Raw genomic sequence first — 72,089 nt, 5'->3', positions numbered from 1 at the left:
CTCAGTAGTTTTTAGCAGGCATCAGACCAGCTGGAGGGGCATGAGAAGGCATCTGCTCTCTGCTGGTGGGGTGAAGGCAATTTGTTGACCTCAAACGTTGACTGTACTAGCTACAACGACTAGCTAGGTCTCATAGAAATACTGCCCTTCCTACAGAAACTTGCACTCATGTTCCTGTGTCATAGGTAGCCATAGGTTGGCTGATTTCCTTTTCGTGTGCATAAGATGCCTGTAGTTCTCCATCAGGAATGATGCAGTGACACACGTTTGTTTCCGCAGGGAAGTTTCGAAAGGGTTTTGCTAGCAGCCAAGTAACAGGGAAAATCTGAGGGTTCAGGAGGGTGGAGGAAGAGCCTGGTGCTCCAGTGCAGTTGAGGCTCCTGCGTGCTCCCGATGCCCACTCAAAAGCCAGTGCAGAGCTCACGTAACCCGTAGCAGTGCTGTCTTCCCACAGCAGCCAGCACAGGGCCCGGCGGGAGGTGTCAGCGGGTTCAGCGGGACCTTTACTCTCTGTAACGCAGGCTGCTCCCGCTTTCGCAAATTTGGCAATTAACAGGCCTCACGTCTGCAAGGCCCCAGGCTGCCTCTCTTGGCAGCGCTCTCGCCCATCGGTTACTTGAAGGGAGCCCCGCGTCTCCCAGCTTGTCTCCGACAAGCTGCCTCCAACCAGGAACCGCGAGGCTCGTCCCTGGCCAAACAGCATTTAATCTCTTCAGGCTCTTTTGAGGGCGTGGTGTGATATGAACTCCTTAAGTCATTATACCGAATGCTTTTAGAGTATGTTTTAGGATTGAGAAGTGCTATTCAGAAAGAATGCAATTATCTTCGTTGCAACTAAGGAATGACTGCATGTTCCGTGTATAAGTACACTGACAGATCCACATAATGCCTTCAACACATGTATGTCTTTATGCTCAGCGTTTGAACCCAGTCTTTTTACTTCAGATGACTCTATAAATGAGAACATACATTTTATGAATTCTAAAACCTCTTAAACACAATTTAAGGATCTCGTATCACCAACTTTTCAAATAAGAAAACATATCATCCTTTTGATCTGTTGTTTAGAAACTCAGGAGCTGGCCTTCTTACCAGAAGAATAATGGAGACTAAAAAGTTCTTAAGAAATTAAGGCAGTGATATACATCCCTACCTTTCAACAAATTGGAATATGCCAGCCTCCAAGTACATTTGTGCAAAGCCAATAAAGATGATAGTCCAATGGGTTTTATTGTAAAATAAATACCTCCACAGTTTGTACTTTGTGTATGGAAAACCAACAGCAGAGCTGTAAGAGTGGCAGCCTGAATAGTGAAGGAATGATGGCTCAGCAGAAAAAATCACAAGATGCAACAAATGAGAACAATAATATTGATCCTGTCTAATCCAGTCTTAAAATTTCCCAAACAAGTGACCGTTTGAGGCCTGAAACCCTTTTAAACTATTGTAAAGGGTGCTGTAGCAATATTGCCCTAGTGAATTTCCACTGAAAATATCTTCATACACTTCATTACTGAGAGCATTGGTAAGATGTGCTGTGTTTTGGTCCCAGCTGGCTGTGCTTATTAGCATAACCTCATTAGCACTGCTGGCCATGAACTAACCGTGAGTCATGTGAGAGGCCAGCCTGCCAGCCCCTTCCTCGGCACGCTCCCCTGCGTGCCTCAGCAGAAGCAGAGGTGGGAACGATCGCGGCACTGAGGCACCTCCGTGGAGAAGCTGCCCAAAGGCTGGTTGGTCCGGTGCAGCCCCAGGCCCTGGGATTTGCTGCACAGCATCAGTCCGTGGGCACGGGGGTCTCCAGGGACCTCGCCAAGATGTTTTCAAAGGGGAACCAGTGATGCCAACTGGGTGCCTACAGATACTTTCTCTGGGTTAAAGCTGAGATTATCCACGCACACTTGCACTTGTGGATTGCCTGATTAGTGTTTACAAAGACTTAAATTAGCTGAAGGAAAAAGCAGCAGTAGCTGTGCAGTCCCCTAGTCACTGATAGTCTTGGGTTTAATTTCCTTGGCCAGTAGATAAATATATTGCACTCTGGACATTTTTGTCATACAAGTGTGTCTCATCTGTCTTTGTCTTGCTTAGCAGGACCATATGCTGCACTCTGTTCCCTCGTGTGCTACACTAGAAAGTGTTGCTTTTTACGTCTCTAGATCAGTGCTGTGTATGTAGTTAGCTGGGAGAGCATCTGCCAAGCTACAGAGCTCTTCAAATGTCAGCTGGCTTCTTATCTAGCTCGGCTTTGGACATGCTTGCTCCCAGGATATATTAATTTTTAAAGTCAGATTTTTGCCATCTGTTTGAGGTTCTATCCTTTGGAATTCCTGAACCTTTTCCAAAAATGTCAACCCCACCGCAGTCAGACCTATCTTATAGGCTCCTTGCTCCATAAGGGGTTGCTAAGCTCTGTCAGGAGTGGTTTTTGTTTCTTCTGCATTTTCTATGAGACTACTCCTGTGATTGCCAGTTCCATAAGACAGTGGTTTCTTGGACCTTCTAACCAATGTAGCTAGGCTTGTTGTCACTGCACGTGTCTAATTCTGTAGATAGAGCAATCATTTTCTAGTAGGTGCAATAGACTAAGATCATATTAAATGCCCATCTTTGAAAGATGCCTAACCTCTCACTAAAGGAGACCATTTCAAATGGTCTGGCATACTGGTGTAGAGCTCTTTCAGAAATTCCTCACATCCGTAACTTACCCAAGAGTCCTCAGCACACTCCCTATTATATTTCCTTTAGTTTCACTGCTGCTTGGAGCTCCCTTGCCCTGGAGCTGTTGCTGGCCCTGTGTGATGCAGCAGCATGCTGCAGCACAGGCTGCCCCTGCTGAAGGGCCACAGTTCTGGAGGTGACTCTGGTGCAGGGCACGGAAATAATGAATACTGCCTGTAACGTCTACATGAAAATAAACCCCATAAATATGGAGGCTTTCTATCACCCTTAACTAGTGCAAGTGCATCAGATCAGGCCTGAGATGCAAACCCCCTTGAAATAAAGTGACATCTTGTGTATTTCTTCAGGGTTTTTATTTGAGTACAGGGAAGATTAATAGCTATCTCTGTGTCTGTCTCTGAGGGTTAGGATCTGTCAATGAGCTGAAGGAATAAATGATAGAGCTGTGGACAGAAGGTGCGTTTTGGTGGCCTATTCCTGCTTCTACTCAGATAGCACCATGTGCTCGGACATGGGACTGTCGTTGATTATTCTGCCAACCTTTGACATTGTGTTTCTTGTCATGGAGAGAATTATGCTCTGCCCCCATCTTAGCCAAATACAAAAAATTGCCAGCAGGTGGCATGCAAAGGGTGCTATTTCTGATGACTTTTTGCTTTGGTGGGGTTTTCCTTTAAAAGTAAAATAAGATAGAAATGGGAGCTCAAAAGATGGTAACGTGAAAATGCCCTCTGCTGATTACTGTTGAAGCATTGATAAGAAGAACAGACCCTCCTTATTTCTCCCTCTGAAGAAGTGTTACAAAACATGTTCCCATTTGAGGAACCCATTGCAGAGCTCTGGAGCCAGCGTCTTTCTGCCTGGAGGAGCTGGAGACGCAGCATGCTGTTGGGGTGCCGGCCCTTGCCTTTCGGTGCTGTGCTGTTGACAGCAGCACTCGACTTCTGCATGACGGCTGGCAAGAATGACAGAAAATACAAGGCACTTTGTTTTGCAGTGCCATTCCAAATTTTTCTGTGACAACAGGTCAACAGGCTGGCCTACTGCCATTGGGAAAACTAGGTTTGGATGAAAGAAATAGTATTTTTTGTTTGTAGCCTTATTACAAATGTCTGGGTTTAAGAAACTTCTGCTTCTCCCACATTAGCTCTCTAGACAAATCTTGAACTACCTTTGTGGCAGGCCCTAACAAACGTTGTCACTTTGACCTAATCCACTTTTCTGCACAGCTGTGCTAAAGTCACCTTTAGTTTTATCACATTTTAATGCAAACAAGGCCGGAAGGGTGCTTGTTTGGATTGAAGAAGCTGTGACAATTCATCTGAATGGGAACTTCAGTAACTGGGAAGAAAAATGTGACAGGGAGCTTTATCACTGCATTGTACACAACAATCTGAAAATTATTGCTTCTTTAGGGGCCTATTCTCTCCTTGAGGCCTAGCACAGTCTATGCTAAGCAGCTAGACAGAACTGTGAATGGTTTGCCAGTCCTAAAGACAGATTTTAATTCTATTGTTTGTGGGTATCCCTGACTTTCCTAAGAGGATTCAAAGACTGCAGAACAAGGCAGCCAACATAAGACTTCAGTCGATCTTTAAAATTCAAATAGAAAATAACTCTCTCCTCAGCACTCCAAAATTGGTCAAACTCCAATGATGTTTGCTTTCAAAATTTGTTGAGTTCACTCAAAACTAAGTGAACTTGCAAAATGTGCTTTGATAAGCTGGTTTTAAAAAGTTTGCTTAAACATTAATTTCCCATAACAGTGTGAATAAAGTGGGCAGGAAAGATATTTCTTTTTAAAACGTGGAAATTAGCATAGTAAGAGGAGCATTTTAGAAATTATATATATGAACATTTACCAAATATGGGCAAATATTTATATAGTCACAGGTCATGTTTGTACAATTTTTTTTATACTTAGTTAAATTCCAGGGGAAACAGGGCAAGTGCTTTATCTCAGACTTGGGTAAAGCTACTGCAAACTGCATATTCAGAGTATTTGCAGAGCAGAGTTGAATGAATCCTCCTTGAGACTACAGAGTAAAACCTTAGGTAGAGTGGGAAATAGGGGATTCGATCTCCTAGGAGACAGCAAACTGCAGCTCAGTGGGATCAGCGCAGGGCTGCCTGCCTGCCTGACTCTGCTGTCTCATGGCTGTGAGTTGAATTGGCAAAGCGGTGCGCAATGGGAAGAGCCTGCTGCATTTTACTGCAGCAAAAAGCCTCTCCAGGAATTGCACACCTGCCTGGCTGCTGGAAAATATCAAGTGAAACTCATTCAGGAGATGGACATCTTCCGTTCAGGGTGAAATCTTACCCAGATATGAAAATAGCACTTTGGCACAAATATTAGGAATATACTTCTACTTACCTAATGCTAACCTCTTGTAGCTGGAACAAATTCAGGATCAGAGCAGACAAATATATATGCATAGTTGAAAAAAGCCTTCCTCTTAATTCAAACACAAACAGTTAAACACGGATTCAAGGACCAAGCCACCCATCGTCCCCCGATAACTCGGCACTTGCTGTGGCAAAGAGCACTGAAGGATGAGATTTGTGCACAGCCTGCTCCCTCTTCCCCTTGGTTGATAAGACTGCAAACCATGGTGAATAATGGCAGCAAGAAAAATCAAAAGTCATCTGGGAAATTCTGCTGTCAAACAGAAAGGATGGCATCTGCCCAAGCCACTTTTGGTGACCATACCTGCTTGAGAACAAGTAGCTGTTAGATTCCATCTCTTGAACCTGCAGTGTGTGCAGTGGCTGGGAAATACTTCATTGTGAAAAGTGGCTTTTGTGTCTTTTTTTCTTTTGAAGGGAATATATATTCTGAGCTTTTATAGTCCTAAATAATAACAGCAATTTAGAGCAGAGTAAATCCCTGGTTATTTTGGGAAGCCATGTGCTTTCTGGGACACACAAGACAGCGAGTTGGTACCAAAGGCCTTGGAGGAAGCTCTCATTAGGAACAACAGTGAAACCCAACAGTGGTTTTTCTGACAGAAACCTGTGCCTTTTATCACCTGGACCTGAGGAGGCAGCTGGATGTTGCCGGAGAGGCCACTAAAGCAAGAGCAGCTGCAGAAGGCGCGGGCAGCCCGGCTGGCGGTGGACAGCTCCTCGGCGGGCCTGCGGACAGATCCTGTCCTACCCAGCAGCGCCTCAGGAGGGGCCAAGATCCCCACGCTGCCACCCGAGCTCTGGCCAGCACCCCAGCTAGAGCAAATCGGATTAGTTTTATCAATATCTAGCCAGTTTTATCACACAGCAGTATCGGGGCACAACTTTCTGTAAGAAATGGGCTGCTTCTGCCTGGGTCCTTTGAATTTTAGGCACATGCACTCCTGCAGAGGTTGGCTCTTTTCTCCAGGGAGTTGCATGCACCTCAGCCCTACCCACTATCTACATTAAACTACACAACCTTCCTCACTATACTGGAAATGCAATTATAATTATCTTTAATTGTTATGACTTCTCTGCCAAGACTTGTCTGCAGTGTTGCAATTGCTGCACCATAAATACCTTTCAATTCTTTTCTTTGCATCTTCTTACCACTTTCCTCAATACTTGCTCATCACCTTTCTGAAATAACAAAACAGCGCATCCTTAACTTTCCACATCTTAAAAAAAAAAAAAAAAAAAGAGGCAAGAAAGAAGCTTAAAGTATCCACTAATTACTTGCAGGTTAGCCCGGGTATTTACAAAGTGGCAAAATGTGAAGGGGGCAGGTAAGGCTATAGAATTGGGAAAGGTCTCATCCAAAAACAAAACAAAGACTAAAAAACCTATAACACTACAAGCCCCCTCTATTTCCTTATACAGGAATTTCAGGTTGATCTCAACTTAGCACTGCTATCCATTTATAATTGGGCATTTTCCAGGGAAGGAAAAAAATGATCTTTCCCTTCCTCCTTCCATACTCACCTGCCTCATGCTGATAGTAATTATACTGGGTAAATTAGTAAATTCTTAAGCTGAGGTCTGCTCCTGTGCTCAGTGCAACTCTAATGGATCTGGTTATACCCACATACTCTCACACTACTCTACGCTCAAACCACTGTCACGGACTCCAGTGCAAGATAATTAACCACAAAGTGAGTTATATGTCCCAAGCTGAAAACATAATGAAAATCAAGGTCAATTACCCTCTTGTAGGAGACTAGGAAAAATCTTCTGCATGGGCCTCCATATTAGCCTTCCAATTCTCTTCAAAACTGCAGTTTTTAATGTTTAGTAGGATTATACCTTTAAAAAGGAAGTTTTAAATCTTTTGACTTAGAAGTAACGAGTGGTCTTTATACTGATTTTTACTCTGTTGTGGTTTGTTGTTGTTTTGTTTTTAACAGGTGGAGATAGACTCCAGAAAGAGAAAGAATAAAATTCTTCTTCTAATTCATTATTGACACGTTACAGAAACTGGGACTTATTCCTGGGATTATAGGGATGTAGAGGTAATTTCTGGCAAACCTCAACAATTTATGGGAATCAGCTTTGAAGGATTAGATCTTCGGGCAGTGCCAGAGCTGCTCTTCCAGAAAGTCTTTCTTTGATTACTTGGAAGTAAAGCCTGCAGGTTTTGGCCAAATGCAGGAGGGTAATAAAAGTCACGTTCAATGATATTTGAGATCAGGGGTAGATCAGATAAGAGGAGCATCTGAATATGTTGCATCAATGAGGAAATTCCATTTAATTAGGGATCATGATTTTTTTATCTGTGTTTTGTTAGGGGTGATGTTTTAGATTTCATAGAATGCATTTCATGGCATTGTCATTATGGAAACAAAATAGCTTCTGTCTACACAATTGTGATGTAATATATATAAACACATTATTTTTCAAATTGTTAGTCCTGTCTATAGATCAGGTCATTACATTCATGAAGATAAGTGATAGGGTCTGAAACTCTCACTGGGATACCAGAAACAATTCTTCTGCTTGGGGTCAGGGAAAATTATTTTTTGTTTAGAGGCCAAAATACTCTTACAGTCCTGCGCTCTGTGCAATTACAAATTGGTGTCCAGGAAACTCATCTTGCAAAGGTGGAAGAAGAATATCATTAGTTCTTGTCAGAAAGGACTGTGTTGGGCACTGTCATTTTAAAAAAGAAAAATTCAAATGTGGAAAGATAAATGACCTGGGGGATAACAGCAACACTGGTTCTTGAAACACATCTGCAGTTTTACCATAAAAATTCTTTCATCGTCCTGCTGCTGGGACTGAGGCCAGCTGAGACCTGGTTAACTTTTGTGAAGCTCGGCATGGGGCACTTGCAGTGTCTGTTTTGTGCTAGCTGGTGTATGAAATTCTGACAAAACGCACTTTTCTGAGAAACTGGCAATATTGCATTATACCCGTTGTGTCTGCATACCGTCACATGCCTAAGATATTTTAGTTTGGATTGCAGAGCTCACTACTTGTGCCTGTTGTTGCATTTTCAACGTTATTCCTTTCCAGTAGATGAAGAACATTAGCAGTTTTTGGCTCATGGTTATACTTCTCTTACTCTTACAGCACTGCTCTACTCTGAGTTTCATCCCATGGTTTTTTCACCCCTCACAACCTGCTTCCCTAATTCTGCTTTATTCCCAGCATCTCCTTCCTGCGCTTCTATGCTGCTAGGAGTGAGCAAGTTTGCTTTGCCAGTGGCTTCCTTTCCTCTGTCCAAGGTAGGCTTCCTTAACTTTCCCAGCTTCAGTCTAGACAGTCCCACCTCCCAGTCATCCAGTTCATGTCCCGCACTCAAAATCTGCGTGATTACTACCGTTAACTTTGCTCCATCAGGATCTGACATTACAGCCTTACTGTGCTGGCCTATTTGTTAAACCCTTACCCTTCACTGTTTGAACTGCCTTACCCGTTTCATATTCTCCAGATCTCCAAATGGTATCAGGGATTCTGTCTCTTCTCATCCACTTTTGCACTGTTCATATTTTAAACCTCCCCTGCTCCCATCTCATTTTCACAGCAGCATATACTTTTCTCTGTCATTGTAAAGCAATCTACCTCTCACTTCACTTGCTTTAAAGTGCTTCCATTACATCCCAGTTTTCTCCAGTGCTTCAGGTTCAAGCTAGCAATGTAAAAACTGAAGTGATCAACAAAAATAATCTTTTCACCCCAGCACCGTGTTGCTTCCCATCAGCAACCTGACTGTTTCTTGAGAAAGCCCCTCTGCACCTGTCTGATGGGGAAACATTACATTCACAAGCAGCACATCTCTGTACGAGTTTATCTCCTTTTTCTGGTCCCTTCTGCAGAGACGTCTATATTAAAAAGACGATTTGAAGATGGTTAGGCAGGTAGCTAGCTAAGACTATTTTCAGTATTAATTGCGAATGTAGCATAAACATGTCTCCAGCTCTTCAATTCAGTCCTTCCATGCACTTACACCTGATTTTCAGATTTTAAGCTTTCCTGAGAGGAATCTATGGCCACATCTATTTAGAAAAATGGGGCTGTTGGTTGTATACATAAAAGCCTAATTCTATGGAGCCTTATTGTATGTAATATTGTACAACATATGCAGATGGAAATAGAAGTTTTGGTCTGCTTTCCCTTCAGCTTTAGTTTGGTTTGGTGCCACTGCGCTTGTTTGTCAGCTGTAAGATCCTGTAGCAAATGAAACATTCCCTACTCGTGCAATAGTTTTCTCTCTGGAGAGTAAGGAAATAAACTTTCGTTTTCGTTTTGCTGTTGGACTGTAGATGCTCTTTGCTCATCTCTTGTGTAACTGCACAATTCAGGGAAGCAAGAGAGTACTTTGAGGAGAAATGAAACTGAATGTGCATATTGCCTTTTTTCCATATTTTGACTTTTACAGACGGAAGTATGAAGCTGTTGTAGTTAGGGTGATCCTGGATATTATTAGTGATAAATACTGTCCTGGGACCAGCCCTGACAGATTGCTAAACAGTAATTATGAGGGTTTTGGAAATGTCTTTGCAGAATTAAATCTTAAGCATTTGAGAAACCAGACACCATCTCTTTACTGAACTGGCTTGGTATTCTTGTGGGGAACTTTCTATTAATGGACACTGTTCTGGTGCTATTACGCAGCTCTGATGCTCTTATGTACTCACTCTCTTCTGCTCTGCATGCTTATGTTGAAAACAAGCAGTGTGCTTTTCCCATAGTTTGTAAATGTAGCTCTGTGTAGTACTCCTTACGAGTACCTCATTGATTCATGGCCTAGAATCCATAAGCAAAAAAATTTTCCATTCGATAAATAATGTAATTTAGTTACCAAAAAAAAAAAAAAAAGTAAGTCAGTGGGATAAATACAAATGCTCACATGACTTTCCTTTTACTAATTTTCTAAGTACTTTTTAGTATGGCTAACCTTACTGTTAGTTGGATGTAACTACACCATAGCTGAAGTGACCATGATACAGCATGCTGACAGGGTTGGTTTTAAAGTCCCATGTTCAGAGGTTTACTGAGCCTTTTAGTAGATATACAACAGTTCAGTCTCAGAAGGTGTTCATCTGTTCTTCAATTATCTGTTGGCTTAATTTTTTTTAATTACAGTTGCCATACATATGCTTCCTTTAAACTTTTCTAAAGGAAAAACAAAATTTTCATGGATATCATGGAAGTTCATTTGAAATTTTAAGTGAATTCAGATGTTTCAATGTTTACATCAAGGTTCATTAAATGTCTCCAAGTATTAAGAAACTGGAATGAAGCTGTTTTGCTCAAGATATTGTATCTTAAGAGGAGCCATATTGTATTTGTTGTGTCCATTACAATAAGCAAATAGACCTGCATTTCAGATAAAATATTATTTTATATAGAAAAATAACTCAAAATATAGAAAATAAATGGAAAAATATTCTCATAAGCATTGTACTGAAAGGGGCATGATAATCTGGATTTCTGTTGTCCTTCTTGGGCTGAATTATTATAGCTATACTGTCCATCCTATGATGCCAAGTGAATCTTGTTGTATGAACCTGTTGTTACTTTGGTTTGTCCCTTTTGTTTTTAACTTTTGAAAGCTCAAAGTAAAGCAGTACCTGAGGGTGGGGGATCTTGTTTGGGGCTTGTTGGCTGGTTTGTTTATTTATTTATGTATTTTCCAGGAATCTATCTGTCTCTGTGCTGCACACTTGTGTGGTAGCTGCGTAGCGTAACTGGAGATTAATATTCTGGAAACCACAACTTATGATAGCTGCGATCGCACAAGTATCAGCTGACAATACTGTGTCACATTTTATTTCAAAGAAGTAGCGGTAACAATGGCTTATAGTAATAACAGTAATGCTCCTTTCCCTGGGGGAAAGGCAGAGAATGCTATCTTGCCACATGATCTCATTTCTTTTAAGCTTTGCACTAACCGCTGACATATCGCATAAATGCCTCCTTTATTACCTGCCAGTGATTGTCTTCTGTATTGGGAATAGCCTCCGGAACCCACGTCCACATGCCAGCAAAGTGCTTCGCTTACTGCATGTGAATTTGTCTCTGTCTGGCGCTCCGTGAGGCCCCTTTATACACCTGAGCATCCTGACTACCTCGGGTAGCCTAAATTACACTGCCTATGAAAGGGCTTTGTTCAGGTGCCTCAGTGGAACTGGGACTGGGAGTTGGCACAAGCTGGGGCTATGTTTCTGTATTTGCCAAGTGAGTAATTTGCCATTTTAGTTAGGGGTTGGGTTTTTTAAGTGGTGTCCAGCTAGTAATGTAGTCTGGCCACACATCTCTGCAAGCATTCTGGTTCTTATCATTTCGGTTGCTTTTAAACAAAAGCAGCATTCAGTCATATCACTCCCCTTATCAGCTTGCTAGCAGATAAGATAGTTATTTTTCAAATTGCCTCTCTCTCTGGTTTTAAATAGACCTATATAGATACTTTTCAATCATTTTAGTCTGCAGATACTTGTTTCAAATAAATAGAAATATATATTCCATTTTATGTGGCTATTTATCCAAACTCCATTTCCATTCAGACAAAGCACATTCTCTGTCTTTCATTACATCATGCTTTAACCTGTTCTGTTCATCCCTGCTTAAATTAAATGCAGGGGAGAAAGTAGCCTGCCAGTCAGTGACCATTTTCCTTCAGTGGTGAATTTTAGTCTGCTGCATGCACATCTACTCGGGCTAGAATGTCACTGGTAGAATGGGCAGAGGGTACCATTTTCCTTCAGGTTCTTTTTCCTTTATTTCTCTGCAGTTTACCATTTTGAAAGGGCTGGTAATTATTAGGTACTCTAAGCACAGCAAAGGACTAAGCTCTTCAATAATTTTGTGCTTTGCAGATAAGTATTTTTTCTGATGGTAATAAATATAGCAATGGTAATGGCATGTTGTACCTGTTAGCTGTTCCTGTTTGCTGCACAGCTCTAAATCCCACAGGTCCTTCCCTCTGTTTCTGCTCTTCCAGCCAAGCCTGGACACAGTTTTGCTGGAGTCCATTAGCACAGCTTTTCACGTGGCTGGGAGATAAGTTGGTTGTTCACCACTGTCTTGGTTTTGATTGCCTTGGGGCTCCTGCTGGCATTGCCTCTGGCTTGCATCCCACCTGCGTGGGACCTCCTGGATCCCCACTCATGGTTCCCTCTAACGCTGCTCAGCCCCTGGGTCACAGAGCTGGCAGGAACCTGATTCACACATGGCTTCTCACGGCTTTGCCCACAGAGCAGTGCAAAAATTTCCAAATGTCACTTTATTTTTTCTTGCCGAAAACACTTTGTAACTAACAAATTGCATCTTTGCAAACCAATGTCAAAATATTCTTTTAGCAGGGCTGAGGATCTGCAGCCTTTTCTCTGGGCTATAATTTTGTGTGAGCTATTTGGGTTTCAGATAGCAAACCACACAGCCTTACCAGTGAGGTACCATTAACAGAATGAATTGCTTGAATGCTACTTTTAAATATTTGGGGACAAAACTTTAAAGGGCTTATTTTTTCCCTCAATATTACATCCGTTTTAACTCCCTCCGTATAGTCTCTTCCTGCTGAAATTAGGACCAAAGATGCACTTGTATGCTATAGTTTCAACTGCATAAATATCTACTTCATTTCTGTTGCCACTGCTCAAGCTGTCTAAACAACGGCTGTGAATGATGGTAACAACTAACATGGAATAGCCCTGGGAAAGTATAATAATGCAAACTTAGAATGGGGGCGAGGGAAATTGTCTTATTTTCTTTTCTTCAGAAACATGAACTTACTTCCCACATTTGTTTGCTTTAGTTTGCTGATTTGCCAGGTGCACAGATCCAGTAGGCCAGGGCGCACCCAAGACATTTGCCTGGATGGTTTTCTTTCCTTTTACATTGCTCTTCAGATCCTGTTGCATAAATTAACACGTCATTTTCCCACATTTGGCAATGTATGGTTAGTGGTTTAAAGTTGTTTCATTCTCTTTTGTGCTTATGTTTAATCAACAGTGTACAGTGTTGGGTAGGAAGCTGGTCTCCAGCACGGAGAGTTTCATCAGAGTCACTGAGCTGTCTTGTTCTGTTGTGTATGAAACAATCGCTGCTTCCTACTGCCTGCTCATCACTGGGATGGTAGGGAGTTCTTACATCTGCAATTTGTACTCGTTTGGTACTTTCAAAAATTTTTAAATAAAATGTGTGTTTGCTGTTGGTAATCTCGGTTTTACACTCACCAACTAGTAGGTTTTTTTTATTTTTTCTGATCCCCGTGAAGAGTAAATACCACAAAATATCCCCACAATACAGGGATTGTTCTGTCTTCATTCTGTGCAGAAGTAGAGGTGAGCGTGTATCATTAAGAATGCTACCACTGAAAGGAGCATCAGCATAGCCAGCTGTAGCGAGGAAATTTTGGTTCAGTGATTAAAGAGAGGAGCTGAGAGTCAGGACTCCTGGCTGACACAGTTTTATTTTTGGAGAAGAGACTGAAGCTGTCTGATCTAGCTAAAATTCTGCTAATTTGCACTTAAGGGGTGGCTGGTTCTTATGCAGCTGATTTTTATCCTTTCAGTCGTTACTGTTACTTTGCATTTATAAATACTGTTGGCTGACGTAAGTATTGTCAGCATCACAGTTTTAAATGATTGCGAAGTGGTTGTCCCTTCGCTGAGGACTGCATTCCTTCCCTGAGCGTCGCGAGTGCCTTTGGTTGGCTTGCAGTGGAGGATGAAGAGCTGGAAGATTAGAGTGTCTGTCCCTTGTGCTTTCAAAACGAATTTTCATTCAGTAGTGGCTAAAGCTGGTGGACAGATGGCTTCAAAAAGCCCTTTAACTAATACGTGTTGCCAGCCCTACATCCTCTCTTCTGTTAAACATTTCATTCATTATGCAGTTTCAAGAAACAGTGAGAGCCAACTCTTTCTGCCAGCGTCACCCCTGCACGTAACTCCCCCTTCATTCCAAAGAGCTGTCAAGAGGCATTTTTCTTCGAAAGGGTGGCAATCTAAGTCTTGCTACAATCAGCTTCTGCAGAGGAAGGGCCTGCATTCAGCCAGAGCTCTAGCATTTGCTGAGATGGAATTAAAAAGAGAAGAAGTGAGAGGAGTGAAAATCTCAAAGGGTGTCAGAGGGCTCAAACAGCTTCTTTAGGTAGCATGTGTCGTATGGACTATGTTTTTACAGATCCAGCTCAGTGAGCACAAAGAGAGAGCCTCAGATGCTGTGTGTAGGTTACCAACAAGGGAAAAGAGAAATGAAAATAATGCTGCAGCTTTTCCATTCTACAAGAGCTTCTTAATGGCTTTGAGTAATTAGAGAGTGCAGAGCAAAAGTGGCTATTTTTCATTCCAAGTCCCATTTTAATTCAGCTCAAAGTCACCTGTTGGTAGACGAGGAGAAACAACCAACTGCGGGTTCTGCCTCTGTTAAGTGTCAGAATTGCTTCCCTTAAAAATGCAAGGAATGAGATCTCCTCTGGGGACAGCGCTCTCGGCAAACAGCTCGGCTGCTGGGCGGCGGGCACGGTGGTGCCTGGGGCAGAGCACGCCGTGCTCCAGCACGCTGCCTCGCTGGGTGCTGAGCTCTGGGCCATCTGAGGCTGTTCCAGGTGCTCTGAATAGCTTGAGTGTGCCTGCATCTTGTTTCACTAGAATTTAAGGTATTCAGAAAAACTTCTAATGAGGATGTGCTAATTTTAGCCAGTGCCAAAAAGGTTTTTCTGGTCCTTCAGCTCTCAGAAACCATGTGTTCAGGACAAAAGGCTGGGATATGGAAGGATGGTTTGTGGCTCTGTTCTCCAAGCACGCAGCCCCATGAAGGCTCAGGTTTGTCGGGGGGAGCCACTGGGTACGCCAAGACCGTCTGCTCTCACCCATAGGGAGAGAAAAATTCTGGGTTTTACCCCAAAAAGGAATGAAAACCATATTTTGTTTCATATGTGTCTTCTTTCCTGTATGCATACACATCTAATATTGGTGTGCTTTGGACTTCCTTGATAACATGATGGCCCTGCTACCTTTCTTCTAAAGGGAATGGAAGCAGTGAGGGAGGGAAGGAAAAACAGAATCTGAATTCTGATATTCTCTGTGTGTATCTGTTTGTTGTTGATCTTCCTGTGAAGTATAAAACATTTTAGAGTAACTTCAGTCATTCAAAGTAAATGGGAATAGAGACAGGAAGAGGAAATGCATTTATTATTTCAAAACACATCTCAAGCTCCTTTAAATTCAAGGAATTTAAAGCATTCAAGTTTTCTGGCTGCCTCGTATGAGGAGAAAGGATAGGAATTTTTCCCCAATCATAATAAGATTTCCTTAAGTTGCAAGAATTTTTTTTAAGTGTTTACAAATCCAAGTCAGTTAACTGCTCACTTGAAAAGCTCTAAATGGTCTGGTATTGCTAGTGCACAGATTGTGAATACATGTGAAAAGTAGTTTAGCAGATTAATTTTGACTCCAGTCATGACTTGCAATTCCCTTCACTGAAATCTTGATACGTGGGGCTTTGCAGGCAGAATGCATATGTTTTCAGTGGGACTTCTGTGTTTTACATGGTGTGAAGGCTTCTGCTCTTCTAGAAATCAGTCTTTGAGCACCAAATTCATGCTTCTGTACATTCCATGAAATTTAGAATTTAAATCTAAGGCTTCATTTCATACATCACTCATTTTAGAGGAGGTGAAATATATGCATTCCTTACTGGCAAAATCAGCTTATCTGTCTTACACCAGTTAATAACTTGGGACATTCTCATTCTTCACTGTGATGTGCATTTGCTCCAATTTTGTTACCAAATCCCTGTAACACAAAATGAAGGGAAGTGCTTTTAGTGACAACTCGATGGAAGTTTGCTTAAGTGAAAAATTTGAAGCAATAACAGAAGTCAAAGTAAATAGCTTTTTGATACCTTTTTGAAACCTTATTCTGTGCTTTACACACAAACTCAGTCTTAACTTTTGGTTTGGTTATATAGGCAGTAGTCGTCTCCTTGTCCCAGCTCCTTCCCACTGGAGGAGCAGCAAAATTACATATGCAGTTTCTAAATACGAAATCTGGTCAATTAAAACATTTCTGAAACCTGCCTCCCTTTACAGATGATGTACAAACGAGAGATAGCTCAGCGCTGTGGAAATTCTCACAAGCTGGCAGGGGAACATTTCATCTAAGAATTCTGAAAAAAAGCTTGCAGGCTCCAAGATAGCAGGGAGTGTAAACTCTCCAAGCTAGCTGTGATAAAAAGATGCTGCCAAAAGTTACATAGTGATGCTGCCAAAAGTTACATAGTGAAAGACTGAATAAAATTCATCCACTTGTTTAAAAAAAAAAAAACTAATTATATCAGCTTACAGGAGCAATAAGATGAGCTGGTGTTCTGGATTTGTAGCAGTTGTATGAGTTAGACCTGTTTAGCATAGCTGTCCACATAACCCCACTAGCTTTAATTGTCTTTGTTTCAATGAACATAGACCAAATATGACCAACCTCTTCCCTTGAACAACAGAATGAACTTTGATTAGTGTTTGTGTACTCAAGGAAATAAATATGTCAACTATCCAAACAACCTTTTCATCATGAAGAAGTGCAACCCTGTCCAGAAGTGTTCTGCACAAGCAAATTGTGAACACCACCACCACTAACAAAGCTGGTACAGCAGCATGCTTTGAACAGCTCAGCCACCAAAAAGACTGCTGCTCCATCCTCTAAGTAGGGAAACTACATAATCTCGGGGAGAATATGGGGGACAGAAATGCTGGGAGAGAAAGTTCAGAGGGAACCCTGAAAGGAGAACCTGAGAGTCTGTGAGGGACCCCAACATCCTGCACCATGATTTGGGACAATCTTTCCAACAAAAAGAAAAGTGGGAGAACCCTGAGGTAACCCCACAACCCAAGACTGCACTCAGCACGGCTGGTGCCACTGCACTGACCTGCCAGACTCTCTTCCTGGACCTCATTGCCTCTCTCATGGAAAAGGGGAGTAGTGTAATTCATAAAATTGTGTACATCTGGGATTAAAGTGTTTTGGTATCCAAATCCATTTAGTCTCCAAACTGTAATGCAGTCTTAAACCATGACAGGACTCAAGTGACAAGCCAGCAGAATGCTTCCATGGAGACTGTAGGTAGCACCTTGAAAATATCTCAGATGCTATCGTGATTTGACAGTTACTGATTGGTGATGTTAAAGATTTCATGGAAACGAATAATGACGTGTTGTGGGGAAAACGTGAAGATATTTAAGGAATTTTTAAAGGGTAAAAACCCATGAATTTCTACAAAGACTACTCTGTTTTGTCATAAACTGTAACTTTTTTGTTTGTTTTTGTCTGATGGAACACAAAATTGTCAGCATAATGTGTAAAGTCAGAAAGGATCCATTCTTCCTGTCACCAAGACTCTTCTGAATTGTAAGCTAGTGTGAGTCTAGGTGTAAGCTGTGAGATGGGGAACAAGCAGGAGGAGGTTTCTGTTATTGAAATGCATGTGGCTACTGAGATCAAAAGAGGTTTTGAATGGTTTCACAAGTGACAGAGTGAATGGGGAGTGATTTGGCAAAGAAGCCATCGGAAGGGTCAGTTCGAAAGGACCCAGTCATTCCGTGTTCCTGGATTAAATCAGAGCAAAGGAAAGACAATGAAATCCAAGAAAAGACCAAAATGTTTAAATGATGGAAGATAATCTGTTCTGAGCCAAATCCTGCATTCCAAAACACCCAGCCTGAATCTGAATTATCTTTAGTTCACAACAGCATTAGTCAAGTACTTCATATGCGTTCATATGCAGGACAATATCAAGGACAGCTTCAGAATTTTTGCTCAACTGGCTCAGCTCAGTTTCAGGACAGATGAAAACTGTGAAATGGCTATGTCCTAACTTGGTCTACAAAAATTGGGTTGGGGTCTTCAAAGAGCTTCTTGTGCTGTTCTAATATTTTGGATGATTTTCTCAAACTCACAAGCACAGAAGGAGTGCTTAGGCTCTGCTGTGGAACTATATCAAATACGTGGGTCTACATCACACCAGAGCACAGTCCAGGTCACTGCAACTCTGGCACATCTGTATGAATGACCATAATTAAGCAGTCGAGTACAAATCTCTTGCCAGCAGGTACTGAGATATATATTTGGGTAAACACAAGGGTATTGCAAAATGAAATTGCTGGACTTGCTGTTGACGCAGTCATGGTTCTTCCTTGCTCAGACTTGACCTTACCCTTTATAAAGAATACTGACAATTTTCCAACGCAGGTGCATTTCACTGAGTAGGGGGGAATTGTTTGTTTGTTTTCAGGGAGTGAAAAATTCTTTCTGCTAAAGAATTCTGTAACCTGAACAAGTAGTCTGATGGGAGTCAGCTGATCATGGTTATAAGGTATTTGTCTCCACTCTTCCTGCATGGATGTACAGATCTTCATGTTACTTGCTTCACAGTTATGTTTTCATTTATAAACTGAAACACCCACCTTGTAAATCCTATTTGTAATGCTTTATAGCTCAGAGCATGAGACAATACGTTCTAAATCATGAAATAATAGGCCCACCACAAAAATGCAAACCTCAGTAGTATAATTATCATGTAATGACATTTGACTGTGTGAATTCAGCTTCCCTGTATAATACATGCCTTAGTGACTGAGGTTGTAATTTAGTTTTTAATACTGTGTGTTTTGTGAGGATTTTTTTTCTTTTTTCTGGGGGGAGGGAGGAGGTGTTTACTGTTCTTGCATCATTAAATGTGGCAGAACATCACTTGATTGCATTCCTCAGTTGGTCAAACTTCTACGAAACTTCAGTCCACTTAATTGAGTTGAAATACTCATGTTTTAATAAGCAATTGTAAGAATGGACTACAGAGTTATTCCAAATAACCCACAGAAGGAATAAATGTGTTTTCTCTCCTACATTGGTATGAATATGACTCTTGAAGGAAGAAAATTATCTCATAACATACGAATCTACTAGGGGGAAGTCCTTGATGTAATACATTAATGTAAATTATAATAGTTACTGAGGAATAATTTAAGGTACGATGCACTTGTTAACGTTCAGTCATTCAGTAATCCTACCTGTCTTTGACTTTTTTAGTTAATGTATTTAATTGCCAAAGCAATAGCTGAAAAAGGAGGGAATCAATTTAACTTAATTACCTCAAAGTATTATCCTACTAATACCTCAGGCAATCCAAGAAGGTACCTGCTATGCTAAGACTACTATGGAAAGGGAATGGGGCTAGCCTAGAAACAGCTCAGGATGTTTGGGCCTTCAGGAAGGTGGAGAATGGAAGCAGCATGCAGGGGAGAAGGAGCTGTTGGGGTCTGCCAGGAATGATAAATGCCAAGGCAAGGGGCCTGTGACTCAGGGATTGCTTCAGAGCAGTACGTGGTGGCGATATTGCTTGCAGGTGCTTAAAATACAAAGGTCAGTGGTATTTCCTACAGCACACAACTGAGCAGCCAGCAGCGTGCACTCCCTCTCTTTGTTGTGGTCTGGAACTTGAGTGACTCTGGGCAGTGAGCAATTCAGAGGACCTTCTGATGTCCTGCTGCTCACCTTTAGCATCTGGAAGAAAAGGGGAAGCGAGCTGGGTAACTCAGTCACTGGGGAGGCAGGTTCCTGTATTTGTTCCTGCATTCCTCTAACTGTCATAGCTCTGCACTTCCCTGGTGCAACGTAGCCCGAAGGTAGCCTTAACCCCTCCTGGGTCTTACTGCACCCAAGTACCCTGTTTACTGGCAGCATGATCTGACCTGGCATGTTTGAAAGCAGAATGCTTTCCTTTATATTGGTGTTGATAAATGTTTCCAGGAAGCTCAAAAAGGAAAAAAAAATCTTTCCCAAGAGAATGACTTGTTTAAGATCACTCATGTTGCGATGTAGGTGTGTTGCCATGTGGGTTTAAATATTGTTTTATGTAGGTAAGGTGCTGGCTATTTTAGTAATAATAAGACATATCATTTGCATGACCATAAATCTCGGTGGAAAGATCAAGAGGTATTTGGGTGCTTAGCCTTACTGTGAAATAGTGAAGTTGTAGTATTTCTTTGCTTGAGACGTACAGGAACGATTACACATGTTGCAGAAATTATCTTAGTTGATTGTCTCATTTGAACACGTATGAAATGCTAATCTATGAAATGACCCAATCCCCATTCATCACTTCAAACTGCATAAATCCAGCTCATAACCTTCAACAAGATGCAAGTCAGACGACAGAGCAGAATTGCTTGTCCCTGGAAAACCAAAGACAAATCTTGGTAACAAAACCAAGACAGTTAAGAATAACCTTCTAATAATTAACGTTCTTGAACAAACTAGCAAGGAATTAGATGAGTAAGCAGATGTGTAGCTGAGTCAATAACGACTTTTTGTTTAAGTAACTATATCACCTTTTAGAAGGTCTAATACACTTTTGGCGTGTCATTGACTCATAGATACAGCATATTGGAAACAAAGAACAGATTTAATCAGTTATCTATTTATCCAGAATCTTTACTGGGTTGAATTTACCTGGTTCAGTACGGTCAGGCAGTGAATGGTGAGATGGTACAAGGGAGAATGAAGAAATAAGGGGAAAGGAAGTGGTATAAGAAATACAAAAGTAATGGAGAGGAGAATAGAAAGGAATGGATGAGAATCCCAGTTGTAAATGCAATCTGTTTGCATGGATTGCTGCTACCTATTAATTTAGTTCTCAGCTTTTCAAAGGGAGAAATTTATTCTCTGTGGCTTATTTGCTTGTTAGATTCTTTTGTGTGTGTATATATAAACAAGATAAACAATCTAGAACTTGGTTATCTGAGGAGTGGGAAGCTGCCTGCACCTTCTTTTCTTTCAGCAGCAGCTCACCAGAGTGAAAAGCAGCTGTATGCTATGTTAACTGAACAGTAAAAGAACAACCTTGTTAAAAATAATAAATAAATAAATAAATAAAATCTGGGACCCAGTTGTTTCTCCATACTCTTCCATTTTAGGATTTCTCTCATTCTATAGTACGTGCTTAAACAAGTTGCTGGTGTCCTGAAACATTGTTGTAATCCAACAACTGTGCATGCATTTGATGTAAGTGCCGCGTTTATCCCTACTTACTGCAGGTCCTGCTGTGCTATATCTCAGAAGAATGGTAACTTTCTGAGATCTAGTGCCATGGATTGGACTCTGTCAAATAACCTTTCTGTAATGAAGATGATACCCCTCTTAGCACACAAGCTAATAGTCATACAACATTCGGGACTAAATTTACTATGGGTGCACACCACCACCAGTGGTAAAACAAAAATTTTATTGTCCACTGAAATTTCTGTGTAGATTTTAGATCGTTATAGGCGATACTAGCTATAGATATGATATAACCATATGAAGACAAATTTAAGAGCTACTGAATATCTTGTTCTGGTATTGAATGTCTTCTGGAGAGCAGAAAAATCTGTATGGTTCTTTTAACTTCTGCTTTTGATTGAAATCAATCCTCTCTGTCAGGTGACTAAAAGCCCAAGAAAAGAACATGTTGTGGTCAGAAATACACTTTGTGGACACTACTGGTTTTGCTCATCAGAGTTTCATTCTTAAGCAAATATCTATAGAAAAGGTGACTGGAATGTCAACGACAACAAAAATTCTCAGGGATTTACCTCTTTATCCAGATTCACATCTAGGGCTGAAGCAGGAGCAGTGTTGCATGCGGTGGCTGCCTTGCTCCATTAGTCACTACTCTTTTGCTGGGACGGAGGGGAGATGGAGAAACTGTTATTTGATTTTCTTGTGAAACAAGGTTTTGCTGATTAAGGTAGGTCTGCTGGGATAATAGGAAATAGGCTTTGGGGCGTAGAACAGAAGAACAGTGTGTCTGTAAGTGTGCTTGGGGTACATTTGGTTCTGCAACTTGTTAGCATCCACTAGTGGGACCTGTCTCTCTTTCCAGCAACCCAAACTCTGCATCTTCATTTGTTTCTTATTTTATTTGATTAGATGAATATAAATCATTCTCTTATTCAGCAAGAATGAAAATGATATTCCTCAATAGAGGGATGTATATTGGCTTTAGGAGTGGAAGAGCTACCAAAGGACCTCCCCAAGTCATTCCAGTTAGGTTAGGAGTTCTTGCTCCTTGTTGGCTCTCTCACTGCTTCTCGATTCTCAGGCCGTCTGATGTGCAGCTAAAATGCCAACCATCACCACCCTGTGAAAGGTCTCAGGGAGGCTTCCCCACCACCAGGCATTCATTCTTCCCAGCCAACACAGAAGTAGCACACGCATGGTGCTCTCCTGACACATCACTAGTTACAGCTCCTTGAGGCAGGTTCCTAATGGTGTTATTGCAGAGAGCTGCTTCATGCTCCGCTACTGCAGCAAGGAGCAGCTAGCACGGCCATGCTAATGATCAATAGGAATGAGTTTTCAAGGGTTTCTCAATATCAGGCATGAACTTAGAAATGCATTTGTATGTGTGAAAAAGCTGAATTCTCACTACACAGTGCAACACTGCCTAACGCACCCCAAATACAGGTCTTTATACTGATACAAAAGGAGCTGGGTTTCAGGGATCTTCTTTGTGACAGAGCTGTGTCTTTTGCTCTTGAAGACAAAAATTGTGACCCCAGTCCTATGCTATTGGTGGTGGCCTTTTTTTATGCAATAGTCCCACTGGATGAGACCAAAATTTATTTGGTGATTCTGCCCACAAATCCTTTCAGAGAATTTGAAAGTGACAGCAGCAATCATTGGTACAGCGGTATATCTAATTGTGAAAGCATTTTGCCAAAGTACCTGTTCATTGGGTATTTTGTCAGTGTTAATCTCTCCATCGCTGCTGGTATTTCAGAGCACTTGTAATGCACAGCCTGGCTAAAACACAAGCTCGGTGCAGAAGGCTGCTCACAAGAGCAAGCTTGTTGGCTAGAGTTCCCCGAGAGAAACTCCAAGGTGCCTTTGTAATGTAACCTTATTAATGATAGAAACTGAGTCAAAGGAAAGTATTGCGAGCCACCGAGGTTAACCAATATGCCACTTAAATATAACTGTAGTTTGTGTTATCTGTAACTGAAGAAGGTCATGGGATCTGTAGTTTGCAGCAGGAGTTTGCGGTGCCAACAAATTAGCATCAGAAGCTCTGGCTTGGCATACAGAGCAGGGCAATAACTGCAGCCTCCGAAAACTTCTCAGGAGAGCTGCAAACAGAGAGGAACAAGCTCCCTCGAGCTTGTGATCTTACTGTCAGTAGTTACAACAGCCCAGCTCTTGTTGCCAGCCTTAATGTACTGAGAAGCTGTCAGCCGAGCCTTAGGAAGCCAGCGGCAGAGATGGCACTGCCGAGCCGGCAGTGGGAAAGCAAACCCCACGCGGTGCACACCTGGGTGGAGGAGCACTGGGGCTGGGCTCCGGGAGCCAGCAGGCATCTCAGTGCTGCTCTGCGCTGTGAGGGCTTGGAGGAGGGCAGCAGTGGGGCGAGCCCAGAAGCAGAAGGGCTTCCGAGAGGGTAGCAAAGAAAACCAATTTGCTTTGAGAGTAATGAATTAAAGTGCTTTTGCCCTTTCTTAACAAGACTGGCTAAGAAGGAGGAAAAAGGGAGAAGGCAATGTCTCCCTCTTCTTCCCCTCCCCCTTGCAAAATCCTACATGCCCTTTTGGCAGAGATCCATCATTCACTTAATGTGTCCTGCTGAAATCAATTCGTGTGTCAGGATTTGGAGAGCTAGGCCAAAATTTGTTTGCTGATCCCATTCACGGATCACTCGAGGATTCATAAAGGTTAGCAAAAAAAAAAAAAAATCCAATTCATTCAATTTACTGTGTAATGTGATGCATTACAAAATGACAGATTCCAACAGAAAGGAGGAAAAGTCCATTTGTCCAAACCAACTAGCACAAAGTCCCCCAGCAGCTCCAAGCACATGCAGTTCCATGGGAGGGGATTTGCCTCCTTTGGCAACTGAAAAAAAAACGCCCTCTTTGTAGGGAAAAACTGTGCCCAGCTCAGTGGGGGCTTGGGGCTCAACCATGGCTCCAGAGGAGCTGCACAGTGCTGGGGCTGGATTGGGAGTGTGAGAGGGAGCACGGCACAGCAAGAGCAGTGCCCTCAGCCGCCAGGCCAGGCTGGCACCCTGAGCCAAAGGCAGCTCCGTCTCCCTGCTGTCTGTGGGTGGGCGAGTGCTTCTGTCTCTGGATTTCTCCTGGGACGTGCATAGAGGACAACTCCCAGTGCATGCCCCATCAGAGCAGGGGGAGCTTGGTCCTCCAGCTACGTGTTTTTGTGTCTTAGACAACCTGTGGAATGACTTCTGGTTTGGGATTCCCTGGAGTCTGTCTGAACTGACACATTCAGCTAACTTGGCATAAAACCCCTTCTGTGTCATAAAATTTGAAGGGGTATGTGGGGTGAAGAGAGAAACAAAAACTCCGTCCAAGTACCCACAAGTGTCTGCGCATGAGAAGTGCTCTGGGTACAGGTATGAGCTGACTTGGCAGCAGCTGGCATGCTGAGAGACTTCGCTTTCTGCTGTTGCAACAGATACAAGTAGGACCTTGCTTCTTAAAATTATTTTTAATTAAAACACAATTAAATGCATTAAATAGCAGTTTTCTGTAATCTCGTGTTTCAATAAAAAGGTTTGCTAGAAATGTCAGCCAGCAGAGTGCTCAGGAATGTGTACGCTCAACCACCACCACCCTTCTTGCTTTTGTAGGTTTGGGCAGCCGCAGCTTTGTGCAGCGTGCTGGGCTGGGAGATTTGGGCTGTATTCACTCTGTTGGAAGCTCTCACCAACCACGTTAACCTACTCGCGGGCTGATGAGCTGTTTTATAGCCTCCCTGTATGTAGTTCGTCTGGTAAATAGTGGGGGGCATGATGTCACGCTTGCTTGAAGCAATTTGTTGAGTTGTAAATATCACTGATCAATTCCTGTGACTGAATCCTGTGACCTTGGGTGTGATCCACGACAGTGCTGACTTTAATGTATTTTCTAGCCTTAGCAGAAGTACTTTTAGCTGCCCTTTCCCATTAACTTCCCATCTCACTAATAAAATACTAAGAGAATTATATTCACCACTTCTGCCAAATTTAACCGGAAACGATTCTGACTCAGGAGTATGAAATGCTGCACGTTGACAGGTTGGGTCTCCTGCTGGGACTGGCAGCCACCTCCTCAGTCCCATCTTAAAGCCAAACGTACCTTACAGTCCAAGGTCATTTGGCCACAGTTCCAAACTTAAATCTAAGGGACTTTCTAGTCACACCCAAGGCAGCCCAGAGAACAAGCCCCTGTATGTGGCTCGGTTTTATTGTGAGACTCCCCCAGCTATAAAGCTTCCTTCTTCGAGCCCTGAGTCTGTTCCTGCCCTCCCCTGGACTTGCATGTAAGCACTTCTGAAAATGTTTGGTATTTGTTTCCATTTCATCGTCTCCTGAAGGAGGAAAAATACTTTACTGAGTGATTTTATAGGTTTTTGGAGGGGATGATTGAGATGGGACACAGCCACTACCTGACAGGAAGGATATTTGCACTTAGGATTTTCCTCCTAATATTTGAAGTGATTCCAGTGATACAGACTCACATCCTATTAAACAAATTGTTTTTATATTGTAGATCCTGGGTCAAACACCTGGGTAGAGCAGCTGATTTTGCCATGTTTCTGTGACTCAGGGCTGCTGAGCCCTGACACTATTGCAGTGTTATGTTCTTGGATATGGTATTTCAAGTAAGGGCAAGAGCTTGAAGAGCAGATCGTCATCTGCCAGAACATCTTTCTGTAGTGACATGAGAAATGTCTGCGTGTTTGCTTTTATTTCTAGACATGTAATAGGGTGCAGGTACAGTCAGCATCAGATGCAGCCTTTTAGGAGTCTCGATCTCTGTAGTCCCCAAGGAGATTTTACACTTCCAGTTCTCCGTTCTGGGATTTAACTGGCTTGCTTGCTCCAGTAAAAATCCTCATTACTTTGCAATATCATGATGAAAAATCTGTGTTGTAACACTGTCTTACATCTTTCCCTGTACTGCTGATGTAGCTTCAGCATCTCTAAGTCTCCCAGCAGTTTAATTTCAACTGTCTTGGCACCGTAGCTTTCAGCAGATGCATCAGGCTCATTTTGGTGCTGCAAACCTGAAGGGCAGAAGTGCAGCTCTTAGTCTGTGCCGGGTGAGGTAGGTGGCGAGGAAGCGCAAGCAATGGCCAACAAAGTTGTTGGAAAGTTTGTTCGCTAGAATCCGAACTTCAGGCAAATAGTACATGCTGGCTGTAATTTAAATTCAATCAATATTCAGTTAAAAAATAAATAGAAAGCTTTTTAGATTGGTGATGTAAGGGAATGTTGGTTCAAGGAAGTAATTACATATTATGTAGAAAAAGTCAATTTAAGTTCTCAATAATTTACTTAAGTGATTTACTTGACTGATGCGTTGTCTTGACCCAATAGGGCAGAGTAGCAGACACTAACTTATGGCACAGTTCCAGCAAAAGCAGCCGTTGTTACTGTCCTACATAAATCATTAGCTACTGTCTCATTCCAGGTGTACACAGGTGCTATTTAAAAAAAAAAAAAGTGATAAATTTTATGTTTGTAAACATAACTCTGTCAAAACTAATCCTGTTTCTGGCAGATGAAGATGTTATCCATACCTCTTGGTAAGGCAATATGCTTTTTCAGGAAATAAAGCTCCTAGGGTGTAATTAGCTCCAAATGGCAGTCCACGGGGTCGTAGGGATACGTGCTGTGTTTAGCTGGGTAGCTGTGAAGGAACCTGCCCTCTCTGCCAGTCTGGCACATGGCCGTGGGGGACAGCTGAAGAGGCAGCTGGGTGCATGTGCCACCCGCCAAGCACAGCGGCGCCAGGTCGAGCTGGCGCAGCCGCCTCCGTCTCTCGCTCTGGGCTGCCATCAGACACTGGTGGCTTTTTAAGGATGCTCTTTGGACTTTTCCCAGATTGCATACAGTACGTGTGGAAGACGGGGATTTCAATTTGTAGTCATGACAACGATGCTGGTGAATATTGCCTTCCTCTTTGCTTGCTGTACCTGTGATACACAGGGACCTTTTAAAATTACCTTTTGTGCTGTGTTCTGTCTATAAGTTGAGAGTGAACTTTAGCCTTTGAAATGATGAAACCCTGAATGAGTCACTTTGGGTAGATGTGCTGCTGAAGTTGGTGTTGAACTTCAGCAGGCCTAAAAGAATCAGCCCTGAGCCCCGTGCTCCTTCCAGATGGATGCGAGACCAGCTGAAACCTGAACTTAACCTGCTGCTCAGCTACATTAGGATGTCTGCCTGCATTCCTGTGCGAAGTTGGGAAAGTATTGGGAAAGTATGGTGAGACCGTGCTGAAAAGCTTTGAGCTACACATTAATTCCCTGTTGTACCCCTGCTTCCCTTTCATATACTTGGTTTCCAGGGCACTTGCAGCAGTAGTGCTAGGGCACGCCTCCTCCCAGCCCAGAGAAGCAGGCTCAGACATGGGCATCAGGTGGGGCTTCCCCCAGCTCCCAGTTTCTGAACACAGTTTTCAACTGCCACTTCTGAAGCTCTGACTGCATTGCAAACTTAAAAAAAAATGCATTAGAAAAACTTAAAAATTTTCTTCAAAAAAATTTGAAGAAAATTATTTTTTTAAAAAATGCTTTGGAATATAATTCAGCTAGTGCTAATTCAGCATCAGTGCTAGTGTTTGTGTTCTTCCTTTAGTTTCCATGCAATGAAGGCTATCAGCTGTAGCACAAATACCTCTGGAAGAAGCAGAAAGCTCAGGATTGAGGAGAAACAGATATATGGTAGTTGGATAAGGGGTGGTAAGCAAAAAAATGCAGGTGCATTCTTCCTTTAAAAATGTGATTTTGCATTCATAATATGAAAATGCCTTTTAAAATGTAACCAAACTGGGGCCCACAAGACCCAGTAAGTCACTACAGGGTGGGGGACCGTAGCTGCTTAGAATACAGCAAAAATGTCTACTGAGGGTTTTCCACATACATTCTTCCAGTAATCAGTAGCTTAAAATTTCTTGAGCTCGGTTATGTAACTAGATCATTAGATTAATGTTCGGGACCTATTTACTGTGACAGAAAAACAATACCCCTATGATCTACCATGAGGTGGTTTTAGATTTCTAACTCCAACAGAAAGTGTGGTTGATAAGCTTGCAGTTAAATTAACGTGATATCCCTGAAATAATAGTAGTATTTGGTGCTCTACAGATGAGAATAGATGTTTAATTTAGTTCTCATGGAATTAATCTGAATTTCAGTCCTTTCAGATCTTCATTCTCTTCATACAGCCTATAAATACAACAGACATTGCTTATGTCATTAGTCTCTTAATGTTATAAACATTTAATGAAGTTAAATTTGAAGTACAACACATTGTAAAATCGATCTGATCTTGCTGGGGAGACAAAGGGAAGAAAATTGAGTCATTTGGAAAACAAATTAAGAATTATATTCACTTAACTTTGAGGTGGATGAAAAATTATGATCAAGACAGATAGACCCCTTCTATTTCTAAAGAAAGCCGGGACTGGGACCAGAGGAAGCCTCTCGCTGTGTTAGCTGCCATACTACATATATTAACAGCACTGTCAGCGGCAGGCAGCCTGACATGAATCACTTGGGAGATGACAAGCAGTGCTTTCCTAGAAATCAGAGGAATTTCACTCTCAATATTGCAGCTCAGATTCATCTTTCACAAAGCAGCTACTTTAGCAGCTGGAGATTGCAGTGCTTTTGGCGATACGTCTTCACTACAGCGTCCATTGGTAACTTCTCACAGGGACCTTCACCTGCTTCCGGTGTTGCTCCCATTTCCTCAGGCACGGCCTTCACTGCTTGGCTCTCAAGCACGCTGCTGCATCCTTTGGCTGGAGGACAAACCTATTCCTCCCAGAAATGCCAGCGAATGCTTTCCTGTAATTGGCTTTCTAAGGAATATGTTGGAGCGTAAGCTGCTCTCACCTCCTTCCGAATCGGGAGCTAGGGACTTTACTGGCAGCCCAGCCGGTTTCCTAGCATGGTTTAGCAGCACCTAGCATCTCCTAAAATGCTCAGTGGGAAGAAAAGCAATAAATAAGAATATATAAAACCCTATTAGCAAAGGATTACTGTGTAAAAATCCAAGACAATGAATAGGAAAAGTGAAGGGGTAACGGACGCGTTAAAATGCTGCGGACAACAAGCTGCTCAGAGGAAAGTGTATTTGTTCTTTCTTTTTAAAACTCATTATTTATTTTTTCTTTTCTTCAGGCTTAATGTCTCACTAATGAATTCCAGGGGGATTTTTGAATCATGGTGATATCATGGGTTAAACCCCTCTCTACTTTTTGAATGTAAATTCTTCTTGACGTTCTTACTTATTGCAGAGCATTGACTTCTTTCCTACAACAAAACCAAAGGCTATTTGGTTTTGCATAGTTAACATTTTGCTAATGGGTAGCCAAGATTCTCTCAGCAGCTCAACAACATTTTCTAAAGCACGCTGGCGTTGTTGTAGCAACTGGTGGCTGATCTGTGAATAAAGCAGATGTCATTGTGGCAGGATAAAGAGAGAATAATCTATCACCCAACCACTACCACTCCTGCCCAAACAAGTCATCAAAATGACAGCTCTGATGTGTAGTCATCAGTTAAGGTCTGCGTATCACCTTAACTCATCTTCTTGGAATATAAACCATCGTTATGTTATAAATGTTGGGAATTTCTCAGCCCCTCACCGTTGCCTTTCTCATGAAGAAGGCTCAGCGAGGATGTGCTGAGGCACTGATGGTTTGCCAGCTTCCTTTTAGGCTTTGATTGATTTTGCATTTTCGTCCAAGCTGGTCTGGCCTAAATAAACACAATATATATTCTGGGAAGTTTTTCTCTTTACTGCTTAATCTGAATTCAGTTCATGTGGCTTGCAACTAAAGATGGGCAAGCATCAAAATATTCTGACTGGTACCCAAGCTGAGTACAAAAGGAGAGACAGAAACAGATAAATTACTGTTCTAACTTCTCAGAAAGGCTTTAATCCATTTATTTATTTTTTAGCTTCTATTCTCAGTCTCACAATTTGTACTTAGCAAGCACAACTCATTGACCCGAGTGAGTCACCTCATGTCCCCCTTCTTTGGTGATGGAAAACACCATGCAGTAGCACTTCCCTGTTAAATGTTTTCCATTGGAATATTTGTTCACTTTTTTTGTTTTCAGTGATGAAGCATCACAGAAACTTGTCCCTGCTTTATGGAGACCCGCAGCTGTTGCAGTGAGTTTCAGCTTGCCAGAAGCTGTTTGTACCAGCCGTGGCACTGCTTTCCACATCTGACTTAAAAAAACCTGCTCTCCGCTACCTGCTTTGCCACACATCTTTGTTAATCATTTGACTTAAGGAGACAAAACATAAGACCAGGTTTCTATGATTTCCCTGGTGTATGACTCATACTTAATGTGGAGGCTATATTAATTACTGTGTGCTTAACATTTAATGAGGCTAAGAGGAAGGAGTCTCCTCACTTCAGCTATATACAACATGCAGTGAGCCTACTACATGCAGTGAATACTTTTCTAAAACACTAAAATCTGGATACATATTTTATAAATGGAGGCAAATCAGACACTGCTTGAGTTCCCCAAAACAGCATGGCAAAAGCTGAGAAATCTGGGCCGTAGTCCTAATTCTTTCACAGACTTCCTTTGTGCCCACCAGCCAACCCTCTTGTGCTTTGTGTCCTGACTTCCTGTCTGTTTATGAGGATAATAGCAGTTGACTAAGGCCAGGCTCAGTGCAGAACATTTGCATAACCTCACACCACAGCATTATTGAAGGCCAAAAGGAATTATCCTGATTATTTTTTTTTGAAGACATGCAAAAACAACTTTTGTGGTGATAAATGATACGCTTTCAGTTGTGTGTGATGGCATTATGGTCAAACCCTACTGCCTGTACTGCATCTTCTCCGTCCTTGTCTGTTGATTTCTAGTTAATAGCCTCTGTAGTTTAAAACAGTTCTGATCAAATTGAAACAATTTCCAAATGCAGCTATATATGGACAGTTGTGTAGCCCATAGTATATATTTCTGTGGGCCCACTTACAAAAGAAAAGTTTCTAGGAAATAAATTAAGCACAAGAAGCAACTCACAAAAAGTTCCCTTTGCTGACTCAATGGAATAGATGTTTGGTTTTTGCTTGAGCCAAATGCAATTGCACGATGAGCTGTGTGACAACTAGGCAGCCCGAGCTTGTGCTAAAATCTGTCCATTCAGCTAAGCTGGCCTTCCCTGGTAGACTCAGTAAGAAGCTTTCCATGCACTGACATTTTCTGGGATTTTCCTTCCTATGTGCTTCTGTTTTCCAAAGTTTTTCTGGGCTGCACCCTATCTGTAATAGGCCATTGGTTTCTTCATCTTTCGAGTTGATTTCGTTTATTCTGTAGGTACTACAGGGCCAAAACTAAGCATCATCTCTGGTACAATTCCTGTGCAGTCACTTTTAAATTGATGGGTTTGCCTGACAGAGAACAAAACTTAGCACTCCCTTCACACGTTTTGCTACAATTCGTTATAAAACTTTAGCCAATTACAGAACACTTGTTCTGGTCCACTCTTTAACTTTGTTTTAAATAACTACCAGTGTAGGTTTATCAATAATCCTTACACAGTGTATTAGGGGGGTGTGGTGTATTGGATGTGGAGTAATTCCAGATTTCTTTTATCAGTCTGAAAAATTAGAGATGCGTTGTGAGAGGATGAATGATTTTGGTGCTGAGCATACTGCTTCTCTATTGTATTGTAGCTCATGTATGGACAGAAAATCATGATACACGAGCCACCAGTGACTGGGGGTGGATCAGAGAGATTATAAACACTATAGAGAGCTAAAAGTCCAAGTACTGGGAGAGAATAAAATAACAGGCATGTAAGTGCTGCAGGCAGACATGCTAGCGAAAAGCAAAAAGTGAAGCACTGCAGTACCAGAAAGTTGTGTGTAATGCAGTGTTCCTGAGGAAAAACTGCTGTGCATTCTTAAAAACTAGAGGTGGGCAAGGTTTTATATGCTGCTAGCTTGGGGCTTGTGACATACTGCTAGTGAATTGTTTGTATCAACAGCCACAAAACTAACTGTAGATCTGGTATGATATATACAACTTATTTTTTGGTACAGGGAAAGGATACAAGCTAGCACTGGAAATACAAAAACTAAGGTTACTAGAGCTAAGAGAATTTGGCAATGTGGTAATAATCACAGGTAACTGGAACAATTTTGATACCATTCTCTTCATCTCATTTTTGTTTTTTGTGCATGCAATCCTGGAAACATTTCCCTAAAGTAAATATAATATCATCTTGTCCCAGAGATCTGAAATCCAATTACAAGGCAGGAATATTCCCTAAGAAGAGTTTGATACAGCGATTTCTTTGACAAAAATACAAGATCAAGGTCAGGAATGATGTGAACCTGAGAGAACCAGTAGTAAATATATTGGCTGCGCTTAAAAGTGTGATTTCTCTGGAAGTTGTTTCTGGCCCCCCAGTTGCAAATGACGGTATATGCTATTGATGAATCTATGAATATGTAACAACAAAAGGGAAAAATCAGTTCTTCCCTGAAACTCCAAAGCACCAAAAGAAGCCTTTAAGGTTTTACAGCATCATCTCAGAACAAGGCAAGAGAACCACAAAGTTCTGGTATCCCTCTTCAAACTCCTAGAGTCTTTGAGATCCAAGTACACATTTTAACTTAATCATATTATTGTTTGTTTCCAGACAAATGATTCTCTTCATTTTTGTTCAAGAGTAAAATGCCTGCCTTTGAGGAATTCTTGGTATGATTTTGACTAGAAGAACATAAATTAGGTTAGCCAGCTAGGTCAGTTTTCATGGTGAGAGCTACTCAAGGTAACCATGAATTGGTTAATAACCATGAATAACCATTTTGGAATAAGATGAGCTTCATTGTCTGCCGTGCTGTGTGATAAAATTACTGTACCTGGTTCAATCTGGGACATTAAAGCACTGACCCAGGTGGTACCCCAGCTGGTTGACAGCAGCAGTACATCACTTTTAGCTACCCCTGACTCTGCAGGTAAACCACTGAGTCTGCAGTTTAGTCACACCAACAAGAGCTGGAGGGCTTGTTGTCCAGCTGGGCTTCTTGGGGTTACAAGCTGGGGGCAAGGGACTGTATTAGTAAATACTCTTATTGTGGATATTCACAGTGCATCGTTCCAGATATCTATAATAATGATAAATGTAAAAATGGTGTAAAAAAATACTTATGTGGAATCTTCATATGAATATGTTCACCCTGATTGACATCTCTGATGGTTCTGTATTCAACAAATTGCTGTTAAAGTGTGGTCAGTTGTGTAATCCACAAGGTAATTCATTAACAGCTTTGCATAATATGATGAGTGTCCATTATTTTCCTGTTCTGAGTAACTATGTACCCTTACAATAATTTTACCAAATGAGTCACTTAAGAATACATTTTAAGGATGATTTTCATTTAATTATCACTTTTGAAAGACATATCTCCATTAGGTTTGTGCATACATGGCAAAGAAAACTTAATCATTGACTGATTCATGTTTTGGGCAGATACTTCAAGTATTCAAGCTAATTGTATTCAAGTTAGTTCTCCTTTAAAAAAAGGCCAAAAGGTAAAATCCTTAAAACTTGCTTAGAAATCCCAATGTGGAGCTGTATCATTTCCATGAATCAGGGTCTGAATAAGGAAGTGAGATTTCGTAAATAATAGTTTCCCAACTTGTAATTGTGTTTGTTCTCCTACTCTTCCTACTCCTCTCACTCTTCCTGCTTCTTGAACACGTTTCATTTAAAAGCCTCTGCTAGGTTATTAATGTGGCCAGCAATCCAGCACTTCCCTTGGTTAGCGGAGATGAAAAGACATATTTTCTTTTGAGAGCTGTGTTGTTCTGCAGTTGTGTGCATTTCAGTCCCATTGTGTGGTTCTTCACCAAGTCAAAACAGTGCTCTTCTATCCCTGAGGACAAAGAACAAACTGTTGTTGGGGGGGCGGAATATCTACAAAATCATAAATCTTTCTCCCTCTCCCGTTTATTCTTCATGCTATCCAAGCACGTTTAGGGAATGGCCAATTGACTCCAGACTCATGGCAGGTTCTTGTGGGCCAGATTCCTCTTATCTAAGAGGATGCAACCAAATTTCCAAATACTTTCTAGTTGAACGCAGCATTTGTTTTTCCTTGCTCTTTAATTTATAGGTAAATAATAGATAATTTATAGTTATCATAAAGTGATATCTCAATTATCAATAAAATTGAAATTTTCTCTAAGTAATGCACAGATCACCAGCAGTATTGTAAAATATTGGGCAAGTGTGTACCAAATTAATTTTACCACACATCCAGTTCTTTATTACATGAGTAAAACTGTTTAAAGATATTTGTCCTTCAAGAATTAATCTGATCACCATTGCACATCATTGCGTATTGAAATATATGGGAAGCAGAAATTGTACAGATGGTTTTCCCATAGTAAAACATGCTGTGAAAGTAATAATTTGTAAAATAGCTATAATCAGTGAAGAAAACACACTTTTGATGATGGTATTATATCCACTAATTTTTTTAAAAAATTACAGACTGAGGGGGAAGGATTCCAAAGTCAAACGTTAGAACTGAGCTATTTAACCACAACATAGTTTTGTAATTAACATCCATACTGTATGTACTTCATTGCATTTTATGTCCTGTCATTTCTCGATGCATGGTATTTAGAAGAACTAAAAGCAGTGACTCAATTCCAAGAAAAAAATTGCTTTTATATTGCTTTATATTGACAAGTCATATGTTCGAATGTAAGTTATGTTAATAATTTTTTTTGATATCTCATGCTGGTGTCTGAATTACATAAAAATTATATGATGTGTTAAGTGGCAGGTCTGCAAAGAAACTGTATATTTAATCCCAATTATGCAGGATCAGGTACTGCTTGGGCTTGTGTTCTTACATGAACATATGCAAGAAGTGAGTCTGAAAAAATGCCGTCATATTCAGGCAGCTTCCAAAAGGTCAGGCTATCAGGCTGAAACTTTGCAGCACCTCTGTAGTACTTCTGGTTGCCTTTTTCTCAGAAAGTTTGCTGACAGTTTTCTCCACTTTCGCAGTCTTAGGTGGGAGCTTTGCCTCAGAAAGATGATTGGACCCAAGATATATCTGTATTGCCTATTGCTTGTAATGCTTGCTCTTATCTAGAGGAGTCAGTGAATGCACTGCGTGCTGGCTACTGGTTTGCTTCCTTTACTGATGCCTCTGTAAAGGCATGAGGTCCTGTCATGGGGAAACGGAAGAATGTGGTCTGTCCCTGTTAGAACATACAGTATCATCTGTAGCTCAGCGCCATCTTTCTTACCCAATGAAAAACAACATTAAACTTGGATTATTTTTTTATCAGCCACAAAAGAATCCAGCAGGAAGAACAGAATGAATCCAAAAACAAAAAAACATTTGCCCCTCAAATATCCGGAGAAATTAGCAGTGATGAAAAAGGAAATACTGTAAAGGGAACACAAGAAGGTTTAACTGAGCTCTGAAAAACAAATGAGCAGTCTTTAAATTTGTCTATTTTTTTGTTTTTGGTTTTTGATTGTGGGTTGTTGTTGTTTTTTTTTGTTTGTTTGTTTGTTTGTTTTGTGGGGTTTTTTTTGAGCTCTGGCCTTTTGGGAATAATGTAAATGCCAAAAAGAGCTGGACAAAAAGTAAGCATTGTATCCTATCTATGAGAATCAGACGACGTGTATCGTGCTAGTTGTTACAGTCATAGTCTACAGTCTTCACTGATTAAAACCAAATTTGACAGTAACACAATATAGAGACTTAACTGACAGCACACACAGCACATTTGCTAGTCATAATGCCACAGTTTAATGACTGATGCATGTGGGAAGCTAATTTGGATTTTTTTTCCTGAATGGGATAAATGAGCATCCAGTTAATGCCAATCATGAATTCAAGCCATGTGACAAGATTGATGCTACATACCCTGTTCTTGTTTTGCATATTCTGCAAAATGAACTGCAGGAAAAGAGCCAGTTTGTACACACATCTGGAGACAAAGTTCAATCTGCTTTCTGACACATCCACCAATTGCAGCTGAATGTATCCAGCTTGCTGCTGTTGTGTCCACAAACTAATTACCCTTTCTCTGTTAAATAGCCTAAGAATTACAAATTGTATGCCTGTTTTGAGAAAAAGTACAGGTTGAACAAGCAGATGAAGTATAAATAAAATATTTATATAAAAATAGTCTCTTACAAAATATACTCTCTTATCCTATGGTTGATTTTCCAAAAGATGGAAGTTTGTCTGGAGTTTCTTATTTTTAGACATATTTTAAACAGGATTTTATTAATGCTTCTTTCTTTAATTGAAGAAAAAAAAATGGTAAAGATTTGCATCCCCTACCACTTGACTTTTGTTCCAGACAACTAGCAGCAAACAGGAAAAAATAAAAAATAAAAACAAGAAAAAAACCAGTGTGTTTGTGTATGTACATATATATAAAGATGCCAGCTTTTGCACTTAAACATCTAGTACTGTAGAACACATCCTGCAAGTCCAACTAGTAGAAATATCCTAGTTAAGAATAATATATACAGCTCCAGTTTTTCCTTGCTGTTTCTACAAAATTATTCCACAAAGAAAGCAAGCTATCTACTTTAATTGCAGAATAGTTCCAAAAATGTTGGTAGAGTTCTTTTTAATTAAATAAATTAATATTAGTTTTATCTGAATAAATTGTTAAATATTGCTATTATTATGCCCAAGTGTCCCAAATCCCTGTGCTAAATCTGCAGCACACACACACACACAAAATGCAGATAAAGCAGTGTCTACAGAACATGTCAACAGTTCTACTCGCTGTAGCAAGTGGTATGAAGTGAAAAGATGGGCAAGACCGGCAGAAGCTTTTCACAAGTGTAGAAGCCTAAATCTGTGTCATCCGCACACTCACATGGGCGCTTCACGATGGGGCACTGTCCATCCCATCCTGTGCAAAGCCCATGGCTAAGGATTTTTCCCCTACCCCACCCTGCTCCTTATACACACAAGTTTTTGACCATCTTTTTCTTTTTTTCCAAACCAAGTTCATTGCCATGCTCAGAGATTTTTCTCTGGTGTCTCTTCCCAAGGTAGTCAATGCTTCTTGCTCCAGAGGTACAGATTAACTGAATGATCTCTTCTCTCTGATTTGTGTGTCAGGGGGTTGGGGGGGTGTTTGTTTTTTGTTTCTTGGCTGACTTTCTTAAGAGTCTGAAATGTGTATCCACAGCAATGAAACATGAGAAGAAAAGACATGAATCCATTCATCAGAGTTTCTTCTGGGAGAGCAGATCTTTGCTACAGTCTCGTGTAGGTACGTTGAGCGTATGTGCAAATGTACTCGCGGCCAGGGACACAGCCAGCCTGCCCAGCCACGTACTCATTTACAGGTATATACTTCTGTTCTTTCACTGCATGTGTTGCATTTAACATAGCAGCACCAATGAAATTTGCAGTTGCACTGCCACACTCTCGAGTACTGGTGCGTGTTGTAACCTCGCCCACAACACATCAGGTCGCAGCCGTTGGACTGCTGGGCTGTCTTGTTGCACATCCTCCCCTGTGTTCCCACGCTGCCGGTGACGGGGTCTTCTTCACAATAATTAGGAGATTTTTCTATGTACACTAAATCTGTATCCATGGGTTTGCGATAAGAAAGTGGCTTCTTTATTTTGAGGAAGGTCGGACGCTTGTTGCGACTTGCCCTCACTGGTTCAACCTGAACTGCTTCGTTGTATTTGTCCTTAAGGATGTAGCCCAGCTCCCGGAACTTAGGCAGGGTTGTCCAGCATGTCTTAGTGGTACAGGATCCCGAGACCCCATGGCACTTGCACTCTAGCTTCATGTTTTCTTCCAGAATCTGGATTTGGAAGAACAAAGAACGATGCATTAATAAAAACTAAACACTTCCAAAAAAAAAAAGTTTATCTGATGCATATTGAATAACAGTCACAGAGGGGTTTGCTCTCCAGTATCAGCTGTCAGCAGGCACAGGCCAGGTTCCCACCAGAGCTATGGGCTTTGCTTGCCTGGTGATGCTGTTGTCCCAGGTAGCAAATGCTTACGGGTGTCAGCTAAGTTCTGCCTCCAAAGTTTGCACTTTGAGTTAAACAGGGAATGTGAGTGCCTAATTTCACAGACTGTAGACCGAGTGTAAATTGGGATCCTCATTAACTACAGCTTTTCTTCACCTTGCCTTGTACAGCACTTCAGATTCTTCTGTTTTCCAATTTTTTGCATGTGGCAGTGAAACAAGGAACTTGCAGAAAATCACACCTTTACTATGGCAGCCTTACACAAAATGCCACATGCAGAATGCTTTGAAAGTTCAATAATAGATACTAGAACTTGATTTTTGTAAATAGAGATGCCAAATTAAACTGCATTTCTGTTCTTTGGCCTGAAAATGGCGTAAGCTGGTGTAAGATATGAACAAGCAGATAAACTCTATCAATGCTCATCCTCCTGTTGGTGTCACATTAATCAACAGCATAGAGCAGACTATTATTTGGTTATGCAATCATCATCTGTTCTAAATGTTGCAAGTTAATGCTGCAGTTTGGAAATCTAAGTATTATTTCAGTATACCACAGCCTTACATTCTTTGCCATATGTATACAGTATACCACAATCTTTCTATTTTTTCCTAAAGTATTTTGTTCTCCTCTCTCACATGGGTAATGGAGCATACAAAATACCTGGGCTACTCTGCCAAAAAACTGGCTTTGTCTTAGAGCACAAGGAGTAAGAGTAAAGAGGAGGAATTGCTTTCATGTTTTGTCATCAATTCTGGTGAAAAATTTTCCACCTCCTTAGTACCATAAAAGCTTCTCAATCACATCATCTTGGCTCCACCCTGTATCACGTTCTCTTCTTTGTAGGGTCCTCTCATGTTTAAGGCTGAGTTGTCACTGCTTTCCTTTTGATGATAACGAGCTTCATATTCCCTTCAGCCTTCACATCCCTTGAAACTTCAGCCCTGTATCTTCTCTCTCCTGCTGTTTCTTTACCAGCCCCAGTCCTTGCCAACTAACCCTGGAGACCAACTTAGTCCCTGCTGTCTGACCCGAGCACTAGAGCTGACCTCACTTAGCAGCTACAGTGTTAATGCTAGAAAAAATACTAATTGATAGAATAATTCCAGCAATTAATTTCTCACTGGTGTTGGCTTGAAAAGATAATAATAATTCTTCTGATTACAGTCTGCCTAGCCTGGCAGATAGCAGCAGTGGGAAGCCCAGCCAGGGGATTATCTGGGTTCAGGGAGTGCCCACATCATTTTTCCCCTGAGAATCCTCAGCTGATCTGTGCAACCCCAAACCTGGGCAGCCTGGAAGGCTGGAGGGAGGTCAGCAATGTGGAAATTTGGATTAACCCTTTTCTGTAACCCCCCACTTTTGTTTTTTTTCACATTAGGAAAGCTTACGCTGCAGACACCGGCTGCTGCTGAACAGGACAGTCTGCCCTGAAGGAGCCGGGTCCAGCTCAAAGGCTAGACATGCGCTGGGACTTCGGGTCTAAAATCTCAGCATAAGAGACTGAGTGGCTAGGAGTAAGAGTACCTCTGAGGTTGTGCGGCCAGCAGATCGTATGTAGCACACTAACACTGGTGAATGCAACTCCATCCTACTTGTGGAAGCCTTAAAACAGGCAATGCAGAGGCTGCATGTAGTAGCTTATTACTCTCACACCTTTTGGTCTTGAGGCTGTTCCCATGTCATCTAGGCACAGTAATTGCTATTGCTTAACTTTAGGGTAGTTCACACCTGTTTTTTTATTCACTGTTCCTTCTCTGCCATTTTTAAATGAGAAACTGGATTTCAAAGGCATTTAAATGGCTTTGGTTTTATTTTAGTCCATTGCTGATGTGTCAGTACATGTGGTCTGAAGACAAGATTAAAACCCCTAGAAAGTATAGGTCCAAGGTTTTGACAGGTGTGAACTTAGCTTATATTACGTCACATTTTGTGCTACTGTTTTAAAATTAAATTTTCAGGCAAACTATCCATCCAGTGACTTTCCAAAAACTGAGATGTGAGAAACTTTGATATTCAGATCTACATCTTAACTTGCAGTTCTGCTCAAACTTTGGCTTACATTTTGCATTATCTTGTTATCTTGAGTTTCTCTCTCAGCCACTGCATACTTCTTTTATTGCTCACTCATTCATAAGGTAGTACTCTTAGAAGATAAATGAGGAGACAGAAAAGAAGTTATAGCACAGAAACCGGAAAAATAACATAAATTCTTTTAGCCTCATTTGTACTTTTTTAAAAGCCCTCTTTTTTTAATTTGAAACTAGCCGGGGATACATTTCTCAGCCCTAATTCAATCACTGCTCTCATTCAAGTGGCTGGCCTTATATCTGGTACGATGTTCAAACTTGCAACAAAATATTTCTAACATCAGGATCCGCCAGATTGACTTGAAACATTAATACAAAATACATCATGACTTAGTGTCATCTATCCAGGTAGGGCTTTTCTCTGAAGTGTAAATAGCCTAAATTGCCTTTTGGTTTATTTCATTAACATCCCATTTACAGACAGCGATCTCTAAGAGAAGGAATATTTTCCCCCAGAAAGAGCTGAGCAAGCGGCTGGAGCAGTTCAGCAATGGGGCAGCCATGTGTCACGTACTTGCCTCTTGCTCTGGGTGACGTGATGCCAACACGGACAAGCATCTGGATTTCTGGCCTCCCTCAGCTAAGGCCAGGCATGAACAGTTAGGGTAAAAACATCTGGCTTTGCCTGAAGATGAGACATTTGACCAATATTAGTTGAGTCCAAGTATTAGGGGTACTTTTTAGATGACCAAAAACATTTGAAAGTGCGGGCAGAGGATGGACAGATGGATGAGAAAGATTTTTCTTTAAATGCTGTGCCACATTTATTGTTCTCTTTCTCTCTCTCTCCCTCTCTCTCTCTCTCTCTTTAGTATAGCACTTTCTAAGATGCTCTGACTAACTTTCCATTTTCTCTTGCCCTATTGGGGTTGCATTTCTATTGCACTGTGCTGAAATCACTCCAACACATCTGCCTCGTTTGGGCCCACTGCACTCTGCTATCAGACTTTCCCTTCCATTTCTGCCTTTTCCAGCCCAGCCTCCCTACTGTTAGCTCACAAACCCTTTTGTTGCCTCTGTTCTTGTACATACGTCCTCTTTGCAGTTGCTCTCTTTCCATGTAGTGTTTTACAAATTTAGCCAGAGATGAATTGAATCCTGTGGCCTTTAGAAAATAGGCTGCACGTAATCTGAACCATCTATCCTCAGCAAAAGGCTGCAATGCTGATTTGATAGTTTTATTGCACAGTGATATCAGGTGCTTGCAGAGTATTCTCTGGGTAGGGACAGGAGGCCTGGGCCTTCCCCTTGGTTTCCATGAGCCAAAAGAAGTGCTCTACCCCTTCACTTCAACACGTGGTCTGTGTTAAAAACAGGAAACACCCTGAACCTTTTGAGTATTTGTTTCTTCAAAGGTTTTAGCAAGCAGCTCATACTTTTTACATTAGATTAAAACTTTATATATGTTATAGACTGATTTTCCTAAAATGTAAGAGCTTGAAGAGCACAAAATGTAAAATTTAGATCCTCTGTTTCTTACCAAAAGACCATATCCTGCTCCATTAGCCATAGAGAGTAAATCGATATGCACCATTGAATGCTCTGAACTGGATTAGATGCTAACAAAGAGCTGGAGTTCGTTTAACTTTGTCCACTTTTTCTTTGAGTTCCTACAGTAAACTGTCAGTACTTGTTTCTCTGTGTCTCCTTTGCCATTAGCCTCTGGGAAATAGTTTGTGTGAAGAGAACTTGCTCTGGCTCTCTCTATTGATGTTATCTTCAGATATAGTACCTTTGGGCAGTGCCATAAGGAACATAACATGTTTTTTCTTTGCCTTTAGTTTTGCAGAAAATGTAAAGGGTGCGTCACGTGAGGGTGGCAAGCTGCAGCCCTGGAGAGCCCTTTGAGCAGCCTGAGAACTGCACAGGCTCAGGTGCCAAACGCAGAGGTTGTTCGCATGGTCACAAAGTCCTCTACTATTGGTCAGGGAAAACACAACCATTGGCTAAAAGATGTGAATTTTTCATTACAGAGAACAAGGCAGGACTTGGAGAGTGGTCACAACATTTCTGTGGGCTGGAGAGGCCATTGAGGAGGGGCAAGCCTGCCCCATTCAACTTGTGGCAGACGAGGATTTATGACTTATATCACTTTCAAGAAGGCAATTGTAACTATAAAACAAAGCTCCTCAAACTTCAGGAAAAATGTTAGAGGGCTGCTTGGTTTTCTTTTGCAAAAGGATTCACTTAGTAAAAATATTGTTTTAAGCTAACGTAATAAAGACTATTTCTATCTAATTAAAATAAAAAGGAAATTACACTGTCACTTGTTTTATTCAAGTGTGACAGTAATCTCAAAATGATACTACCTTTTAAATAACTTGTGGGACTATCTTAACACCAGAACTCTGAAACTAAATAGGAAAATAGCAATAATACTTAGTGCCTTTTGACTTGAAAACAAAAATTAACATGAGAGAGCATAAAAGAGGAAACGATGCCATTTAATGACAAACCCTGTGAAACCTTGTAATGTAAGAAACAGCATATTGAAAAAGTACCAAAATGCAAATCTGAAGTTAGGAAAGACATATCTAAACAGAAAAGGTTATTTCCCATCAGTGGATGTCCACTAGCAATATTAATAGAGCTGTTGTAAAAAGTGTTTTGCATAAATATGACATGTTTTGCATTGATATCCTATGGCAAACTAATTGTGGATGAGTCTGGAACTGCTTGAGTCCCATATTAAGCGTGACTCACTCCAGCTAATCTTTCATATTTCAGTTGAATGTATTACGAAGGCCTTATTAAGCACAGTTAAATGATCTTTCTTCCTCGCATTTTTTCATTAGTTAAACTGTGCAAAAAGCAATATCTGAAGTTGAAGTCAACATCAAACAAATTTGTTATGCTGAGCAGTGCAAGTCCTGACTATCTCAAAAATACTACTGCCACTGGCAGGTTAAACCATTTTTCCCATTACAAAAATTTTTCTGTTTCAAATAAAAAATGGCTGGGAAATCACCATAGCATATGACCTATACCAATTAAATCACAATTGTGTTTTCCTACAAACAGATGTCTAAAGAAGATCATGCAAGATATTGGTCTGAGGACTAATTACAAAGATAGACAAGAGAATGCTGATAAATGACAGAATGCTAGAAACATCCCAGGTTGTACAGAGTACAAACATCTACCTTCAATAATAGATATCCAAATGTTAACTAATTGGAATTCTGATTCTAATTCCCTAAAAAATGAAGAGTTCATGAACTTTGCTCTCTCATTAGTTTAACTTTTGTGCAGTATTTCTGACTTTTCTTTATGCTGCCACAAAGCAGGAGGTTCCTTACCATTCTTTATAAGTTTCATAATTATTATTAGTAGTAGTATTTCTACCTTGGAATATTAGTTGTCCTTTACTTCAGCTTTATAAAGAACCTGACCATATGCAGCAACTATTCTCCAAGTGCAGCTTCTATTTTCACAATATATCAAATGAGTAAAGAAAAAATAGTTAGTTGTTCAGTATAGTCACACTGTTCATGTACTATTCTCAGCACATGTAAATTGATTTTCTTCTCTTTCCCTTGGTAAGTCACATTACTCAATTTAGAGGGCAGAAGACCGAATACCCTTCAGGGACCAAAAAACAAGCAGCAGTAGAAGAACAAATCTTACAGGATGCTTTCAGAATTGTTAGTTTGAAGAACATTTGGACATAGGATAGGAAGGGGACCACAGTTTTTTAACAAAAACATTTAATGACACAGATTCTCATACTATATAATAATGCTCAAGTTAAACCACAAGGCATGGCTCTTGCCTTTTTTCAAACTGTAGGAGCTTCTATGTGTAATAAAACAAGGTGTCATAGTCCTTTAGCTTTCTGCCACCGAGGGGTTCTAGGAGAAAACCTTATATCCAATTGTAGCTGCTCCCAGGATAAACTTCTGCCAAAACCATCTCATCTTTGCAAATGTAACTAGGAAAAGGGGATTCCATGTATGTAGCTCAGAGTATCTTGCTTGCTCATTCCTCAATATTTTTCTCAGACACTTCTGCAAATCTAATCATGGCCACCTGAAAGTCAAATAAGGTTCTTCAGTTTTTATTTATCTTCATCAATAATACCTTGCAGAGGTAGCAGGCACCATGTGGCAACACCTGATGTTAATAGCTCAGCAAAATCTGATATGGACTTGAAAGGAATGATACACAAAGAAATCTACACTGCCACGTCAGACAGTCCCTCCTCGGAGCAGGTCTCATGCCAGGTATTCTCTTCTCCCTCACCCCCTCCCTTTCACGTCGTATCTGATAACGGCTACAAGCTTGTAGTCTGTGGGATTCCTTGCCTTTTTACGTCTCTCACGAACAGATTCCTGTTTTCCCCAGAGGGAAAGTACCTGCACCCTTGTCTCTCTGTATGGTCATCAAAATGTAAAACGAAACCATTAATTCATGAGCTGGAACCGTGAGCTTCAGGTTGAGTTTCACATGCTCTTAAGGGATATGGTTTGTGACAAAGTTTTCTGTGTACTACCAAACACAAATCTGTCTTCCCCACCTTTCCTTCTGTTAGCAGGAAATACTGTTATAAAAGTTTTTCTCAACTATGAGTTACCAAACTAATGCTTAGATAAGATTTTATACCAGGAAATGGACTTAAAATATTATGTTCCTCCTGCACTATTGGAAAATAAGTTGTGAGACTGGGGGTTCATAGTGTGGGATTTTTTGTTTTCTGAGTTGCTAATGACAAACACTCTGTACTTGAAAGCTGGCTTGAGAGTTTACTGGGTGGTTACTGCTCTGGTGCCTTCTTGGTACGTCTGTCTGCAAGACTGGTCTGACTTGCGTTTTGTTTCGGTAGATTTTTCTATTTAAAAGTAAGGCAAATATTTTAACAGAAAAAAAATGGAAATAATTTGAAAACATAATTGTCAAAGTGTTTGATAAAATACTTACTTTTTTAAAAAATAACTCTTGGGAGACCCATTATCACCTAGATTAGACTGGATCGATGTAGGGCCAAGTAAGTGTCATCATGTACGAAGTTTAAAAATCAGTCATAAAAAAGAGATTGAAAAAAACAGTTCTGAAAAAAATAATTTTTTTAATATGCTTTCACCTACAATTATTGGAATACAGTTGAATTGTCTTAGGGTCATTCAACAAGTTAATTTATATTTCCTGTTTGTATAAGTGAAAGTATGACTTCCTAGTTCCAGACTGAAATAGGATTGTGAGATTAAGGGAAAACTTATCTAGGATCAGTATTTGCTGCTGTCCAAGCAAAACTGACACTGTGGATATGATGGATTACAGCTTGTGAGATACTGAATAGTCATGTCTAGTCTACCTGGGTACTTTGTACAATGAAGCTAAAATAGACTGGAAAAGGGGATGATGGTGTTACAGAATTACAGATAGAGTTGTTGGTTGTGTTATCTAATTCACCTTCTTATCACTACATGAGTTGTCTATAGTACGTATCTTCCTCTCCAAAAAGATATTGGGCAGTATGTTCCTGCCAAAAGTGAATAAAAATGATGATCAAGGCGTTTTGAAAATGAAGCAACAACATGATGTTCACTGACACTAAGATGATTTACAAAGAAAATGAGACAGCAATTTTTCTGGATTTGGGCATGTTATCAACATAAAATTTATTCTTGTATCATATCTACCTTCCTTACGTTCTGGTCACAAATTAAAAATCACTCCAAAATACTGTTGCTTCTGAAACAGGCTTCTCTAAAGCAGTGATCTGTGCAGTATTGTATCATGTATTATAAAGATGATGAATGTCCATTGTTAAAAGTGCCATTTTCCCTAATTCTACTTCAGTCTAGGAGCTCAGTGTATGGATCAGAGACTAATGAAGTGAATGAAAGCTTGACAGTGATACCTGCAGGCCTGGACCTCTTCAAAGTCATTATAGTTCTCCTAGCATCCTATATCCTATGAATCTGTTTTTAGTTTTGATCTTGGGATGGTGATCTTCATCAATATTCTGTGCTTCAATGAATCAAGCTGTCGTTAAAATGTAGGATGAGGTGCTTTTAAAAAAAATACATTGCGCATACAGTTTATATTTTAGCATGCTAGTTCTGAAGTAATTTGGAGGTACTCCCAGGTAAGGTGAACTAAAACTTATTTGCACTCCTCAGTTTGAGAACACAATGGGTTAAAGTCTTGGGGGTTATTCAAGTTCTGTTACAGCCTTGCTCTGCTAGGCAGGGATGTCAATGCTGTCTTTTGCTTTGGGCTGTCTCATGGAGCCTGAGTCATACTTCACTGCTGTGGTAAGAAGGTAGGGAAAACAGGAAATGACACAACTTAAATCCATCCTTGTCATAGTTAATGTACACAAGGAAGGATGGTACAGAGTTGAGTCATTCCCACTAAACTTCATCTTCCATGTAACTCTCCCCGCTGGTAGTGAAACGCTCAAATGAAGTGGTGCTGGCATTGTATAGTAAAGAATTGGGAGCAACCAGGTAGAGCATTTTGACAAATGCTTGAGCTGTCTAGAGAAAAGTTTCCGAAGTGTGATAGAAACCAAAAGAACAGCCTTACTTGTTCCAGACAACTCATCAGAAAACACCTCTTGTCCTAAACTAATAAAGCCAGGTGCTGGCAAGAGCACTAGTTGCAAAATAATATCACTTCATATCGCTTCCAAACATTTTAACCAATAGCCACACACAGTTAATTATAGGTTCATTTAGTTACATACCACACCATGAGAGTTAACCCTTAGGTACTCAGCAAATAATACTATGCAAGGCATATTTCTCATGCTTCAAAACATAAATTTCAGTTCTCTAAGCCAGCATTTTTAGTAAACAGTAGATGTTTTTACTTTCCCTCAAGCTTTTCAGGTGATTTCAAAGTACTTCTACAGTAATGTCTCAGTACCGTCTTTATAAAAAAGTATTTCCTAGCTTAACTTCTTCAGGAACTCCTTCAGACTCCCTCAAAAAGAAGCACCAGTTATCTTCATGTTTGGTTCACAGGAAGACATCTCTGTGTCAAAATATTCACATGATAATAAAATAACATGTTTTTGGTTATAACAAGAATTGGGATATTCTTGTGGGAATCATTTTTCCATAAAGATGGCTTTCAAATTAAGTTATATACATAAGAGTTTTCCCCCTCCAGTTGGGACAATAGATCCGCGGTTCCATGTTTTCAAATAGCTTCTACTTATCAGAGATAAGATCCTACCAGCAGAGCCTATCTCTGTAGCCTAGCAGCTGCCAAGATTAGCATGCCCCAAGAACAGGCCAAGAATTTTAACACAAGCTTCTGGCCTGTTGTCAATGAACATTTCCTCCAATACAGAAGAACGTGAAATTTCCTAATTTTACATACAACGCCCGGTGCAGTCTAAGCAAACCTCTTTGGCTTTGTGTCTTGCTTACCTGGCATATTAGATTTTCTTCTTTTCATTCTAACAGGTATTTTAGCAATAGCCGAAGCTTTCATTTTACAAGTGAGCAATCACATATTAAAAGAAATTCACTTTTAAGGTGTGTCATATTGATGGATGTAATTCCCCTCAGCCAGCTCACTCTCCAGACCAGGCATAGCTGTTGCTCTTTGTTAAGAAATCTGTCTTTACTATTTATAGATGAGTTAAGGAGAAATATCCAACAATTACATTAATAGTTCCTCTTAATAAACCACTTACGTTATATTAATTGAGCCTGAATATCAAGACTGATGTTTTTACAAAGGGTTAATCAGTTGCTGTAGGTCTTTAGTTCAGAAGGTCATAGGATGCCTGTAATAACAGCTTGTAAGCACCAACTTCACTTGTTCATAAACCCATCAATAACAAACCATGCATGTCTGTAGCACATTTAATGTGTTAATCAGATATTAATTTTATCGCTCTCTTTAAGGGGAACCTTAATATAAAGTATAACTCCATTAAAGAGAATTCAAAAAATCTTAATGCTATGCTATTCTTTAGTAGAGTTATTTGGATCTGTAATGTTCTGGAAGACATTTTAAGATTACACCTTCTAGCCTAAATTTGCTGCAACTACAGCAAGGCAAACTTCTCAGACCAATTTCCAGAGAAAATGAAGCTTAAGTACTCAGTTGGTGTCTGTCTCCCACTTGCTTCTCATGTCCCATTGGTAACAGCTGAACCTTTTTAGTAATTTCAGCCAAATATGACAAAGGGTAGAGATTGTGAAGTAACTTCTGTGAAAATAAAAGATCACAGGGAGGAGACAGATCCTATAAATGCTCCACATGGCAGTGTGAATGCTCATGTTGTTAGACCTCAGGCAATTCACAAAGAGTTTGCCATCAGCAATAACACATGCTTTTGCAGGAGGGCATCTCCACTGTTGCGTTGTTTATGTTTTTTGTTTGTTTGCTTGTTTTTTTTAATCATTTCCTTTTTTAACTGAGGTCTTGATCCAAGCCTTTCGGACACATTTTTAACTCCTTATTGAACTTCTTTATTTATACATTAACTATTGTACCATCTCAATAGATAATAGTTTTATGGCTGCAGGACTTATATACCCGAAGGTAACAGTATGTTATGACTCAATTAAAAACTCATGTTTGAGTAGTCTTGTAAGAGCATACATAGTTGTACTCATATCTGTGTGTGGTCTTATATTTAGTATAAGATCTAGTATGCTTAAGGCAAGGCTAGTTTCCCTAGTAGGCCACCAGCTGACACTACAAAGAGAACCTACAACTGGAGCACTAGCAATAAATGTTGGCTTAGATGTTACTTCGAGTTTGCAAATACTGACGCTTTCCTTCTGTCTGTCCCAGGGGAGCAAATGCAGTCCATTAGGTGCAGCTTACTTTTAAGTACCAGAAGGATCGGGGTCATTTCGATAACCGGTTCTAATGCAAATGAATACTAGTGCCTTTTGGCACTAATTGACCATGCAGAGCCAAGCATCCTCTCTGCAATTACCTGAAACCCTCATCCTTTAATAGATCCATGCTACACTCTTCCAGTACCAAAACAGGACTTGTTTGTGTCCTTGGACTAAAAGGTTGTTCTTTATTTAATCGATTATTTAATTGTTTACTTCAAAATACCTGGAAGTTCTTTCCATTAAAGCAAAAGTCTGTTCCATTTGTACAGCAAACGCTAGCAATTATTGCTTTCGGTGAGTGTTTCAGGGCTTTGTAACTTCAGAGTTTTCTGTCACCAAGTGTCTAATATAGCAGTTGGACCAAACCTTGGTTTAACTTCCATCTTTACCAAAACCTGTCCTATGCATTGCTCCAAGTGTCTCTACTTAGCCTAGCTATGTGAGTTCATGTTACTGACTCATCATTGCAAGGCTCTTGGAAATGTTCCTGCAGATACTTTCAGCTCACACTCTAGAGGTTTGGGTTGTTTGGGTTGTTAAGTACAGAAGATTCCAGCTTCTGTCCCCATTGACACAGCATGGTCACAGAAATTCAACCACATAAACCTAGAGCTGTGTAGTGTGAATGGGTATGCTTTGTCAGAGATGTAATGAATGAGACTGCATTGTGCAAGTTCTCCAACATAATTCAGTGTAAACTTTGTGTAGCAGAAACACTGCTTGCTTGTGTATGAAGATCGTTCTTAGTGAATAGCCTTGCTGGGCTGTTAGTGTCTTGCTAACTTGGCCAGTGACTGTTTTCTGTAGTTTTAACTGCATAAAATATGCAGACAGAAGTGTCTAGCTTTATGCAAGTAAATCAGTCTTAGGTTTGGAAAATTAAATTTGAAGTGTGACAGATGTCATCTGGTGAATACAGGAGCAGCAGAACTGTGCTCATCAGCTATTTCTGAAAATTTGTCAACAACTTAATCCTATATCTAGTCATGAATTTAAAAAAAAAAAAAAGATTCTGATTTAATTTCTCAGTAAAACATTGAAAAATACAAGTTAAATAATACAAGGAAAAAAAGCCATGTTCACAGGTCAGACTTCAGGTCAATAGATGCTGTGTTTTCTCTTTGTCATGACTTTTATTACATGATCAGCATAAAGTTTACAATACTCAAACACAGCAAGTATTTGCTTTAAAGTTATTACGCTTTGACAACTGCATTTGTTTCAAATTAGTACGTTTGTTAAGAAATGAGGGCTTTGTTCTGCAGCGTGAGAGACTGAAGGCTCTACCAAAGGTCTCAACCAAAGGTGCTGCAAACAGTGCAAGTCTTTCAGGGAGACCCAAATAACTTATACAGCAACTGTTTTGTCTAGATGATGTTTCTTCCTGAGTTCTGCATGACAGGTGTATGCACAGTAGGAAATGTTGCTAACTGTCCAAAGTGAAAGACTGAATTACCTTAGAAAATGTCCAAAAATGTGGGCCCCATTCAGTGGCTTTGCTGAGCAAATTAATCATTAGAGCAAACATCTAATTATTTCAGTTATAAAAGGTGGATGACACTGAATTTGGAATTTGAGATCTTTGTTATTTATTAACAGACCCTGGCCCTCAGTCCCAGCTATCTTTGTCAGCAGCATGAAAGATTGTCAGCTCTGGTAATCATATACATGAAATGCGTGTTTTGCTTATAATGCCAGAATCCTCTAAAATTGCAACTGCGAGTAAGTGATAGCATTTATCATTCCCTAATCTTCAGCGTAAATCAGGAATTCAGTTTTCAACCACATAAGATATAAGAGGGAGTTAAAAGCCAAAATACAAGTAGGACCATGTATCACAATTTCTGATTAGCTGAAAGTGGAGGACAAGTGGAATGAAAATTCCTTCTTGCGGATTACAGTTCTTGTGCAGTCCAATTCCCTCTCATAATTTAGACTAACATTAATGTTCCCTTTATCTTTACTCTGGGTTGTTGAGAAGATGCAGAGCTTGTCTCTCAAGTTTGGTCTTGTTTTAAGACTATTATCTAAAAAACACAGGAAAGCCATAAAATAGAACTTTGATCCTTTCAAATACAAACAAAATACTGTAAGAGTGCAAAGATGTGTATTTTTTTTTCACACCTAGCAAAATCGCCCAGCAGCATCTTGTCGCGCCCTGCAAACACCCAGTAGGGATTCAATTTTTGTAATCATTCAACTCTGTCCTGTGCTCCCACCAACCTCAATGGGAGTTTTCCCATTCAGGGAGCTGGACTTCCTCCAAATTCAGTGTTTGGCCTTTCTGGAAATCCCACTCCCCCCAACAAAGGCATGGTGAAGAAGCTGCCAGGAAAGACTTTGCTGCAGCTAACTCGCCTTTTCGAATTGCACCAAACCCCTGCTGCAGTGCCAGGCCTTGGGGCTGGGGTGCTCGCAGAGTAGGAAGGTCCTTTGAGCAAGAAGGCAGTGACACACAGGAGCCATAGGGTCGGACAGGACTGGGCAACCTCGGATAACATGCTCTGTAAGTGGACGGCCCTTCCCTTTGCCTGTACCTTACGCCCATGTTAGTTTGCGATGTTTTGGAGGCTTTTTTACTTACTGCCTCCATTCATGGCCACATGTACAGGCCACATGTGCAAACCTTCTCCTAAGCCTTCTCCTTCTGGTCTACTCTGGGCAAAATGTTGTATTGCTTAATTAAGCAAGCTAGCTACTAGGACCTTCTAAACAGACACTTCTGGTGCACCTAACATCAGATTTTCTAGATGTTGTGTGACATTTTAGCAGTGGAGCAGCATTTTGTGGTTGCTGTTGTTAAGACTGCTATTGCTTTGTGAGTACTAGTGCTGTGTGTTGCGTTGGCTGAAGATTATTTTTGCTGGTGATTTTGGCATTATCTCTATTACTGACTGCTCTCTTCACTTGTGCCATTGCTCTGCCCCATTCTCCTCCATCAAGCTCCATGTTAAGGTGTCTAGCAGCCTCATCTATCAGAGGTCTAAACGCAGCTGTAGCTGAAGTCTGTCAGACATGCTACTGCCAGTAACAACAGGGGGCCTCTACCCACTGACAGTCTGAGCTCCCCCGCTGCCTAAGGGAGCCTAATTCTGGACTTTTCTTCAGGCAAGAAACCTTGAAAAGTGCTCAAGCAGTTGCATGTTGCAGGTGCAGTACCGTGCTAAGCGTTGTGTTTGTTGCTGCTATGTGCTCAACACACCTGTTGATGCTGGAGATCCACTGAGAGAGCAGTAAGGGGAGCTGGATGTAAATGAACAAGATCTTACATGGGCATGACAGCCAGCCCTGGGTGTCTTTCACTCGCCAGGATCCGAACTTGTAACTAGACAGGGAAAGTTATTCCTGAAAACGCTTTCCAACTTCTAGCCACTCTAAATCAGGAATGTACCACAGCTGCAATTATTTCAGTAGAGGTTAGTATCCAAATATAAAGAGGAAAATCGTTCATCAGTTTTGCATTTAAAGAGCATCTCTTGCATTAAAGACTAGAAGCTTCTGAATACAAAAATCAGGAACGTTTCTGTGGCTGTGCCAAAACAAAAAGCGAAAAACAGTTGGAAAATAATAAGCATGATTGCAAGGGCACTGTTAGGTTCTGGGCGTCAAGAAACATGTGGCTGTGCTGCTGATGCTATAATATCACTTGATTGCTGGTGCCAGGAGTATCAGGGCAGCCTCACCCAGTTCTGTTCTGCTCAAAGCTGGTCTCCTAGACTCTCTGGAGTCTATGGTAATTTTCAGCAGCTCCAGACACAGGCGAGCTTTATTCTGGTGTGTATGTGCCATTAGAGACGTTCTTTCTGATGGAGTTGTGAGGCAGCTGAATACAGAAGTGCATGGTTTTGGTTACTATCAGCCAGTTGTGCTGCGTGCAGAAATCACTTGGGGCCAAATTCGGCTGGTGTATGGATGTGGGTAGGAAACGTTTGGCTCTGCTGTGGGGCCCGTGTCCTCCTGGCAAACCGACCGTGCCCTGCTAGCACTGCACTAGCCAGGCACTAAGCATCCCTGGTCGTCTTCTGGGAACAGAGATCCCACCTGGAGCTGCTGGGCTGCCGAGGTGCCCCCAGGAGGCTGGAGCCAGTCCTGGGCACAGCCCAGAGCCTCAGGCTGCCCTCCCTCGCTGCTGGACCCAGTCCTGGGCACCAGCAGGAGCGGGGCCATGTTTTCATGCACGTGGAGGCTTAACTCAGGCAGAACTATTAAACCTCCAGAATTTCACTCCTATATTCAGGAAAATGATAAAATGCTTGGTGTAGCCTCTTTTATTAGCCTGTTTTCTAGTGTGCTAGTGCTTACAGCCTTTCAAAAGTTTCATCTGCAAGAGCTTGTGTTCTGCTCTGCTTCTTATCGTCAGGCTAATAGGTTAGTTAAAGGAAAACGTATCCTGAAGCAGAAATAGCTGTCTCCTCTAGAGGACAGTTAAATTCTTGCAGTGGCGTGGTGATCTCACACTATGCAAGCAGGGAAGTTCTGTGGCAGCAATCTCCTTCTGAGGTCAGGGATGCTAGCAAGAAAAGGGCTGAGTATCAGAAAAGTAGGCTTTACAGAATGGCTTGGTAAAACTCCTGAACTCCGTGTTTTCCAAGTGCCTGTGTTTCACCTCAACGTTATTGCAGCCTTCCCTAAAGGATAAAATGCTAAACACTTCGGTTTGTTATGACCGTTGCTTGCTCCACTTTAGAAACACCTCCTGGTTTCTGGTAGTTTTGCTTGGTATTTGCAGCAACCCTGTTAGGCATGTTTGGCACTCCTACAAGCCCTCGAGCTGAACGGGAAAGCTGAAATGCTACAGATTCAGAGGGTGAAGATGCATTGCAAAGTTAGTGCACCTATGTATGCCTCCAAAGAGAGATGCTGAATAAAAATCCACCTTGATGTGCTCTTGAATTGCAAAAGCCTTCTAATGCAGCCTGTGCCCATGATTTATAACAATGACTCATAATATTGCATTATACTTAATATGATGTAACGCTGATGCAAGATGCCATTCGTGGAATTTCAATGTCACAGAGAAAAAGAGAGGAGAGAGCAATCTGGTCATGTACGTTGCCGTGCTGTCAAAATGAAAAGTATCCAGCCAAAATAGGTAGAGCCTTTCAGTACCTGCTTTGCTATTTTAACAGAATAACTGGAAGAATAACATTTTTATTTCCTGGAGCATAAATATCTCTCAGACATACATTATTGTGTTACTTACAGTAATTTAATTAACTTTGTACTTGAGAAGACAAATTTGCTAACAGACAACTCAGTCTTGCAATTATAACCCCTCACATGGAAGTTTGCAGGGCAAATCAGGATTATGCCTTTAAATTAATTCAAGCTTTATCTCTCTTTTCTGACCCAGCTGTTATGAATTCTTCTCCTGTTCTCCCTGTACTGCTTGCTTCTTCCTGCAGTGAATCAGCATTTCAGGAAATACTAATTCAAAGAGGAAAGACATCCTAGACTCCATTTCTGGAGGTCAGAAATAGCAGCTCTCCAATAGGTTTGACAAATGATGTGAGGCTTCTTGGACTGCTTGGGGCCAGTTCTGCAGGGTGTATGCAACCCCTGCTTTGAACTCTGCCCCTTCCCCTCCGAGTGGCCGGGGAAGTTTGAAGTCACGCGTATGTACTACAAAACAGAGCCCGGGAGGCTTGGGGATAGCTGCTGGCCCTAGACGGGGAGAAATGGAGAGCTAGAGCCCCGTCTGCTTTATAACAGTAAGGAAAACTGTTACCTGCCTCACCCCAGCAGCAGAGGCACCATGGGTGCTCATTCTGCAGGAGCCTTTGGCACCTCTGGCCCTAGTCCGGCTGCAGGAGCTGCTGGGGGTGCTGACACTGCTCACGCTGAGCCAGGTGGGTGCCCAGCTCGCTGCGTCTGAGCGTGTGCACCAGCACATTTTCAGCATTGCTCTAGAAGGCTGTTCAGGAAAGGGAAAATCAGCATGGTTTTTTTTGTGTGTGTGTTTGTTCGTTTTTGTTTGTTTGTTTTTGTTTGTTTGTTTGTTTTTTCTGTCTATGGCCACTAAAATCCTCCACGCTTGACATGGCCAATTTTCATTTAACTTCTGGGAGCTGACAGATGCTCGTGCTATTGCTCTGGCAGAGTCAGGTATTCAGTAGGTTCGGATAGACTGTTGTTGACACCACGGGCAGCACAGGTAAAACAAGGCTATTAAAGTGGAAAGTCTTGAATTGAGACCTCCAAAAAGTCTGGATCACTTTTCCCGGTGTCTCTTTGTTGGTTTACACCATGAAGTCCTTCCCATGCCCAGTTTCCCTAGCAAGCCCAGCTGCTCTGCCTACTGCAAAGCAAAGTCTGTCATCTCTTGCTCGCCAAGATGGGACAGATGAATTGACTGGTGACAACTAGATACCAATATGTGTTTGATTCACCAGGGTGCATCCTGAATTACCTGCATCTGGTGTCATTCTAAAAAAGTACCTTTTTCACAGGTCAGCTGTGAGCACCTGGGGGAGTGGAGCACAGCACACAGTGCTTTCACATTCCAAGACCAAAGAAGCAGAAGGGGCTGACTTTTGAACAAAGTAGCGGTGCCTACAGGTGAAGATAACAAATCAATGAGAACTGAACATCCAGTTTATTTTTGGAAGCCCAGTAGGTGCCAGTCTGTCTCCTAGGTGCATAAATATCATCAAAAACCTAGCCATGGGCAAGTAAAACTAGACAAGAATTTATAGCCCAGAGGAAAGCCACCAAGAATAGATTGTACAGAGGCTGATAAGATCCATATTGCTCCAAAAGGGAGAGTACCACCTTAAAACAAGACAGTCTTTGTTGTGAAAGGGTTAGGTTGTGAGACCCAGCTTGCCAAATATCTGTAATGGCCTCCCTCTGCCAATTGTCTGTAAATAGTATGATCTTTCACATGAGAGCAAAGCCTGAAAGGAACCTCTCTAGCAAAAACAACATTTATTCATTCTCTGCAGGTTGGTGGAGTAACATGCCTCTTCTCAGTCATGTTACTCTTTTTTCCCTGAAGATTTCCAACAGAGATTTGTTCGAACAAAGATCAGTAATTTTGCTCTGTAAGGGATGCAAGAAGAAGCGTAGAAATATCTCTAGATCAGAACAGTTCCTGAGCCTGCTGGAGAAATGGCAGATCGCCAGAGATAGCACAGCCACTGTTCTCCCAGATAACAATGCGCAGAGCTGAATCTTCCAGGCATATTCTTTTAGGACAGCAAATTGTGCACATCTAGGTGAGAAACACAAGGAGCTCACGTCCTCCGAGGAGGCTGCTGAATGCTCTGCCTTCCCACCAGCCACCTCCAGGGCCTCCTCCACCCTACTCCATATCTGGATGATAATGGAGCCAAAGATACAATGAAATACTAAAAGGAACTTTATTTTTTGTCTATATCTTTGGGCGTCACATTTGAAATAATTTTCTAAGACAGAAGCTACTTCCATCTGTATTTACAGTCCTCGTAGGCTGGTGTGTCATTTCTTGGGAATGTTTTACTGACGTCACCTACCAAATAAAAGCAGACCTTTCAGGAAAGTAGCTCTCCCACAAAGGTGAAACTCCTGTGCTGTTATTCATTCCTGTGGATTTGTGCTTGTCTAGCAGAGCAGACTGTGGGCCTTGATGTCCTACCAGGCTCTTCAGTATGCGCCTTTGTGCTACCAGAAGCCAAGTAATAAACTCAGTGAGTCTGAGATAATTTGATTCACAAATATTAAAGGTCAGTCCTTGAGTTATGCTCAGAGTTCTGTGCTAATTCTGCTAGAGTTTTGAAGTACCGTGTTTGCACCAGAGAGCAAGACCCGGGCAGCTGGGATATTGGGCAGTGTAAAACCCATAATCTGACCTACAAAAGTCCTACAGTGGCACGAAACAAAAAAGAAAAAGTTAGGCTTTTGTTTGGGTTGGAAATGGCTTTTCTTCAATACCATCTGCTTGGCTGCAGCACATGTACCTAAGTGGAGATGTCTCAGAGCCTACAGGTAATTACCACAACAAAAATAGTATCCACAAATTAAAGACTCTTCCTAACTTCCTTCTCCCATTTGCTTCTAAGTCACACTAACATAATGCTGCAATGAGGATTAATGCACAGGGCTGCGAACAGTGGCGAAGGCAAAACGGAGAGCTAGGAGAGCGGGAGGAAGCACGCTTACTGGGGAGATGCGATCAGCAAAGGGTAACTCCCATGCTCGCTGCTCGAGGCTGTGCTGGATGGGGACACAGCCATCGCCTGGCTGCTCTGGCTGGGGTAAGGCAGAGCCCCCGGCCCTGGCACTGCTGCGAGGTGTGCGGCACAGCCCGGCCTGCACGCCTCAGAGCAGCACAGGTCAGGCTGGCTCTTGCGGCTGCCACCGACCATCAGCAAGCCTGCTGACCAGAGAGCTGGTGCAGTCGGTTCCCAGAGTCACCAGGAAATGTGTGTGCTGGAGGCTGCTGAACCCGTCTTCCCCAGCAGTAGCTGCTCACAGCTACCCACTCCCAGGCGTGGGGTAGGGGCGGGAGTGCTTCCGTGCAAAGAGATCAGCCCCGTGCCTAACACTGAGTCAGTCTGCAGTCGGCTTGCTAAAGTATTTTTCTCCTTGTAGAGGTAGTCCTCACACAAAGAGCAAGGTTTAAACAGTTGGTTTGAAAATGATCCCTTTTCAAATGAGTGAGAAGTTCATGTCTGAACCTGACGGGAATCCCACTCACCCACAAGGTAGCAGGCGAGCGTTTTATAGTCAGAACCATTTGACTTTCCAGATAAAATGTTTGTTTGCTTTTTCTTTTTACAACTGCAAAGAGTAACATTTAGACAAATATTTGACGGACAGATGGCCCAACAAGCTTGTATAGCTTCCAAAGCTGCCTACTTGTCTACGGTACCGTGCCGCCGGCATCGGGGCGGACAGCAGCGCTGGCACAGGGTCCGACCCGGTGCCAGGCCGCAGGCGGCCGCGGCAGGGAGCGGGGCACTTACCTTCCGCCCGGCCTCGTTGTTGTGCAGGTTCATGAGCGTCCGCGCATTTTGCTTAATCTCCCGGGCATCCACAAAGACTTTGGCGAACCCTATCCCATATCTGATATCAGCAGAGCAGCCTCCCCATTTCCATCCTTCCTCCTTGTGGTACTGTCCTTGTTTTTCTTTGTCACAACCGCAGTCGCTCAGGTTTCCCTGCGTGCAGGCAGCCGTGATCGCATGGGCTACACCAGCAGCAATGATGGCATACGTGAACGCCGCTTCTCTGCTACCTGAAATTAAAACAGTGCTGTAAATGCATGGTGCAACATGGTGACAAGAGTCAGAAAAAGACAGGCAAGTTCCTGCAGTGCAAACATCAGAAGGCTATTATTAGAAGTGCTGTAAATCTGCAAGCATAAGCAGGTCTCTACTCTCCTAAGTATTGATTTTTGTGGATGTTCACTGTCTGGAATGATAGCTCTCTGTGAGGCAACAGGAGATAAAGTATTATTTAGACAACTTCATGTATATATTTCCAAATGGTATTAGAAGTAGTCAAACTAAACTATCGATAACAAAGGAGAGGTGGCAAATGCTCTAGCTCAAAGAGAACAAACAAACAAACAAACAAAATAGAAAGAAAGAAAAAAGAAAAAAAAAAAAAGAAGAAAATAGGTGGAGCTGAGGGGTGAAATTGTTAAAACAACCAGTTTCAGCCTTTTTCAAAATCAGCTCAGAAATATGACTTTGTTTAGAAATTTAATTTTACACTAAAATTGTTTTTACAGGAAAATATTTTTAGAAATATTTTTCTGAAAATACTTTAGCTCAACTGAAGCATGTTTTTCAAGTCATAGGGGACAGTTTTCAACACTGACATTTGCACAGACTCAGGGAAATAGCTTTTTTTTAATCTCAGAATTTTTCCAAGGATGGGAAAATAATAGTCCTGACCTTTTGTAGGTATCATGCCAAAAGCCAGGTTAACAGCCTCACCAGAGGGCCATGAGGAAGTGATTAAGCCGGTATTATTCTGTGCAATATGGCCATAAAGGCAGACGTGCATTTATTTGGGGCAGGAGGGATTCTCACTTTAAATCTATAATTTAATTTATTTTCTTGAAGCTTCCATGCATTCTGGTGTGTGGACTTCCCATGTGTGGAGCCTATGGGATCTGTGAGGCCTTTGGAAGCTGTTCTGCTCAGAGAGGGTCCCTTCAAAACACACCAAGGTTTGCAGAGGTTGCTAATGGATATCTCACACGCCATTGAAAATTGCCAGATGTCGCAGACATCTACCCCTACTCTTATTTCTCCGATGGCTATCAATACAGTCAGGATCAGGCTCTTATTAGGATAGGGCAGAGGGAAGATCAGTTTCCCTTCTCCAAACACCTGCCAGTTGAGTTCTGGCAGACTTCAACTGCTGGCAGTAGTGTGCTATCCGTGCACAAGCACATTTCTGCTGTTTATTGGAATTCACCAAAAATAATCACTCAGAAAAGAAATCTTACAACCACTTCATTATCGGCCACATACCTTTCATATATATGAAATTCTGAATTTCTGTACTTGTCATTAAGGTTCTTTTAATGAAAAATATTCACTTCCTTATGGCAAGAAAGTAAAATGGAAGACAAATGACACTCAAAATCTGTTAAGAGGCAACTTTGTGCCCTTTATTGGCAGAGGTAATATTCCCATTTACACTGCTATGCGCTGTGTTTTTAATGGAACTTGTAGTCCAGAACTAGATGCTCTCAAAGGATTTCTTGTTTTCCCTTATTAAAAATCAGTCATAAAATGTTGAATTGTTGTGACTGTGGACTTTGCATATGAGGCTTTCTAGAACTAGGGGGTTATATGAAAATCTGAATGTGGGATAGAAATCCCTGGCTTTAAGTGTATTCGAGTAGTACTCTGCGTGCCCCTGTGCCAGCTGCATGGGGAGACCAGAGGCAGCCCAGAATGAATCCACAGGGACCAGCCAGGGCATCTTAGTCGTTCTTCTCCAGCTTATCCACAACTACATCCTCACTATTTTAAGTACCGCACTATGAAAAATGCCCTGATATACAGGAGAGGGTACAATAAGTAGTCCCAATTTCTCCACTCAGAGGGTTTCTCCCTGAAGAGGCAATGTTTTATGCCAGGTTTCTGTTTCATGGAGTAGCAAGAGTGGGACAACACCAAAAAAAAAAAAATTTTGAGTAGAAATTTGCATTTGGTTTTGTTTTTCCTTCAGATGGATGATTCCTAATCTAGCACAAGTTGTTTTCAAGATAGAGAGTAAAAAAAACACCGGGAGATTATTTTAAGTCTACATTGTAAAGACGAAGCTGCTGTTCTGTTTCTTAGAGGGAAGCAAAATGCAATATAGAGGATATAAAACCAGCACAGTCAGGAACAGAATCCATTATCAAGCTTTATCTTAAAATATTTTCACAAGTTACTTTATAAATTGGTCTTGCTTGAGGAAAAAGTGCGGCAGCTTTTCCAGACTAGAAGTTAGTAGATTACAAGGTAAACAAAGCAAGAGTCTGGAGGAGTCGAGCCAGGTGGGAAGCACCTTGGCACTTGCGCAGTATTGATAAAGTGGCACAGGCTTGTCACGTCTGCATTAAGCTATCTGCTTTCCATAAATGATTCACCTTTTTAAGCTTCTGTAGCTCACACAAGTGTCAGCACGTAGGGTAGGGGTAAGCATAGTTCATTCTGAACATCTTTTGTGGCACCGTTTTAGATACCAAAACAGTAACAAAATGTGGAAAACATGAGAACGTGTGTTTTCCTGCCACTTTTAGATTACAAATACGACTGCTGTTCTTCTGATTTCAGCAGGCAGCTGAAGTGCCTGAAGGATTAAGAATTATTTTAAAAAATAATAAAAAAAGGAAATAATAATTTCAAAATGCATATAACAACAGATCTGTTTATCTTTGTGGATGATCAGTACAAACCGTGATCCTAGACGCTGATTCAATCTAAGTGCTTTGTGAAGGCTTTTCCAGCCAGTGCCATGCAAGGGTGCACCTAAAACCACTTGTGATGGGTAAACTGTCAAAATGAAGCAGGATGGCTGCCTGGGATGTAAAGGAGCTGTGGAGGAAGGTAAGAAGTGGCTACACCTGTATGAGAACTGTGATGTGTACTTCCCCTGGTATTTGATGGAGGTGTAACTCATTTACAGGTGCCCCTTCCATTGCACTGCTGTCTGCAGGGCGAACCCTGCTGATACTCCCAAAGTGCTGGGGAGTATCGCACCTCTAGTGTCAGCCTTGCAGCAGCTGATGAAAAGACAGAGAAAGCAAAGGGGAAGAAGGGAATCCCCAAACCCGTCTGTGAGAGCTGTCCCTTCAGCTCCCAGACGACACGGCCTTTCCATAGTCTGGACTGAGCAGAGGCTGAGCACAGCCCTGAGCTGAACTCCAAGTGTTAGGGACATCGGAACAGGGGCTGGCAGGCTCTCAGAGCCTGCTCCCGTCATTTACAAGGCTGGGGATCCGACAGGGCTTTCCAACCACGGCAGCATGCCCAGGTATAAGCACTGTGTTAGCAGAAGTGATGTTCAAGCTCGGTGCAGATGCGCTGGGGCTGGCAGGGCAGTGGCACCCCTGCTCCCAAGCCACCAGTGCCACCCCTCAGCACTTGGCTGGGCCGTGGGGTGTGGGCGCTGACGGCTGCCTGGCTCTGCTCCTCCATCCAGACCAGTCCAAACAAGTGCTTCAGTGCTGGACGAACACAGAGGCTTTTCTTGGCGGGTCGGACACAAATATCTCCCTGCTCTTTCTATTTTTTCTGGACTTACATAATGTATGCATTGTGTCCATGGCAAAAAAAAATTCCCACTCCCCCACGGAGCAGTGTGTTGCAGCTCTGTTTGCTTTGATGGCGGGTAGCTTGGCATCCCCGACTTCCTGCAGCTCTGCAACTCCACTCTTCCCATGCAAATTGTCCTTCACAGCACTGAGTCCTGTCTTTAGCCCCTGCACTGGGTAGCACAAGACAATCCCAAGCGCTCTCACTGAGATCTGCACTGTCAGAGACCACCACCGGGTGTCAGAGGGCAGGGGTGAAGATTATCACAAGTGAAAATGTAAATATTACCAGCACAGGTGGCTCCCCTGTCACTGAACATAACTATATGGAACTCATACATAGCTTGGAGCATTAATCCTGCAAGCGTTCACATGAACATCTTTGCTCTTGTGTTTAAGTGTTGGCAGGATTGGGCTTTGACTGGTCAGCAAGCGCCTGTGTACTGGCTGCAAGGAGGGCTCTGCATCCTGGTATTAATTCAGCCAGCTTAAATTTTTTACGTTTAATCTGAAAATGTCAACAATTTATTAAAAACTTTGTTCATGTTGATTACAAATGAGAACTTGGATTTAAAAAGAAGCAAAATAACTTGGTGGAGCATCAGAAATAGGGCGTAAGCCTGCAAGATACAGAGCAGATTTGATTTCAGGAAGGCAGCAAGTGCTCAGCCATTTGGTACCTCTCAGGATCTAAGCATGTTGCTAAACAGCTTGGCCCCTCTCATAATTGACTGAGCTGTGAAATGAAAAAGACAAATTTCTATTTATCTCACCTGAAAACCTGGGTTATATTTTCTGCTATTTAAAGCCAAAGGGTCAGAGAGGGAGTTATCTGCAGTGACATGAGCTGAAATATGATTGTGAAAGTATAAAGATGGAAAATACAACGTACCTTGCCAATTATGTGCCATAGCTAGCATTACTTCACATCCCTCTATAGAGGTCATAACTCATACCTAGTTAGAACGAAGAACAGAACTCTTCCTCTGCCTACTTTGGGGTGTGCCGTCTCCTTTCTTGGTAGACTATGTATGGTCTTGGAGTTGTTTTTACTTTGGGGGTTGTTTTTTTGGTTGATTGGTTGTGGGTTTTTTTTTTCGTTTGTTTTGTTTCGTAATTTTTCTTTAACCTAGCATGTGTGATTAATAAAAATAGTCGCTTAAAAAATCATTGAAGTATCCCCCTTCCATTTTTCTCCTCCCTCCTGTAGTGGCTCAGAGTTTTGAGGGGTTTGTACCGTCTTGAAACGAAAATGACTTCCCTATAAAAATTGGCAGTACCTTCTCTGAAAAGATTAGCACCCATACATTAAATTAGTAGAGTTGCTCTAAAAAACATTCGAGACTTTGGGGGGTTAGTCACTGTTTCATCACCACAGGAAATTCTTAGACAGAAAGCAGCCCAGATACAGTGACATTTTTTTTTTAATACCCTCTTTAAGCTTGTAAAGTTACTACTCAATGTACATACACTGCAAAAAATCACAGCAAGTATTCTGGAGCTCAGATGATGGTTTCCCCTTTTCAGATGGCTTTGATCCCTCCACACCAGTGCGTTGCTTCGGAAAAGCCCACGTACTGACCCTGCAGTAGGAGAGAGCTCTTCTACCTCTCTAGTGAAATGTAATCTTTTTCTTTCTCTGAAACATGTACTCACAAGACACATCTGAAGGCAGGTATGAAAACCTTCTGATGGGAATTCCAACTACAGTGACCTTGGGGCAATGTTTTATCTTACTGTGACAGTCCCTGCTTAGAAAGATTGACTTTTTGGCATAGAGCAGCATGCTGGGTTTTGGATGTTCAGGCCATATTTCAGCCTAGCCTCTATTTTGCCTGCAAATAACTGTTCTTGTGCAAGATACTTACATTGAAAAGTGGTTGTAAGGGTTGGAAGCTTAGCAGAGAAATGCAAATCCTGGCCCTACTTGAGTAGATAACAAGACTCCTGTTAATTACAGCAGTGTTTCTTTTCTGTATATCTCAGGGTTTTCTTAACACCGCTGATCAGAATTTATCACTCTCTCTTCTAGATATGGGCCACGCTGCATAGTGCAGCACCACTTAGAGCATGTGCAATATGAAAACGACAAGCATTTTCATGTTGTTTTGCCTGTGGTTATTTCCCTGGTCTGCTATTTTGTAATTCAGAGAGAATCAGACTGTTTAAAACCTGACACAAGAGACTACACCAGTACTTAAAATCAAAAATGTTCTAGACAATGATTGAACATGGAAACCCTTTTTGAACACACCTGTACTAGGATCTTTTCAAAAGTTTTTTTGTCTTTATAACAATAACAAAATTAGATTTTACAGTGTTATGTATCTTTTTGCTAGACCAGACCAGGCTACATAGGAGAACGAGCTAGAACTCGTTCTCTTTGCACATGAGCAAAGGAGATGCTTCCCAACTGGTAGCTACTGAGCAAGCCTGTTAGAGGCTGGCTTGTGGGATGGTTGTCATTTGTTTCAGTAAGTGACAGTGGAAATGTCCTCTCTTCCTTCACGCTGTTGAAGGCACAGCAGGAAAGCTTGTTTTAATATAGGGAAAGTAAATCACTGCTGAATTTGGACCAGTGAGCAGTGCAGAGCTAAATTTGGAGTGTATAAGGGAAAGTTAATAGCCTCTTCGGTTCTAAGGTGTACGTCTGGTTACATCTGCAGTGATCCCTGACTCCAGGCCAGTGCACAGTGCTGGGCTGCCTGCTGCACTAGGAATTTTTAAGGGCAGTTTGTTCACGTAGATTCTTCTTTTGCTTTCAGCTTTACTGGCATGAGTAATGTCAGATGGGTGGAGGTATCAAGGGGGTTATACTGAAAAGCTGTCAATGTAAAAGAAACCAAAAAGTGATGGATTTTAGTAAGACCTGGATGATTACTTGGCTGAAACCAGTTTTGCTGTAATGTTCTTCAGGGACCACTACATATCTTCGTAGCCCTCAGATGATCCCCTTCATCCTCTCCCATGCAGGGTCCACGACAGCTTCTGCAAGGCTGCACTGCCTTTCTTCTCAGAGATCTGCACTGAAATGAGATTCCACTTCACTGTATCGCTTTGTAGAGATGCAGTCAAATAGTTTGTATTATTTCTACTTGGAAATTTTTCCTATGAGTCTCACTGAATAGTGGCAGCGAAGCTCCATTGTGACAAAAGGACAGCTTTGTATTTTTGCCCTCTAGATGCCATGAAAAGTATGGGTATCCTGAAGTAATTATTTGAGATAGTTACGCCCTGCTTGTACCTTGGCTTATCACTGCCACAACTTGTGAAGTTCCTGCTGACCACCTGGCTGCACGCTGCAGGATGCGCTTTGCCATAGCACCTGCTCTTTCTGTGGTCCACCAGAGCCCAGATCTGATGGTCTGATTCTGACAAAGGCTCCTCTGGTTGCTCAGATGTACAGGCTTGAAGCACAAGGGGTGGGTGGGGGTTCTTAGGCCTATCTTGCTTCAAAACCTGGCGTTTTGATTGTGGCTGGCTTTGGGAACAGAAGTGCTGACCACCGTAACAAATGTGTTTGGTTTTAAAAGTGTCCATAATTGCCATGTTGCATCATCTCCATGGTTATTTTAAAAAATCTCTTTGTGACTTTACATTATTAATAAGGTTTCTACAGCATTGTCTAGAAAAAAAAAATCCTTGTGTTAATCTTGTTTGCAGTTTTATAATTTCCTGCTGTAACTGGACCAAACCTAGAGCAAACTGACGTCATTTTTACTGTTATTTCTCTTCATGTTATTGGCACTACTATCACCAGCTGTCACGATAAGATATCCACAGCGTATCAGTAGGGAAGAATCTCTCTTTTGAAGGACAAACCAGATAAAATGACACAAGAAACAGAGTGTATATGCTGTGCACTGGTTGGAAGCAGGCTATAATGAGTTGGGACACTCAGTCTGTGATCACAAATCGGCTGTATGAAGCATGGATGAGTTTAAATGATTGCAAGCTCTACAACTACATTATCACTGGGAGACAGATTAAATGTAAACTTGTTAAAATACATACCCACACGTGCTACAGAGAAGAAAAGGAAAATTTTGTTTGATGCTTTCCTTCTACAGACTTCAAAGTGTTTCCCCAAGGCTAGTAGCCCTGTTGCCATTTTGAAAAAAGGGAAAAGAGAAAAAGAGAGGAGGAGAGGAGAGTGACAGGGTCCTTCAACCCCACATCAGCAGAGCCACTGGGAGAAATTAGGCCTCCTGAATCACCCCACAGTGTCAATGAGAGAATTTAAATAATTTGGGTGCATTTGCACAATGTTCATAAACTAGATCACCCAGTAAAAAAGGCAATGAAACCTGTTTTCAAAGAGACTTAGCTTGGTGTGCCATCAAAATCATGGGCTGGGAAATAGTTCCCAAGAATATGTGGTATCCAGGGTAACTTATTTGTATGGGCTAGCACACGCAAATCCTATTAGCATAAGAGTTACTTAAGCACATCCTCCCAAATTGATATTAGAATTTGCCAGTTGCACGCGCTCAGCAGCGCAGCGGCAAGGCGAGCCGCATTACTGTCATTCTGAAGTCATCCCCTAATCATAGAGCAAGCGCAGCAGTGCCGCTCGAGTCCGAGCGCCGCTGCCTAACAGGGAAAGAGGAATGAGGTCATGTAGCCCCCGACTCCATTGCCAGTGGCCAGACAAAGGTGCCCTGCAAGCTTCCAGGGGATCACTGTAAGGATGCGACTGAGCAGGAAATATAACCAGCCTCTAAAGGCTATAAAAGTACCAATACGCTGCTGTTTGAATAGTATATTGCAATACACGCTGTGTCAGAGGACTGAGAAGCTAGAGCTGTTGCTATTAATTTAAAAAAATGGCAAGGGTACAGTATCTTTACCCTAATGGTGACCCGGTTTGTTCTTCTGCACACTAAGCATCAAATACATCCGATAGGGTATACAGCTCTTCCTGTCACACTCTCTCCTGTTTAGGGTAAGGGATATTGGCATGATCTCCCGTTTCTGGACACCACATTTGAATTCTAGCTTTGTGGCATGCAGGTGTTACCTTTTTAACCAGAATCAAGTACTAGTCCCTGTTCTGTGAATGGTAACCCAGAGCACACCCCTACATAGAGATCTTAGGGGAGGAGAGGGAAATCAAGGAAAGGTGCTTTTTCCTAACAGCCACAGAAAGATGATCTGTGTCAGACATTCTAGGTCTCTGTACATGCCGATAGACAAGAAGAGAGGAACAAGGAGACAACCTGAACCGAGCAGTTACACTGTAGTATTTCATGACGGTTGAGGGCCCGAGTATTTTTATCCTTGAGACGCCATTGCATATCTTACATGCATGTAGGATATACTATTGCTCATCTCAGAACCTGTGTGATTTTTTTGAAGGTTATTTTTAAATGTAAATGCCGAAGCTGTTTAAATTTGAAGTTTTTGCTTATTCTTTGAACAACTTTTATAATTTGGATGATATTCAACACTCGACTCTGCTCTGAAACCAGCGATGAATTTGCGCTATCCATCTTAGCATCATAATGGGTAGATAGAACGTATTAAGAGTTATCACCTCAAAGACAGATCAAAGTCTACTTCCTTTAATATTGACTTTCTTTAAAAGGACCTAAATATAACCCACTAGCTAAATAATTCAATTTTGGGAGGGGTAGAGGAACTGAGTGCATGTTTATACAACAGACCACAATAACTCTGCACTTTCATGATTTGTTGGAGAAGAAATCCTTCTCACATTTTGTGCTTAAAGAAATGTTACTCTTAGGCTAAATTAGCCCAAACCTGTCAGCCATCCAAATGGACTCTTCACTGACATAAGTGGCAAACACTTGCATGGATCGCTGACAGGAACAGCCCAGCTCAAGGAATAGAAACAATGAGCTAATCTGAGCAAATGGTCCATTTTCAGATGTTTCACAATGTCGTGCAGTGTGGTTTTCACATACCCTACTTGACTCACTGTGTTTGATTATCAGAGGTGTTGAAAGACCTGTTGCTCACACTGGACTTTAAAATTTAATTGGTTTGTTCTCTTTCTGCTCCTTAAATGCCTCAAGTTATTGGAAAATAAGCATATCAACATGCACACGTGATAAAATGACGTTCAGTTAATGCCAAGCATTCTTGGGCTTTCCCAAGCAGAGTGGCAACACTGTCTGTCTCCGTGAGAATGTGAGGCATGGGGTACTAGGGCCAGGTCCTGCCATTTGTCCACACACAACTAAATGGCACCTGGAAGCCAGTCCAGTCCAGAGGGTTTCCCCATAAGCTGGAAGCCAGGCATAGCTGTTGTTTGGGGTTCTCATGAAACACCCATGTTTTCTATCACACTGAGCGTTGTTTGACTGTTTTTGTGGTTTTCCTATCTACCTTCCAGATGGGGAGGAGGCAGAGACCTGAACGCTGGAAACCACAGGTCCCAGCTTCACCTTCTGGACATGGAACAGCATACTGTGAGTGATCAGCTTTCAACTACAGCTCTAAAAATTGCTATACCATTCTTTGGAAAACTCTTTTCCTTTCTCTTTAAGTGCTGTGGAATCAACAAACATTGAGTAAGCTCTGCTACTGTGTGTTCCGCAGTCCAAGGGCATGAGAGTTTCAACCTCAGCTCTGTTTCCTCAAATGTGTTCATCATTATCGATGTCAGTTTAGTTCAGAATTTCAATATACTTTGTACTGCAAAAAATGGAAGCTGGAAATGGGATCTTCTGACTGTCAGTTGGAACAATCTGTTTGTAAATGCCCTGACATCTCAATCTGCAGCGCACCCATTCTTCCTGGTGGGAGAGGGGTCACTACAGTAGTTACTACAGAGCAACTGTTCTATGCGGTGAGTGACTGCTGGACCTCCATCCTAACAGGTACAAACATTGGGCAGTATCACTGTTGATGTTTCTACACCCAGACATGTAATTCAAACCCCGCTCAGCATTCAGTCTCTGAGCACTGCCTTTAACCTTGTTCACATCCTTAAGTACGCAGACACAAGCGGTGTGCACAAAATGCCCCTTCCCAGCCCACCGTGGCCCCCTGTGTGCCCCTTTTCAGTGTCATGCGGGTGGGAGCCGGCAGTAGCTAGCGGAGAGGCAACGTACCCACTTTCAGCTCCTTCCCGAAGACGGTCCTCTCTCCCAGGGCTGAGCAGTTCCAGCGCCCGTTGCGAAACTGGAATTGGCACTCGTTGATGCCCATCTGGGACCCTTCCCCGATGACGATAATCGCGTCGGGCCTGCTCTGGCAGATCGCCCGCTGCCGGGGGGCAAGCCCCGGGATCTTGTTACAGATGATGCTGGCTCCCAGGGCCACCACCGAGGAAAATCCCCTGCAACGACAAGAGACCAAAGGTGGCCGGGGGGAGGCTCGGCACGGCGGCAGATGCGGCAACACCCCGTGGGGCCGGCTCCGGCAGGTGCCCCCGGCAAGCAGCCGCCTTTTCCCCCTGCCTCTTCCCTCTCCCTGTCTCTCCCTCCGCAGCCCGAGCAGAGATAAGGAGCACGTGGGCTCCTGCCAAAACGGGACCCAACTTCCTCATTCGTCAATGAAAGCGCAGGCAACAGCGGTGCGTGCCCGGGCACAGGCAGCGGACAGGGGGGGCTTCGCCTCCCGTCCAGCAGACGGAGCGAGGGCGAGAGCCCGAGCCCCCTGCCCCCGGCCGCGCCGCTTCCCCCGCAGCCGGGCGCACCTGGCCCGGCCCGGAGATGCTGCGGGACCGGAGGGGGACCGGAGGGGGACCGGAGGGGGACCAGAGGGGACCCGCTGTGTCCCCTCGGTGGCCCAGGGGCATCGGGGGGGGGGGGGGTGGAGGTCGCCAGCGGCAGGTGGCTGCGGGAGCCGGCCGGGAAGGGGGCGGCCGCGGTACCCCGAGCCGGGAACGGAGAAGGGGCTGCGGACAGCCCCGGGTGTCTCCCCCAGTTACCGGGTGTCCCCCCAAATTCCGGGTGTCCCCCTGCCCCCAGGTGTCCCCCCCGCCGGGGCCGCGCATCGCCGGGGCCGCCGCCTTGCCCCGCGGAGGCTGCGCCCCCAAGGGTCGGTAAGGCGCGGGGGCTCTACCTGCCTCTTAAAAAATAAAAGTGATCACCAGCATCGGGTGGGTTTTTTTTTTTGAGACTTCCCGAGTTAAATAGTAACACGTCTGGGCAGGTTGGGCTGAGGGCTAGAGAGAGCGCAATTGTTATAAAAGGAGAAAAAAAAAAAGGAAAAAAAAAAAAAAAAAAAGAAAAAGTTACTTACCCGATCTTGATATACACAATCCCCAGGCTCAGGAAGATGTGGAAAATCCAGCGCCTTGTTTTCCTGTTCATATTCCCAGCTTGCCGTGGCTCAGCCCAACATGCGAAATGATGCCCGGGGTGCGCTCCGGGTGCCGCCGGGTCAAGGCAGCGCGGCCGAGCGGGGCAGCCCCCGCCGCAGCCCCCGCCGCCCGCCGCCGCTGCTGCGCGCTGGGGACCCCCCGGGGGCGCTCACCATGGCCCTCGGCCGGGGCTCTCCGCACCGCCCGTCCGCCGGCTCTGCCCCTCTCGCCTGCTCTTTTTCCCTCTAGCCCGGATTTGTATGCCTGTCACACGTAGCGCCTTATTGCCGGCGATGTATGGGGCTGCGGGATCCTCCCGAGCGCCGGCGGCTCCGGGCGCTCCCCCCAGGTTCAATGTTAACTATCTCCCTCGCTCGCGCTCTCTTTTTTTTTTTTTTTCCTTTCCTCCCTTTCTCTCTTCTTCAGCTACTTGGGCGTGTTCTCCAAAGGAGGGAGTTGTCCAGCCGGGGGGGAAGAAAGGCGGGGGAGGTGGGAAGCAGGGTAACAAGAAATGGCAAACGGATCACCTGCCGGCGAGGAGGCTCACAGCGATCCCCCCCGGGCGGAGAGCTCGGCTCCTCCTGCGGGCACGGCCCGGGGGCAGGCGGCGGGGACCCCGCGGGGTGGCGGCGGGGGGCGCCCCCGGGGCTGCACCGACGGGGCGCCCGGCTGGCCCCGGGGTGCCGGGCGGCATGGGGCCGCCGTGCTGGGGCCGGGACTGGCACCGGGACCAGCACCGGGACCGGGACCAGCACCGCTGCTGCGCGCCGGCCGGCACCGGGAGGGGACCGAAGTTGAACGGCGCGGTTGTCGCCTGCTCCCGGGGCTGCGCAGCACCTGGGGCCGGTTTTATGCGTTCACTCCGGCCCCGACGCTCCTCCCCCGGCTCTGCCTCCCCGCATGCAACGTGCCGCTTCTCTCCCGGGCTTTGCCCAGCCGAGAGCAGCCGGCGGTGCGGGGCGAGCCTCCGGCACCCGCAGCATCCCCGACGGCGTCGGGGGCACGGAAAATCCCCCGCGTTGCCTGCGCGCCCCTGGAGCGCCTTTCCCACTTATTTTGCCACCGGTTCCGCCGCGGCCGGGGATGGGTCCGTGGAGCCCCGAGGGGCGGAGCGGGGAACGGGCCGGGACCAGGTGGCTGCGGGACGCGGCCGGCTGCGGCCCCACGGGATGCACAGGCGGGGGGGGGCACCGGGGGCGGCCGAGAGGAGTATCCCCGCTCCGCGTTGCGGGAATTTGCGCGGATACGATGACTAGTTTATTATCCACTTGAAATATTTCAAACAGGGAGGTTACCTAAATGATAACAGGGGTGTGGTGCTGGAATTGTTCTGCTGATAGTGTTTTGCTGAAAACAAAACAAAAAGAAAACAATAAAACGTGCCCGGGATCCGCGCCGGAGAGCCGCTCTGAAGCCCCCCGGGCCGAGCGGCGGCCCCGGTGCGCCCCAAACCGGGCGGATAAAGCGGGGGCGGCCGCCGGGATACGCAGAGGGGCAGGGGGGTCCTGGCGACCCTGTCGCTGGTGACAATAGGGGCAGGGAGGGGGGTCTCCCCTGCCTCCTCCTCCTCCTCCTCGTCCCCCCGTGCCCCTCTCCCCCCGTCTCCCCGTGCCTCCCGGCACACCGGCTGGCTTCCCATCACCTTTATGCCCCGCAGCCCCCGCCCTGGGGAGGGGGCGGCCGGCCCGGGGCCGCCTGCGGAAAGCGGAACGCGGTGGGGCGGGGGGGGCTGGAGGCAGAGCCCCCTCGGGGGCGGCGGAGGACGCCCGGCCGCGGGCAGGTGGGGCCAGCAGCCCGGCGACACCCGCACAGACTTTGTCGCGGCGACACCTGGCGGGCACGGCGCGGAGCGGCAGCCGCGGCCCCGGCACCTGCGGGCGGCCTCCGGGGCTCCGCGGCCGCCTCCGGAGATCCTCGGCCTCCTCCGGGGCTCCGCGGCCTCCCCGGCCCCGCAGCCTCCGGGGAGCGAGGGGCGGCCCCGGGCGCACAGGTTGCTGAGGGTTTCAGGCAGCCGCGGG

At 42.8% G+C, this 72,089-nt stretch overlaps 1 protein-coding gene across 1 annotated transcript; it reads right to left on the bottom strand.

The window, feature by feature from the left end:
- Positions 1-30,611: 30,611 nt before the first annotated feature.
- WNT7A (Wnt family member 7A) lies at positions 30,612-70,668 on the bottom strand. The gene is made up of 4 exons (XM_040568977.1): positions 70,011-70,668; positions 68,876-69,102; positions 57,997-58,268; positions 30,612-37,970 (listed from the first exon to the last, which is right to left on the bottom strand). The coding sequence occupies exons 1-4, from the start codon at positions 70,079-70,081 to the stop codon at positions 37,491-37,493; spliced, it is 1,050 nt and encodes a 349-aa protein (XP_040424911.1). The 5' UTR covers positions 70,082-70,668; the 3' UTR covers positions 30,612-37,490.
- Between the last annotated feature and the right edge of the window lie 1,421 nt (positions 70,669-72,089).

Source organism: Cygnus olor, chromosome 10 (assembly GCF_009769625.2).
Source record: "Cygnus olor isolate bCygOlo1 chromosome 10, bCygOlo1.pri.v2, whole genome shotgun sequence".
Taxonomy (NCBI): domain Eukaryota; kingdom Metazoa; phylum Chordata; class Aves; order Anseriformes; family Anatidae; genus Cygnus; species Cygnus olor.
The sequence above is the reverse complement of the archived record's forward strand: the minus strand, read 5'-3'. Positions and strand labels throughout refer to the sequence as shown.

What these genes read in the sequence shown, in the direction of transcription:
- WNT7A (XM_040568977.1), bottom strand. Translation starts at nt 70,081, where the DNA reads ATGAACAGGAAAACAAGGCGCTGGATTTTCCACATCTTCCTGAGCCTG. An exon ending in ATTGTGTATATCAAGATCGG is followed by an intron (nt 69,103 to 70,010) that starts GTAAGTAACTTT and finishes TTGTCGTTGCAG; the next exon opens with GGGATTTTCCTCGGTGGTGG. An exon ending in CGGGAAGGAGCTGAAAGTGG is followed by an intron (nt 58,269 to 68,875) that starts GTACGTTGCCTC and finishes TTTTAATTTCAG; the next exon opens with GTAGCAGAGAAGCGGCGTTC.